Source organism: Panthera uncia, chromosome A2, assembly GCF_023721935.1.
Source record: "Panthera uncia isolate 11264 chromosome A2, Puncia_PCG_1.0, whole genome shotgun sequence".
In the NCBI taxonomy this organism is placed as follows: Eukaryota; Metazoa; Chordata; class Mammalia; order Carnivora; family Felidae; genus Panthera; species Panthera uncia.
In genome coordinates this window covers 91,114,393-91,186,481 of record NC_064816.1, presented here as the reverse complement: position 1 = coordinate 91,186,481, position 72,089 = coordinate 91,114,393, and the positions used below count along the sequence as shown (strand labels likewise).

The window sequence follows — 72,089 nt, the reverse complement described above, 5'->3', positions numbered from 1 at the left end:
ATGAAGCCCGAAGTCAGAAAAGGAATTCCTTATCAGATGCCATAGGTTAGACCAACACAGAGATATCATCATTACCAGTGGGTAACTTACACAGCCTCCCTCGGTTTCAATTACCTCATAGGCAAGATGGGGGCAATAACAGAATCTACCTAAGAGAATTATTGTGAGATTTCTAAGAGATAATATATGTGAAGACCTTAGCACAGAACCTGTCATAGATGGGGAGTTAAATCCAGTTTAGTGATAACAGTGATGTTGATAAAAATGATGGAAGGCACTGAAGAAGATGCCAAAAGAGTCAAGCCAATGAATTCTACTTTGAACCAATGAAATGCATTACTAGGACATGTCCAGCCCCACACAAAAAGCTATATGGTAGCTATAGCTACAGTTTATTTGCAGATTTTCCACCTCCATTGCAATCCCACAATCCTGAACACATGGAGAAAGGAGGACATAAAAAGAGAAATGCCAGCACCTGCATGTTTGGAATATACAGTTACAGTGATGGAGGAAACATCAAAAAAATAATCTTTTACGGAGAATTGCATTTAAACATCCATGACAGATGAATGTCTATCCTGTTCTTACGGACTTCTAAAGGTGTGCCTTTTCTTTTTAATAGCTGGGTTCTAATTATCTAGATGTTTAACTTAAAAAACACCATTTAAATCTGGTTCTGATCTCCCTGGCAATGTACAACAGCTGGAATTCTAGAAAATAATCCACGACCCATAGGGTTAGAAGATAGGAATAACATCCATACTATAACCTAGCTGTGCTAAACCAGGCTTAACACAGATTCCTAAAGGTGAGCTTAAGGTCAGGTGTCATCTGCCTTCAATCAGGGATGTTTGTGGGGGAAACGAGAAGCGTGTCATGCCACAATGCAGTCCAGATGTCTGAAGAACCTCCAGGGAAGAGAACAAGAGGCAATAATTCAAAGCAGGTGGAGTTCAAGGTGACTCATGTGGGCAGCTCTGGATTGGTCCATGCTGACACCAAAACGGTCAGAAAAGAGTAGAAGTCCCATAGTGGAGGCTGTGTCTTGACAGTCCCTTTGGGACTCTTTTGAGGAACATGCTTTGATCCATGGTAGAGCTGAACATGAATTCAGCTATGAGGGGGCCTACTGTTGCTTCCATGAACTCCTTCAGAGTTCTCTTTTGCAGGCCTTCCTCACCTTTATGGACCTCCACCAGATTCTCCCTGGGGTCTCCATCTACCTCTGAAATCAAGAAAAACAAATCTGAATGCTGGGCTATAATCAGAGTCTGACTCATGGTACATGCAGCCCAAGGATGTCTCTTCAGGTGTTACATACCACATGTCCTGATAATCTACCAGCAATCCTCCCCACAAAACAAACAAACAAACAAACAAACAACAAATAAAACAAGAACACAGTTTCCCTGACTCATATGCATCATATGTTCCAACATGTGGATCTTTTCTAATTACTTGAATCTCTCATTATTTATGTTTTAGTTGTATCGTTTTCTGGGGGTCCTTAAACATATAATTTGTATCTGGCTAGGGAAAGAGAGTCCACGTATCTTTTATTTTTTTTCTCCATTGCCTTAAACCGTACCAACACCGTAAGTGAATGGTAAATGCTTGTTGAGCCCATGAATGAATGAGGCATTTAAAAAAAGCTTCTACCTTTTTCTTACACTGATTTTTACTTCAGATCCCAGACCGGGGCTTTAATTCACCAATATGCTTTCACACAGCTGGATGCAATACCCTTGGTTTCCTGGTACCATCTGCTGGCTAAGTCATCCCCTAAAGGCCAAAGAACACAAAACAAAAGGAGCATTGGAAAAGGGGGAAGGAGATATGGAAAGTGGACAGGAAGAGGTGTTTAAGGGAAATGGTGTACATTAGTAGATGTCACAGAGATTTATTTCTTTTTCTATGGGGATTTATTCTAGTAACCAAACTCTGCTTTCAGGATTTTTTCCAAAAAGCGCCTGGAGCATTTATCATTTGCAATGAGGACTGCTTAATTGGCAAAACTTTCCTTCTGAGATTTGGATTCAGACTTTAGACTTGAAACATTAAGAGGGGCAACACCTTGGCATTGCGTGGAGAATGCTTAGGGTGGAGGAGGGAGTTCAAAATAATTTGTCTTGATACCTTTCACAAAAGCATTGTTTCTCCCACTTCTCATCCCTGGAGCAACCACATCAAGGAAGCGTAAGGGGTGAAGGCCTTAGACCCTCTGTGTGGTGGGGAAATGCAAGAGATCTGAGCTCTTGGCACGTGTTTTAGGCCACATTTTGGGACCAGTGCCCAGACAACAGGTCCTATAGTGTTCTTGAGGGCACATCCTCAGTGTGAAGGCTCCCAGGATTGCCAACCAGCAGTGAAACCCTTGCACGAGCTATACTCTTAGGAGACAATAAATCCTCTCTGATTAATTCCAGACCACCACTCCTTTGCCAGTCAGAGATGTAATTTTCCTCAAAAATATTTTTGAAGATGGAAAGTGCTTTGAAGAATTTAAAAAAGGTAAGTCATTAAAAAATTTTTTTGCAGGGAATCTATTTATTCTATAAATAAGTATGCCATAAAGGTGATTTTATGACCTTTTTGTTTGGATACCATCAATAAAAATATAGGATAGTAATTATCATAACCTTAAAGTAGAGGAAAATCAAATGATACAAAGGAGGTTATTGAGAAATTTAGCAAAACACAAGTCTGTGAGTTAGTAAACAAGCATTTATAGAGATTTCACAAGAAATGAAAGAAATCTGAATTCTATTCTCCAATAAAAAATATTCATCTTAGTTAGGGTACCACTAGCTGCTATAATCCATGAACACCACAATTTCACTAGCTTTCATAAGAAACATCGTTTTTGCTCATGTCCAATATTGTGGCTATTACTGGTCAACAGAGCAGAGGGTGAAAGGTGCAGTTGTTACTCAGGGATCCAGGCTCAGGTGATCTGCTATATTCAACATATACCTTCTAAGGATGCCCTGAATACCAACACAAGCCAATGGATGGGGAAAGAGAGATCACAGAAGGAATATGTGCTTCTGACATGTAACACTTCTGCTCAGATTCTACTGATTAGTTCTCATCACAGGCCCCACCCAAATGGGCATAGGGCTGAGAACATAGTTCCTGGCTAGGCAGCCAACTCCTTGCCAAAACTGTCTATTCTGGAAAGGGGAGTTTAAACTCACTGGAAGACAGGCAACTCTTCCATGAGAAGAATTAGGAAATGTGTTGAAATAGAGGAAGCAATGAAGTCAAGTTTTTAAAAACTATTTTAGAGTTCTCGCTCTGCCAACCATTGCCCTCGCATCTGTCCCCCACCCCTCTGGATGATTTAGTCTCCTTGGTCCACAGTCCTCATTTACGAAGTCAAGATCACAATAACAGCTCAGAGGATGGCAGTGAGGCCTAAATATAACATTAAATGTGTGAGTCTTTGTGAACAAGAAAGGGCTACCTGGTGCTCCTGCAGCTATGGGTAAGCAGAGCTGATTTTTTAAAATTAGATTTGCTACATATTTTTGAAGGCTTACTATTCAAGCCATTGGCTAATTCATGACTAAAGAAAAATAGGTTTCTGCAGCTTATATGATGTTTCTTAATTATTACGTGAGAAAAGACAGTGAATTTTAAGAAGTACAATTTGGAAATTTGGGTTTGGGTAATGGAAAGGAAGTCTGGTTTCTAATTGCAGCTCTGACACTGGCCAGCTGACTGACTGCAAACTGGCCACTTCATCTGTCTGGGCTTGAATTTCCTCAGAGGCAAAAAGAGAGTGGTTAGCTAAATGGTCCTTTCCAGATCATGAATGAGATATTCTGAAGAGGAAACTCATCTAAATGACTCATTCACATTATCAAATCACAATCATGAGGAGGTCAGCAGAGAAAAAATACCCAACTTATGTCAATTTAGGGGGGTAGTATTTTTACAACTTGAGGAAAAAAACCAATTCATTTTCTAATCTCTTAGTGGAATGACTTAATTACTATATTTAGACAGGTCAAGTGTTTCAAAACTTTGTTGTATCATCTGCCCCCAAACTTTCTTTCTGGTTTTGCTTTTACATGTTTCCTGAGCTAATATGGGGCAAAAAGTACGTAAAATATAGATATGACTGTGTAGACATGATTTCAATGGCATGTGAGCATAAAACTTTGACAAAAAAAAATTCCCCCTTCATAAATTAGATATAATGATTTGGAAAGAAAGATTTAGACCAGATAGACATCTTATGTGATTGAACTGATATCCATGTTAAGAAAAGAATATTCACACATGCTTAATTTCTTCTGTAGACACTGATGCAAAGCTTTTGGTTCATAAGTTAATACTCAAGGCAGCTCTGCGATCCTAGTAGACACCGAACCGTTGATAAAGATAATGAAATACATCAGCAATTAACAACTACTAGTGATACTTTCTTTTAGTTCTTGTTTTTCTAAACTGTTAATCATGGCCATCTAATTACTTAAGACATTTTATTCATTACATGCATAATCATTCTTATTAAACTAGCAGTATAGCCTGGGCTTGGTATAGCAGTATAGCCTCTCTGACTCTCAACTTCTTTATCTGTAAAATGGGGATAATTTTTTTTCTTTTGGAGTTACTGTACTACTGTATGAATTAGAATTAGAGATAGTATATATATAATGCCTGGTACAGGTCTGGTACATGGAAGAGGATCAATAAATGGCAATTATTAACTACTTTTATTATATAAACAATGATCACCTATCTTGTGCTGGTTGTACTATGCAAATAAAGGTTAAAAGAGAGCCAAGAAATGGTCCTAGGGTGTACAGTCTAGATGGAGAGACAGGGCAGGCTAATAAGCACACAGGCTGCCATTTGCCAAGTGCCAAACTTCTCTTAATAATGATGCCCTTATTATAGAGACAGCCAGTGTGACTGGCAGGTATTTCTAATGTAGTCATCATACCTAAATAACAGCCATTACCCAAATTTTATTTCTGGATGGCCCTTTTATTTGCATAACATTGTGTTGGTGCTTTGTAACATGCTCTATGGTAACAATGGGGGACCATTCAATTTTCTTCCATTTTACAGAATGAGAACTGAGCTGGAAAAAATCCAATATTTTTGTAAGATTATGAATGAGGGGCTTTGCAGATGGAGAATCAGAAAGCAGATGTGTTGATACCTATGCTTGTGTTCATCTTTCTGTCCCACTGGAATTCAGAGGACTAAGATTCACTTAAGAACGGAGTCTTATTTTTCTGTCTCTTAAAATTCATTGCATTTACTCTAAAAACACTGATGGTTCTAATGAACACTGGAAACTGCCTCCACCTTTCATCTCCTTGAAATCATGCCAGAAAAAGCCTCCAGCATTCTCAACTCTAGTTTACATTTTCTAAAGTTTCTTCCTCCCTGGATGATGATAGTGAGAATCATCACTTGTTAACACACAGATGACTCCAGAAATTTCTGCACTTCAAAGTGAATCCTTTATTCACCTGAGTGTTTAACTGTGTCAATGTGCTCTCATTATCAGATTTAATTGAATAATTCAACAAGGAAATGTGCCCAGTGCACACATTATACAGATGTGTTTGCCAAAGTTATTGGCTTGTGGGAGAGAACAACCCTCTGATGCCCTGAGTTATTCAGAAAGTCCATCACAGATGTCAACGTATGATGGAGACAGATACCCATGGCAATATGTGAATATCAAAATCATCCCTAGTTTATTCTCCCATCACATTGATGGTATGCTGCTCTTGTGCTGGAGTTACAGAAGTGAACAGCTGGTCACAAGGAAGCTGTACTTATTCTCTCATTGGATGGTATGTTATTCTTAGTCAACATAAAGCTTGTCAAGAGGAGCTGTTCACTAAGGTCAAGTAGGAAGCCTTGCATGTGTGAAGACCTTGTTAGGTTCCTGACTTGCAAGTAGAAACCAACTAAAACATTTCTGACCTAATGGGAAGATATAGATATATTTCCATTGCATTTACCCAAGTGTGGTTGTAAAAACTATACAATGCAAAGTGTTTTTCTTTGCTAATTCATATAGAGACTTGATTAAACTGGACAATCAGATATATCTAAGTTTAATTAAACCTATTATATACCACATAAAATATAGAACATACAAAAATCATTTACTATAAGACTGCTGTATTAATCAGCTTTTTGCTGCAATAATGGTATGTAACAAACAGCCCCCTATATTTCAGTTGACCTTTTAACAACAGACATTAAACAACAAACATTTCTTGCTTATAGGTCTGTGGCTACGTTACGGCTCAGCTAGACTTGGTTGGCCTGGCTTTGGCTGCACTTGGTACCAGGATGTGGGTTGGATTCAGGTCTATTCCCTATGTTTCTTCATTCTGGAACTCAGAATGAAGAAACTGGCTCCCTGGGACAATATCTTTTCATTGTGGATGGAAAAAATACAAGAGGGCAAACCTAACCACACATCACATTAGAAGTCTGGTTGAATGTAGTTCCCATTATGTCCTCTTACATTTTATTGGCGAAAGCAAATCACCTGGCCAAACTCCAAGCTATTGACATTGGGAAGCATCTCTGCTAAAAATATGTCCAGGCTGAGGGGGACAGAAAGAATGGTGAAGAAATAATATAATTTATCATACCTGGTTATTGTAAGCTGCTGAATGAAGTTTAGGTCAACTGAACCACAAGGAAATTCAACCAATCAGAATCAATGGTGATTTAAAAAAAAAAAAAAAAAAGGTATTTTTAATTCCCTTTAAATCATTATGGCATGTGATTTCCTTTCCATGAATCAACAGCTTTCAGGGATTCAGAGCCAGAAGATATGTATCTTAGAACAATAAATCATTGCTCAGCCTCAAATTAGGCTTTTTGAATCTCTCATAAGACAATAATTTTAGAGGTCAGATTTTGTGGAAGAGAAAACAGTTTTCCAAATTCCAAAAAATCCTCTTTAACATACCAAAAACAGAGCTTGGGAATCTGAATATCATTTTTTTTTCTTAAGATACGGGTAGAAAGTTCTTATGATAAGACAAAAAGGAAATTCCTAACTGCCTGGGAGGAAATGGCACCTCTGGGTCTTAGGGGTGGGAGATTGAAGAAGGGCAAATCATCATACAGGTAGGGCCTGGCAAGCCCTCCTGGATAAGGGGCATAATTAACATATTCAGATAGGTGGGGAAGTTTTGAAAACAGTGAAGCTTGTCCCCAGTGCACAACACTATTATCTTGAGCCCTTTTTGAGAAGCTTCATGTTCAGCCTAATGCTAGAGCAATACTTCTTTCAGGAAGTAGATATATACATATATGAATTTATATATGTGTGTGTATAAAGAGATTTTATTCAAGGAATTTCAACTGGCAGGTTCAATTGAAAGGCAGACTGGAATGCTGAATATTTCTCAGGTAGGAGTTGATGCTGTAGTCTTGAGGAGGCAGAATTTCTTCTTCCTCAGTGAAACCTTAATGTTGCTTTTAATGTCTTTCAATTTATTGGATGAAGCCCATCCACATTATTGAAGATAATTTCCTTTCCTTGAAGTCAACAGACTGTAGATCTACAAAATACCTTCACCATAACACCAAGATTAGTATTTGAATAACTGGGGACAATGCTTAGCCAAGCTGACACATATAACTAACCATCACAAGCAACAGCTGAATGAAATCTTTGATGTCTAGGTAGGAATTCCTAGCACTCCTGCTTTCACATGGTCTGTATTTGGTATATAAGAATCCAGAAATTCCCAACTAAGACTGTTCTAAGAGATGAAAGATGAAGGCATAAAGTCCCATTTAAATTCTCTGAGCATCATTTCTAAGGCCTCCATTTGCTCAAATTTATTTCTTTTTACATTTCTTAAAATATTTATTTTTAAGAAAGAGAGACACAGAGTGTGAGTGGGGGAGGGGTAGAGGGAGGGAGACACAGAACTTGAAGCAGGCTCCAGGCTCTGCGCTGTCAGCACAGAGCCTGATATGGGGCTCAAACTCTCAAACCCGGAGATCATAACCAGAGCCGAAGTTGGATGCTTAACTGACTAAGCCACCCAGGTACCCCTCAAATTTCTTAGGACTAGTGTAGATAACAGAGGAGACAGGCTTGAGTTTTTCAGAGGTCCAAGTGTGTGGTCAAGACCACATTAATTTCATCTCTAAACTATCAGGCTTCTCTGCAAGATCAGGCTGTTATAGGTGAGTTTTGTTGATTTATGAATCTATTTTCCATTTAGGATTTAGAATAGAAATGTCAACTTAGGACTTTCTAGTTTAAGAGTATAGTTGAACAATCAGGTGTTAATATATAGTGTGGGGTTTCTTCTGCTTGGACTTTATAGTAATAAGATGCAATCAATATGGAACACTGTCTATAATTTATTTATTAGCACTGATATAAATGATACCATAATTACATAATTTTTGTATCTTATATATATTGAAGCAATTGCCCCATTTGATTTTAGCATATATTATATTTAATTATGATCATACAAGTTTGTGAGTATAATTTTAAAATAAATGGGGACTGTTTCCATCAAGCCTCACTGATGGAACTGTCATCAGTATTCTTTTAAGATGCAAAAATGTACAGGGGTGCCTGTGTGACTCAGTCGGTTAGGCATCCAACTTCAGCTCAGGTCATGATCTCATGGTTTGTGAGTTCAAGCCCCACATTGGGCTCCACACTGACAGTTTAGAGCTTGGAGCCTTCTTCAGATTCTGTGTCTCCATCTTTATCAGCCCTTCCCCACCTTGCGCGCGCGCTCTCCCTCTCTCTCTCCCTCGATAATAAACATTAAAAAAAAATTAAAATAAATAAAATGCAAAAATGAGTCAACTATCACTGTACATAGAATTGATGAAAAAAGGCTTCAAAAGGATGAAAATGAACATTTCAAATAGATTTTTATTTTTAGTTTTTTTTAAGTTTATTTATTTTGGGAGTGGGGGAGGGGCAGAGAGAGAGACACAGAGAGAAAGAGAGAGAGAGGGAGGGAGGGGGAGAGAGAGAGGGAGAACCCTAAGCAGGTTCTGTGCTGTCAGCATGGAGTCCAATTCAGGGCACGATCCCACAAACCACAAGATCATTATCTGAGCTGAAATCAGTCACTTAACTGACTGAGCCACTCAGCTGCCCCTCAGATTGATTTTTTAAAAGCAAACTATAAAGAAAATATAACAGCCATGGACATTTTTTTCTTAATAAAAATTTTTGAATAAAGCAAAAATTAGTAGAACTAGGTAGATTGGACCTTATCAAAATGGAAAAAAATTGTGTTTCAAAGGACACCATCAAGAAAGTGAAAAGATAACTTACAGAATGGGAGATAATATTTGTAAGTCATATAACTTATAATGGGCTGGTATCTAGAATGTACAAATACCTCTAAAAACTCAATAATAAAAAAAACTAATTTAGAATTAGGCAAATAATTTAAATAGCCATTTCTCCAAATATATACAAATTGCCAATAAGCACATTAAAAAGATAATAAATATTATTAGTCATTAAGGAAATGTAAATTAAAACCACAGTGATACCACTTCATACCCACCAGAATAAATATACATGGCTAAAAAATATATATAGCCATAAATAAATATATGGCTATAATAAAGAAGACAGAAAATAACAAGTGTTGGTGAGGATGTGGAAAAAATTAGAACCCTCACTTACTGATGATGGGAATGTAACATGGTGCAGTCACTTTGGAAAAGAGTTTGGCATTTACTCAAAATGTTATATATACAGCTACCATGTGACTTAGAAATTCCACTCCTACTATACACCCAAGAGAAACAAAAGCATATATCTATACAAAAACATGTACATGAAGATTCATAAAAGCCTACTCATTATAGCTAAAAAGGAGAAACAACACAAGTGTCTACCAACTGAGGAATGCAGTGTATCCATACAATGAAATATTATTTGGCCATAAAAAGAATGAAATACTGAATCATGCTACAACATAGATGGTCCTTGGAAACATAATGATAAGTGAAAGAACCCAGACAGAAAAGTCCATGTACTGTATTCTCCATTTATAGAAAAAGAGAGTAGATCAGTGATTATCAGGGTTTGGGGAGAGGAGAGAGAATGGGCAGTGACCACTAATGGGTATGGGGTTTCTTTGGGATGGAAATAGTCTGGAATTAGAATGGCACAATATCTAAATACCCTAAAACTCTCTGAATTATATACTTTATGGTATGAGAATAGTATGCAAATAAAAAAGTAACTTGTAGAACTATAAGGATATGAAACCAATAATGATAAAGGAAAACTCTATCTCACTTTCTTTAGAGATTGGCAGATCAAAAAGATAATAAGAATAAAGAATATTGAAATGGCATAATCAACAAGCTTCAGTTGACTGATTTCTTTTTAACTTTGTGCACCCTAGAAAAGATAATTTATATTATTTCCAAATACATACAGAATCATATACAATGATTCACTAATATAAGATTAATCATGTATTAGTAGAAATATGAAATAAAAATTCCAAGAGCTTATCATATATAGCCACATTCACTGGTAACAATGCAGTAAGGTTAGAAATCAATGAATTAACTTGATGTAAAAGAATGATCTGTACACTGGAAAAACACTTCTAAATAACTCTTGGGTTCAAGAAAAATAAAAATTAAGCTACAAAATATTTTGTAACTAAACAGCAGCAAAAATAATTTATACCAAATCTTAGAGGAAGCAGCCAAAGAGAGAATTAACAAAAATTTTAATATTTTAAATGTAATTTTATTTGAGGATATAGGAAGTAATGAAAAGAAACTAAGTTTTAAATTAAAGGAAAGAGAAGGAAGGAATTATTAAAGAGAAGATGTAAATGGAAACATAATGAGCAAAGACAATCACAAAATTAAATCTCATTATTTGAAAATATTCATAGTCAAACACCAAAAGATAGACATTCACAGGAATCAAAGAAAAAAACTGCTACCCAAATAACAAGATTAGGAACAAAAATGGAATATACCTAGGGGAATAAAATATTATAAGAAGGAACACCAATAAATGTGAATATCAGTGAAATGGACACTTTTTAAAAAAATTAATTTAATTAATTTATGTTTCATTTAACTCCAAGTTAGTTAACATACAGTGTAATACCACTTCAGGAATAGAATTTAGTGATTCATTACTTACATACAACACCCAGTACTCATCCCAACAAGTGCCCATCAACCGTTTAGCCCATTCCCCTACCCAAGACCCCTCCAGCCACCCTCACAGTTTGTTCTCTGTATTTAAGAGTCTCTTATGGTTTGCCTCCCTCTCTGTTTTTATCTTATTTTTCCCTCCCTTCCCCTATGTTCATCTATTTTGTTTCTTAAATTACACATGAGTAAAATTGTATGATACTTGTCTTTCTCTGAATGACTTATTTTGCTTTGCATAATACATTCTAGTTCCATCCACTGTTGCAAATGGCAAGATTTCATTCTTTTTGATTGCCAAGTAATATTCCATTGAATGTATGTATACCATACTTTCTTTCTCCATTCATCAGTAGATGGACATTTGGGCTTTTTCCATAATTTAGCTACTGTTGATAGTGCTGCTATAAAGATCAGGGTGCATGTGCCCCTTAGAATCAGCATTTTTGTATCCTCCGGATAAATACTTTGTAGTGCAATTGGTAGGTCATAGGGTAGCTCTGTTTTTAATTTTTTGAGGAATCTCCATACTGTTCTCCAAAATGGTTGTAACAGTTTGCATTCCCACAGTGCAAAAGGGTTCCCTTTCTCTGCACCCTTGCCAACATCTGTTATTTCCTGAGTTGTTAATTTTAGCCATTATGACAAGTGTGAGGTGGTTTTGATTTGTAATTCCCTGATGATGAGTGATGTTGAGCATTTTTTCATGTGTCTATTAGCCATCTAGATGTCTTCTTTGGAAAAAGTGTCTGTTCATGTCCTTTTCCCATTTCTTCACTGGATTATTTACTTTTTTCAGTGTTGAGTTTGATAAATTCTTTATATATTTTGGATACTAACCCTTTATCTGATATGTCATTTGCAAATATCTTCTCCCATTCCATTGGTTGCCTTTAGTTTTCTTGATCATTTCCTTTGCTGTGCAGAAATTTTTTTTTTATCTTGATGAAGTCTCATGTTTGATTGTTTCCCTTGCCTCTGGAGACAAGTCTAGTAAGAAATTGCTGTGGCTGAGGTCAAACAGGTTGTTGCCTATTTTCTCCTCTAGGATTTTGATGGTTTCCTGTCTTACATATAGGTCTTACATCTACTTTGAGTTTATTTTTGTGTATGGTGTAAGAAAGGGGTCCAGATTCATTCTTCTGCATGTTGCTGTCCAGTTTTCCCAACACCATTTGCTGAAGATACTGTCTTTTTTCCATTGGGTATTCTTTTCCTGCTTTGTGGAAAACTGGCCATAAATTCTGACACATTAATTCAGCAAAGTTGTAGGCTATAAAATCAATGTAAAGAAATCAGTTGCATTTCTATACAATAATGAAGGAGCAGAAAGAGAAATCAAGTTATCGATCTCATTAACAATTACACCAAAAACCAGAAGATACCTAGGAATAAACCTAACCAGAGGTAAAAGATCTGTACACTGAAAACTGAAGAAAGCTTATGAAAGAAATGGAGAAAGACACAAAGAAATGGAAAAACATTCCATGCTCATGGATTGGAAGAACAAATATTGTTAAAATGTCTATACTACCCAGAGCAATCTACACATTCAATGCAATCTCTATCAAAATAACACCAGCATTCTTCACAGAGGTAGAACAAATAATTCTAAAATTTGTATGGAATCAGAAAGACCCCGAATAGCCAAAGTAACAATGAAAAAGAAAACCAAAGCTGGAGGCATCACAATTCTGGGCTTCAAGCTGTATTACAAATCTGTAATCATCAAGACAGTATGGTACTGGCACAAAAACAGACACATAGATCAATGGACCAGAAAAGAGAACCCAGAAAAGAATACTTTTTGAGAAAATGTAAATTATAGGGGCACTGGGTGGCTCAGTTGGTTAAGCCAACTTCAGCTCAGGTCATGATCTCATAGTTTGTGGGTTTGATCCCTGTGTCGGGCTCTGTGCTGACAGCTCAGAGCCTGGAGCCTGCTTCAGATTCTGTGTCTCCCTCTCTCTCTGATCCTCCCCCACTCACACTCTGTCTCTTTCTGTCTCTCAAAAATGAGTAAATGTTAAAAAAAAATTTTTTTTTAATGTGAATTATAAAGACTGGCCCAGTAAGATACTTGAATAGACCAAGACCAGAAAAAAAATCAAAATAGTTACTGATGTCTTTGCCAATGGCACTACGGTGTCTGCTGTCAACTCTTCAAACAATACATACGATAAACTCTTATTATTTGTGGTAGTAATGCTCTGTAAAGTTACTACTAACTGAATTAATGAATTCTGAATCACTGCAAGGGGAAATACAGAATTAGGTTCCTGTGAGCCTCTGGCCACACAACATTTTCATCAAGTGATCAATACATAGTTTTGTTTTATGTATTTTTTCTTTTTAAAGACACTTTTTAAAATATTTATTGTTAATTCACTAACACTGAACTCATGGCCAACAGCACAAAAACTTAGGCCTGAACAAAACTTATTTAACATACAGATTTTCTCCATAAGGCATATCACAGTCTTCTTGTACTAAGAACACTAGACAACGTGCCAGCACCATGCTTGGGGGCCATTTTAAACTAAAAAATCACCAACATAAAAAAAGCACAAAAATGCAAAAAACATGGCACTAACTAAACTACAAAAAAGATACTTGATCACAGTATTAGAGCTAAAACAAGAAGGCAGGGCATTGCCTTGTTCAACTTCCACTGGAAATGTGCATGTAGGGCGACTCAAATTTTTTACCTCTCTATGTTTGCAAAAGACTAAGAAATCAATGTAAGTACTGGTTTTGGGGTTACAGATCAATTTTAGTCTGTAGGTAAATTCACAAATACAGAATGCACAAATAATGAGGATCAACTGTAAATTCTCATGTATCAAATTGCTCCAAGACAGAAAAATGAGGAATTATACCACTCAGCTAAACCCTGATGCCAAACAGGGCTGAGGACCACACAAGAAAAGAAAATTATAGGCTCACTGTGTTATAAACAAAGAATATAAAATGTTATATAAAATATTACTAAATTGAATCCAGTGGGAGATTAAAAGAACAAAATATTAGTAATATGTTTAGCTGAAGAATTCAAGGATGGTTCAAAACCAGAAAATATATTGGTATATTAATTAATACTTTAAAGAAATAAAACAGCACTAACTCAATAGGTGCAGAAAAAGTATTGATAATTTTAACATTCAATCATGATGAAAAATTTTCTACAAATTTCTTAGCAAAACAGGACTTGCTGTAACACTTGGCCAACAGCTTGAAGATAAGGTCAACATAGAAGTATATAACAAAGCAAAGAGACTTTCAAAGCAGAGCTGGAATTTTACATGCTGTACCTGTTGCCACTCTAACTTGGAATTTCCTGGAATGTAAAATAATACATTCTTATATTATTCAAGCTAATTTTAGTCATGTGTTTTGGTTACTTCCTGACTAATAGGAAAAGCAAGACCTAAAACAGTCAATAATTTCAGATGATGTGATTACCTACCCAAAAAAAAAAAAATCTCATATCATAACTACTGGAACCAATAAGAAGATTTAATAAAGTGGCCACACATAGGAATGATATCTAATAATTAATAGCTTGAGCATCATCATAAACTTTGAGCAAATTTTTAAAAAATTTATCAAAAAGGCAATAACCATAAAGAAAAATGATAAATTATACTAAAATAAAAGAAATAGTGAGTCCTCAGTGAGAGAAAATATTGGCAATGGATATACCCAAGATATACAAAGAGCTCCTATAAAGCAATAAGAATAATACAGACAACACAAAAGAAAAATGAACAAAAGGCTTAAAAAGGTACTTCGCAAATGATATCCAAATGATCAATGCACACTTGGAAATATATCTGGCTTTATCAGTCATCAGAGAAGAGTAAAATTAAATCTATGGTATGACAGTATTACACACTCTTACACTAAATTGCTATAATGAAAAGGGTACAGAATATCAAGTATTGGCAGGGGTGCAAAATAATATCGATGGGTTATGTACTAAATGAAACTGGAACTTTCATACGCTGATAGAACTATAAATCTGTTCAACCACTGTTTGACAGTATCTATTAAATATTTGACAGTATCTGTTTCACAGTATCTATTAAATTTATGACTAAGCCATACCCTCCCAGGCATGTAACCAACAAAAATGCATAAGTAAGTTCAAGTGTACAAGACATGTTTATAGAATGCTTATAGAAGTACTATTTGTAATAGCCCCAAACTACCCAATGACCATAAAAATAGGGTGGATAAATAAATTGTGATATATTAACAACTAAAAAATACTACTAAGCAATAAGAATGTACAAATACCAGCTACACATAATAAGGCTGAATCTTGCAAACATAATATGGGATGAGAGAAGCCAGACATGAAAGAGTTCACAATGTCTGAGTCGATTTAAATGAAATTCAAAAACATGTAAAATTTTCCATGGTGTTAGAAGTTAGGATATTGGTTACCCTTGGTGTGGAGGTAGTGGTAGAAAGGGAGCATGAAGGAGGCATCTTTTCTTAACCTGAGTGTTATAGTGAATTTGTGAAACTGTAATAAACTATATACTCTCAGGAAGATAAACTTTTCTTCAATAAAACCATCCCCCAAAGACTACTGCAATAAAACAAAACAAAAACCAAGAACTTTCCTATGCACAATCAATAATCAGTTAGTAAATATATTAGAAGAAAATATTACATTCAAAATAGGAATAAAAGTATGACATACCTAGTAACAAATCTGTAGGAAATTTTATACACACCTTTGAAAACAATTTTTTTTAGTAAATAAAGATATATACTATGTTCATAGATGAGAAAACTCCCTGTAGTTCAATAGCTCAGTCATGCCCGCAGAAATCTGGCTGCAATGAGAACAACCCTTCTGCTATTCCCCCTCAACATGTACATCTCTGAGATGAGAGATTTATTATTGCCAGCTTTGAGACTTAGAACAGTTCAGATTATTGAAGAATCTCACATTTAATGGAGGGTCAAGAAGAGAAGAAAATATATGGATGTTACCTAACATTCTACTTGACAAAAAATAAAGGGAAATTGAAACTTTCTAACCAGTACCTGTGTCCTGGTATGTAATTTCCATTTCAATGTATCTATAAAAAGATCAAAATTTGTGTAGTCCAGAAAGGATAAATAGCTCTAATTCTGGCATCTACAAAGATAATACAAATCTGCAAATAATACATATTCTGCTAGATATTAAGACACACTAGAGAACTCTAGAAGTTTAAACAGTGTGGAATTATCACAGGAATAGGCAAATTAACCAATGGAATAGAGAATTAGTAAAAAGACTCATATAATGACACTCAAACCTATGCTTAGTAGGACTAACTGACTTAATTGATCACTAAATTGAATTGAATGCTATCAACTAAATGAGGCATAACATTATTATGGGTCACCCACATTGTTTCTCTATAACTGCTTTACCTCTGAATTCTAGTTTTAGAACAGATTCAACTGAAGCAAACTATACTGAAATACTATGCCTCGTTATAAATGTTCAATTGATATTAAATATTTATTATTGTCCCTAAACACTATTTTTCTATATTCCATTTTTAATTGGTTTGTGTTCCTTAAAAATGAAAAAAAAATCACTTACAATTTTGTAAGAAAGATCATAAAAATCAATCTTATTATACAAACTATCTTTGTGGTAGAAACTGACATGAGTGAATACTAATGGGTTGAGTATTAAAGAGCTGTGGTTGGTAGGGGCATCAGTCCATAGGTAGGTGGGGGCTCTTGGTTTGCTACTGCCCTCACCAGTTGATACACAGACAATCAGAGAGGACCCTATGCTGGCCGCACGGCTGGATTCTGCTCCCTGTGCCTGTTTGATTCTCAACTCTGCAGGGAATCATTAGAAACATGAATTCACAAAATTCATTGAGCCTAATACATGTAGGGCACTGGAATATGTTTGAGGAAATGTTTCTGACTGTGAAAATATCCACAATTTAATGAAAGGGGATAAAGACAAACAAAAAAAAATTGCAACTGGAAGCCCTGCTTCCAACAGTGTAAGTCACAAGTATCCTCTGGAATTTGGATAAAGCCAGGCCATTTTTATCTGGCCCTGCATCTGGGAGAAGTTTGCAATTATTCCCTAATTAGCCCTGAGATGTTATATATTGACTTTTTTTTTTCCTTCTCGAATTGAATATGCAATGCCATTACTATTTGTAATAAAATAGATCTAAATTACAGTTAATACACATAAGAAATTCCTGCGTGTAGCCAAGAGGAGAGCATACTGCACACACAATGGGGAAGGTCCATCACTTAGCTAAATGCTATGGAAAACTAGAAAAGGCAGCATAGTGGGTAAGGGACTTGGAGAGAGGTGAGATCCTATTCTCTGAGAACAAAGCTAGTGAGAAACAGGATGCAGGGCTTAGAAATGTCAGGGGGCATGTGGAACTGATTCCTTCTGAGAAATTTAAAATGTTTTGCAAACATAGATTATATTATTTTTTTTTAATATGGACTTTTTTTTTTTTACCTTGCCCACAGAGTGGCATCTTATATTATAGTAAATAATGAAAAGAGTGATGTCAGTTCCCCTGTTCTCTGTTCTGTGATGGGGCAAAACAGTTCTCAAGCTTATGTAATAAGATGATCCATATGTGGTACTGATGTCAGAAATAAAAAAAGCAAAAGGAGCCTCTTCTTGCTTTTCCATTGCCAGTTAAGTACATATCTTATGATTTGATTTACATTTTATGATGAGTTTTTCCTTACCACATTTACAGATGACTTTGAGATAATAAAAGTTTCCTTATATTAGAACAAAGACAAAGCTTCAGAGAGAAAATATATCTGGATGTTTCATTCCCATAACATTTCTACCCTTGAAACTAATCTAAATGCAAAACTGGATTTCCAACAATGTAAAGGAAAGCAAGCACTGCTGAGAGCCCGAAAGAGCCCCAAATTGTCAAAGAGAGGAAATTCCTTTCTTTTCCATAGAGGATCAATCATCTTGAAATGCCTGCTCCTAATACTGGTAGCAGTGAAATAATCATTCACCTGATATAGTGTTTCTTAATGCTAGGGTATGTGTACTTTCTTCCTGAAGTCTAAGTTGTCTAAACTATAAATCACATCAAAGAGAAATCAGGGCAGTAGCTAAATATTCTGATAGAAAATCCTTCAAAAGTCTACATTATATAATAATTTTGTTGAAATTTGCCTGTCTTATGCATACAATATTTTGCAAGTTTTAGATAATCTCTATTTCCCTTTTCTTTGTCTGATTGTTTTGGTGACTTTAGGTTTAAAAATAAAATAAAAACAGAAGAAATAATTGTATCCAAAGCCATATGTCTAATTATTTTCTCATGATAGTACTTATTTTTCATTAAATTTCATTTTTCATTAAATTTCATTTAAAAGTCACTCAAGTAATCCATATTCATTGGGATAAATTAGAAAACACAGATAAACAGAAAGAAAAAAAATAAGCATATCAAATAATATCAAAAGTCATCAACTAAAGATAATAGACATTTTGCTACAATCTATTCAGATGCTTTTCTATTCGTGAAAATTTCTGTATGAGGGATTTCAGTGGGCTTCTTCTAGACACAGCTACATTTTTTCAGCTGGCCTTTTTCTTTAAAAAAAAATTTTTTTTTTTAACATTTTCTTATTTTTGAGAGAGAGTGAGTCAGAGTGCGACCGGGGGAGGGACAGAGATAGAGGGAGACACAGAATCCAAAACAGGCTCCAGGCCCGGAGCTGTCAGTACAGAGCCAACATGGGGCTTGAACCGTGAGACCATGACCTGAGCTAAAGTCGGACACTTAACCAACGAAACCACCCATGCGCCCAGCCTTTTTCTTTTTAAATTTGATACAAGTATCTTTCCAGGTCAATACATATACTTTTAACATTAGTTTTAATAGTTTTATTTAATCCTTTAGAGTCCTCGATTTCATTTTTATTTTCATTCAACTAAGTATTTTATGTCCATATAGTTTCTTCTTTAATCCATTGGTTGGTTAAGAGTGTGTTGTTTAATTTCTGTATATTTGCAAATTACAGTTTTCCTTCTGTTACTGATTTCTAGTTTCATTCTATTGTGGTCTGAGAAGATACTTTGTATAATTTCAATCTTTTAAAATTTGTTGAGACTCCTTTTGTGACCTAATATATATTCTAATTTGGAGAATGTTCCAAGTGCGCTTGAGAAGAATGTGTACAATGTTCTGTATATGTCTTTTGGGTCTAGTTGGTCTATAATATTGTTCCAGTCCTCTTTTTTCCTTATTAAAATTCTGTCTAGTTATTTTATCTATTATTATAAGTGGCATATGTAAGTCTCCAACTATTAATCTATAACTACTCATTGCTTCCTTCAGTTCTGTCAATTTTTGCTTCATTTATGTTAGGGCTCTGTTAGGTGTGTATATAATTATTATGCCTTCTTAATATATTGACCCTTTTGTCAATTTATAATGCCTTTGTGTAATAATTTTTGACATAAAATTTATTTTATCTGATATTAGTATAGCAACCCCAGCTTTCTTTTGGTTACTATTTCCATGGAATATATATTTTCCATTCCTTTACATTCAATCTATTTGTGTCTTTGGATCTAAGGTGAGTCTATTATACACAGTATATAGTTGGATCCTTTTTAACCCATTCTGCCAAACTTTGTCTTTTAATTGGAGAGTTTAATCCATTTACATACAAAGTGACTAACTCTCTGGGAATTAAGTTCTTATCTCTGTCCCTATCAGCACCAAGAATCCACACCAAGGATGTGGGCTATTGTCCTCAAGGTTGTTGTTGTGCCAGGGAAGGCGGGGTGGGACAAAGTTAAGTTAAAACACCACAAAACTTTCCCACTGGTTTCAGTTGCCCCTTTCTTAAGCATTTAAATGGCTGCTGTAAATCTTTGATTATCTTCCATAGTTCTGACAAAATTGATTCTGGTAGTTCTTCTAGCCAGGATTTCTGTTGAGGGATGGGCCCTTGGGGTTCCCCATTCTGCCATTTTTGCTGTCATGCTTTTAAAATATTCTTTCCCATTATATGTTATTCTAACCTTAACTTATTTAACAAATATCATATTTGTGGATATTTATGATGACTTAAAATTAGGGCTATTATAAATAACACTACGGTGAACACTTTTATAGCCAGAATTTATATATATTATTTCCCTATGATAATTCCTATATGAGAAATGCTATATTTTAGGAATAAAAGGATATAAATTTAGAATCTTATTAGATAGATGACATTTAACATTAGCATAGAGGGAAAAAGTCCCAGAGTCCTATTAATGTATCAGGAGTCAAATATTATCCCTGTTAGGGCATTATGGTGAGGCATTTGAGTGAATTAGTATTTATTCAATTGCAACTTGTTTGACTCTTTCCTTAAAATAACCAATTTCAAATATGAGTTGTTGTGCATGAGTCAGACCTCTAGTGCTCTAGTGGAGGCTGAAGTTGTACACTAACACTAAAGACCCTGCTGTGCATTAAAGACAAGAGAGGGAATAGAACCCATGAACTCCAGAGGATTTCTAATCGAAAGGTGATTTCCAGCCACCCAGAGGCAAGAGGCCTGAATGCCTAGGTTAATTCATCTACAGAGCACCATCAGAAAGGCCCACTCAAAATACCATTTAAAAAACCAAAATGTTACAAAGCATAAGGTGAACTGTGTCTATAAACAATTATACCTCTGAATAATTTATGCTTAAAATATTAATACAGTATCTGTAGTAGACTTGTAGAAGGTATTCAATAAATTCAATACATCCTTCTTTCCTTCCTGATAATCCTCTGCTGAGTCCCTTCAACCTCTCCTTCCTACTAGCAATGACAAGCTCCGTATCTATCTATAGAGCAAAACCATTTTGTCACTCACATGTTATTCTATAATTGGAAACTCTAGCCATATAGTAGTCTACCTTTTTTTATATACTGCAGCTATTTATATTTTATTCTCTTGTTCCTTACTGGACAAAACCAATCACAAACATAATTTGGATTGGAGGATTCATTCCTATGGGTAACCATGCTTGAGTTTTGACACTCAAGATTCATTATATTTTTCCATCTTCTTACTTTAACATGATATAATTTGTCTTTTAATTGATTTTAACAACAAAGAGAATATTTTTGAGTAGGAAGTCAAAGTGAAAGAAAAGTATATTCCTTTCTCCTATGTGTTCAGTGGGATCTGGGATTTTACATCCTACTTCTGGTCAAAATCCCCTTCACACCAATGGAATTCTGCAAATGGGGAGAGTCAGATATGCTGGGCAAACATTACCCCAGAAAACCTTTTGGCTGTTGGTGATGTTAGAAATCTTTTGCAAACCTGCAAAAATCATTCTACTTTTGGATGTAGTATGGTGCTGCTTCAACTCCAAAATGCTATGGATCAAAGTATTTCAAGACTAATTTTCAAATTCCAGAGAAGGCTTACAGTATAGGCTTTTGAAGAGGAGGTTAAAGAAGTTGTCTTTTCTATTATTAACCTCCTGTTATATTTTCCCTCAGAATTACTGTAGAGACAAATTATGAATTAGAAATAGAAAATGAATTTAATTAAATTCTGTCTAGCACCTGTTTGCATCCTTCCACCTATTTCTTCTAACTTGTACTTGACCATAAGCATCATTATCATTTTTTCAAGGGTGCTCTGTATGAGAATAAATGGTTATGTCTCCCAAGAGAAGGACAGCATCATTTATCAAACAGCCTAAACTCTATTCCTATTTATTCTTCCATTCATTATTTATGAATTGTCCTGTGTACATTAGGACCTAAGCTACATGGTGATGGAAAAGGTATGTATAATTTTCAAAGAATTAATGTTATATCAGAAATTCAGGGTCAGCATGCTATTTCTGCCAGATACCATGGAAATATCCAAGGCAATGTTTAACCTTTCACACTTTATAATTAAATTCAATGAAAATTAAAACGCACAAATTTGAATCATTCAGATTGTACTGTGAATAACTGTTAAAACTTGTTTTAATTTTCACTTTTCATCCAGTTATTTGGGAAAGGTTTACTTCAGCTTCAGTCTGAAATGTGGAAGCAAAGTGGCTTAGATGTGCTGCTTGAGAGTGAAAGTATCTTATTCATGTGTAAAAGTCTCTTTTCTAGTGGGTCAGGTGTTAAAACAAATAATTACTCAATGAAATATGTACTTATTGATAATTTTTTATGGATAACAATTAAGAAATGTTGACAGTATCTTCCTTTTATTTTCAAATTTCTGACAGGGGTACCAAAACATTCAAGGAGGGTTTATATAATCACAGCTCAACTAGAAAAAGGAAGCACTACAATTCCTCCTAGGAAACAGTATTCTTGCTGATCCAGGAAATTTCAAAATTTGGCTCTTTGCATTTGTACCAAAACATTACAGAGATTTTTGGAATCAAGTTGCTAAAACCTTGGGTGGCTCATTCATCTTCAGTAATAACATTGAGATTTACTGAATGAGCTAGCCAGAAGCAGTAGGAAGAAATTGCCCACAATTCGGTACAGCATTTTTGTAACAGACAAAATGTCAAGTTAAAAAAAAAAAAAAACTGTCGGTTATGAAATTGCAGCACACTTTTCCTCCACAAATAAAGCCCAGTGTGACATTTTATATAAGTTGCATTTCAGAAAACAAGGAAATGCATCTTTTATCTCTAACTAGGGTCTGGAATTAATTTGCTCTTTTTTACTTGCATCAATATATTTGTCCTCCAATGGCATATGTTTCATCAGGGCAACCATGTGGAAAACTCATATACAAAGAAGTAATTGTTTCTTGTAAGGGCAGGGTGAACAGGGCATTAATGTAATTTTGATGACAGATAAAGTACTTTGTTATAACAGAGAGCATAATAATGAAGAGACTTACAGAGGACCTGGGTTTGTCGGTCTATGATTTCTTCCATGGTAGAGTAAAGTTGGCTCAACCATTTTAAACAGCTAAGTACAGTATGAATATTTCTTATTACTTCTTCCCTCTGAATGGAGTAGCTTACAGCAATTTTAGGAGGTTTTAAAGATTTTATAAAGGTTTTGTAATGCAGACTTGGTCCAATCGGGTAACAATGACATGCAGTTGTTTGTATCTTCAGTGGTTTTTAAGTGTGTAAGAGACATACTCCATAATGAAGTTCAGCAGCCTTTGGGATACAGGATAAATCTATTGAATAATTTGTAGCAATACTAAAGAGAAATTATATCTAGAAATGGGGATTTATGTGGTGATTGAGTTCTTATGGATATAGTACAAGAAAATAAAGATGAAGATATTGACAATATTTTAATAGAAATGAGTGAGGTTATAAGGGCTAATCCACACATATTTCAGGATTGTAAGAAAATAAAAATGGTGGAGAGGGAAGCTCAGTGGAGGAACAATCAGGAGACTGGATTCTAATGCCAATTTAGCAACTGAGCCACCTAGAGCAAGTGACCGATGGTGGGGATAATAATGCTTGTCCAAGTTATTTCATATAGCAATTACAATATGAGCCATGTGTTAAATAATAATAAAGTTCTTTGAAATTTAGAAATTACCCACCAGTTGTTATTTCAGAGCAAGTTTAACAACCAGAGGTAGACAGACAGATCTTGCCTAAAAAAAAAAAAAAAAAGACAAAGGTGTACCTTCAATAATTTAGCATTCCATTAAAATCTAAGTTGTATCACCTATTAAATCTCGATCTGTTTCCTGAGGTAACATGGGTTTCCATGTTAAACTTCAGCTTTAACATACCCTTTTATGCAGTGTATGGCATCACAACTTCATTGTAGGTCTCTGGCAAGGATGACTGAGAGTTGTTGATGGAGGCTCAAAATGAACATTAAGGGAAAATGTATGTCTTCTACTGTACTCTCTTTGTGAATTCAGCTTCAGGGTAATGTGGGGATTTTAGAAAGATCTTTACTATCAAGTGGATTTCTGAAAGCTGACTGGCTGTGTGTTGGGCAGAATCAGACCCCCCCCCCCCCCCCGGCTAACATAGTCCTAAATGGAAAGACATACAAATGGAATGAGTTAAATAGAATTATTTTCTAATACAATATGATTACTTCCTGAGAAGACAGTTCAATTCAAAGTATTTATGGATCAAGTCAGAGTAATCATTATTAACCAAAAATGGATTAATCAAAATGTTGCCAAGTTGAGCCTTGGTGGGTCCACTTTATTAGGAAATGATTAGTTTATAATCAGCTTACTAATTTTCATTTCTTTGTGTTCAAAGAAAGTTTTTGTTGGTTAAATATAATTGTATGAAATCTTAGCTTGATTATGAATTTTCCTAAACTTCTACCTTGCTTCTGCTGACTTATCCTAAGTCCAAATAGTGGAATTCAAAGCTCTTTTCATAAGCTGTGAAACCACAGAATTTTGGAAATTTAATGCATCATTGTATTTTATTCCTCCAAAACTTAATTCTGTGACTTCCTCTTCCCTTTCAATTTAGAAAGAGAATTACTTAAGAACCAAGAGAAAGATTGTTTGACAATACTTCAGTCCAACAGGAAGTTCTGTAAATATCCAAAGAAACCTCACTCGTCAAATATTGCCAAGTTTTTTTTGCAGACTCAAGATATTGTGATAGTCATAATCAGCTCAATTCCCCCCTCCTTTGCCATTTAGAGTTCCCACTGTCAAAAATAAAATTAAAAATAATTTTAAAAAGTAGGAAAAGAGAAATCATGAATCATTAGTTGGGGTTGGAACACGTTAGTTGTTTATCCTCTATAATTTTATTTTCCTTGAATGGTTGGGTGGGGACAATAGATTGAAAGACCATTTAGAGTCAAGACTCTGGGTTCTACTTTTATTTCTGTGTTCTTCCATCGAGTTGAATTTCCCTATCAACCAAATACTGAGATTCTGAGTGTACTGTTAGACAAATGTTTATATAGGCTTAAGATTCTTGGATTAAAGATGCTATAAAGGAAAAGAATATTATTGTTATTACTCATGAGAAATAGTTTTAGTGCTGATTTTGGCAGAGTCTGGCTGCCTTCATGTTGGCTAACAAAGAAAAGTCAACACAAATTCTTCAAGCACATTTCTCTGCACTAGGTACTAACAGCATAAGAGCTATCAGGCTGGGAATTAAAAACATTTCCTTTAGAAATGTATAACTGAATAAAAGCAGTCTTTCTCATGAAAATAACACAAGTAATTTGCCTACTCTTGATTAACTATCTGGTAGATTGTTGGGCACTAGCAGATACTCAAAAAAGACTTTTTGATGAATTCCTACCTACTCCACCCCCAACCTGGTTAATTTTATCCTTTAACCAACCCACCTGAAATAAGCAGATTATCCAGAAAGAGTCTTTTAATAATAATAAAGTATTATTATTATATTTCTCTACTTTGACATCCACATTTCCTTCCAGAGAAATTTATAAGGAATGGCCATATATCAGCAAAACCACAAGCTTTGAAACATTCTCACAGAAATGAGAGTGTGAGGATGGATTATCAATTATTAAGAGTTTATGTCACTCAAATTTTTAATTAGGATACTTTCAGCTACAGGTTAATAGAAAACTTCTATTAAGCAGGTTAAAATAATTTATTATTTTCCAGAAACACAGTTTCTCAGGGTTTTAACTCCACCTCTCTGACATCTCCCTTAGCTCTGCAATGCTTACATATGGATTCCTTCTCAAGTAGACGTCAAGATGGCTGTAGTAGTTTTGGGCATCACACCTAGACATAACTCTGTCCAGAGGAAGAAAAAAGGCCATGTCTTCTTTCTGAAATTTTGGGAGCAAGAAAATCCTTCCCAGAAACCTCAGTTCTTCCTAGCAAACCTTCCCCCATCAATCATTGGCTAGAATCAGGTCACATGCCTTTCCTAAACCACACAATAGCAAGGTGAAAGGGATGATCATTATTGGTAAACTAACAGAGAAGCATTTATGCTGGAAGACTCCCACCATGATACCTTTACCTGAGTATTTAATTCCAATCTCTATAACGTAAATCCTCTTAAGTACATATTCCATAATTTATCAATCCAGAATATACTCTATTTTGAGTATGTTTTTGAGTATATTGAAGTTGCTAACTTTAATAACCAAGACATTAAAATCATCTAGTATTAAGAGTTTCTCTTCACATAATCTGTTTTATGGATTCTACAAGAATAAAACTAAGGATATAATAAAAAAGATACAAAGTGTCCCTAGCTTTAAGTATCTTCACTACAGGCTCTGGGACTTCTCAACCATTGTGACTTCTCAAATGCCAAGGCAAAGAAGCAGATAGGAAGGGCAGGGAAAATGATTATCCCTATATTAAGACCTTAAACCCCTGTATGCCAAAATAATTTTTACTGGTCAAATTAATTACACTAGAATAATAATAACAGCACCAGACAGGGAGAGACATGGGGAACATCTAGCATTGCTGTAGGCAGATGTATTTATAGCCAAAGAACTTTGCTCTATTGGACCTTATTCTTAGGAATAACAAGAGGTTCTGCGCTGGAGTCTCCAATGCTCCTTTTAACCCTAAAAAAACATGACATTGTGTCCTTTAATATCTGCTATCTCTCCTTGAAAGGAGCTACTAACAAGAAGAGAAATTGCTTCCAAGCAGATAACCTTAGAGAAAACAATCCCAAATGAACAGGACTCAGCTTGATCATCTCTGAAATAATTGGGTACAGCCTCTCTGAATGACCCCATGACCAAAAGCATTGTTATTTATAAGGTCCAGAAGAAATACAGTGTCTCAATCTCAAATACCTTTATCAGCATGTACATAGTAGAGGACAGAGGAAAAGGAAGAATCTTTTATGGGAAAATATAAATAAGATAATATGGAAAACACTGCATTTTTCAACTCTCTTTAATTTATGAAGCATTTCTATTTGCTCATCTGATCTTCACCACAATCTGATGAGACAGAAAGAAGATATGTTATGGTCTTCGTATTACAATTGAAGAATGAGACTCAGCCCAGAAATATAAAGTTATACTGGCAGAGCAACAGAGTTGGTTCTTTCAAATAGAGAACTATCTCTAGGGAATTTTACCTATTTTTTAAACCATTAAGGAGCTCTTTTTTTTTTTTGTAAGATGCTTTTAACTATAGGAACTGTTATACAAACAACTTCTACAAAATACTGATTGGTTGGGATTCTCATTTATTCTGACTACCTACCATGTGCCATGGATGCTTAATTATGTCTCCATATTGAAGTATGTTTATTCATATCTCCTGGATCTTCCCTCTAATTTGAAGATTTTTCTGGTTGTGAGATATTTTGATCTTGAGTTTAAATCTCTTCTTTAGATTTAGAGTTAAATGATTATTCTAATCTTTCTAATTCTATGCCTTTAAAACAGGAAATAGAATAACCTAAGAGTTTAAGAGCAAGGCATTTGCCCCATTCCACACTTAATGCCTTCTTGGCAGGCTACCTAGTGGAGTTTTTCACAAAACTACCTGCATAATCAGAGACAGAAATAATTTATGTTACACCAAGGACTTTCCAGTTACTACACTATTTAGCTATAAAATTTCCAGGACAGATGAACACTGCTTTTTTAAGGCACCTTAAATACCACCATTCTTAATCTTTTAACGTGTTATCAGTTGGGCTAAGTAAATTCACTAATTTGAATTATTATGAATCCATGCTCATGCCAGGCACTTAAGGAGAAAAAGAACTTTCAGAAATGGTAATTTAACCACCCCGCTTTTTTGGTGATTTAACCCTCTTGGTGCAAGAAAAGAAATGCCAATATGGAGGATGGAAACAAGTCCTGGCAGGTAACAGTCAAACCAATGTTTTCTCCACAGACCATGATGATACTTGTAATTACTGTCACCTAAATCAAAATGATTAAAGTAAAATCATGTCCTTCCAGATGCTCAGCATACACTTCCTCACAGTAAATTAAAGTCACCATTAAGCATCTGAAATGCCTATAATTTGAACCACAGCTGCAAGAAAAGTCACTCAGTTGTGAATTTGTTAGACCATATGTTATTGTACCAGTGTGGGTTTTCTTTCCCAAGACCCCAATTGCCCCCACTGGGATAATTTCTAAAAGACTGACATTGACTTGCACTCACAACTACTCCATGACTAAGAGGTAGCAAATTAAATGTAACAACAACAAAAAAACTCCTTTGGAAAATAGAAAATTTAAAAATAGAATTAGTCCCATGTTTCAGGTTTGAACTGCTGAAAAGAGTCTACTGTTTACCATAAACCTATCTCCCCCCTCCCCCACCCCAACATACATCAATAGCATCAAGATGTGGATAGCTTGTTATAGATGATTTTAGGATAATTCTAAAAACCACTGTTTAAAACACCATTTCCATTTTTTCCCACAAATGGAGCTATTTGCCAAATATACAGATTTAACTAGGACATGGTTTCTCGCAAGTGTCCAAGTTTCTCTTCCAATGGAGAAATAGACAAATGGTAGTCAAACAATCAAAGAAAGAAGTGAGACAGGGCAGCTGGAAAATCCACAAAGAGAAGAATCATTCTTTGAATTACTAAAGTGGATCTCCCTGTTGACTAGCTTCAAAATGTTAGAGAAACTCATGAGTCTTCTTGGATGATTCACTAAGAACTAGCATAGAAGGTTCTTCTATAGATGCCTCATTTTATGAGCCTAGAAATTAAACTGTCTCTTGAACAGCCCATCAAGAAAGCACTTCCTACCAGTTAATTGTATAAAATTATATATAAAAATGGAAATTTGAACTAGTACAAATTCAAAATTTGAAAATTGAAGTATATTCTGATTATCTTATAAGGTACTTTCTATAAACCAGGTAATGTATCTTTTATATGCATTTTAGTCTGGGATAATGATGGAGAAAGCTGGGACTGGTTATTGAATATATATTCTTCAAATGACTCTCCATTTGGTATTTTGGCAATATGTATGTCACGTATTATATCTTTCTAGGCATCTTTTCCGACATTTTTGCAATTTCTAAGTCATAGTCTAATAATCAATAATGCTATTCTTAGAGACTGGAGACCAATTGCCATGTAGATAAAATTGCATACTTCTCCTTCTATAAATTTTCTAAAGCTCTGATTCTCACACCAATACATGTTAGAATCAGTTAAGAAGTTTCTGTAAGAAAAAAATGCCAGCACTTGAGCCCAACATCAAGGACAATTAAAATGACAATCTTTGGGCATGTAACCCGATTATCAGTACGTTTTAAAAGCTTTCCAGGTGACGCTAATGTGCAGCCAGGGTTGGGAACCTCCAATTTGGTCTAACCCATTACTTTATAGATGGGAATATGGGAGTTCAGAGAAGTGTGTTGTTCTAGGTAATATAGCTTAGTTAATGTCAGAGTTAAGATTAATACCTCTGTCTATATGTGCAGCCAAGTTTTTATGTCATGTGTAATATCACCTAGCATGTTTAACTTTATTATCAACTCTGTAAATTTACATACAATAAAATGTATACATTTTAATATGCAGTTTGATGAGTTTTGTTTTATTGTATATAACTATGTAATCACCTCCCTAATCAAGATATGGAACATTTCCAGCACCCCACAAAGTTTCCTTATGCCCCTTTGCAGTCAATTCTACTCTACCTCCTGCCATAGGAACCCTAATTCTATTACTACAGATTTTAGTTTCACTTGTTTTATATCTTTATCTAAATGGAGTGGGGTGAGGAAAATGCAGTATGTGTTCTTTTGTCTGCCTTCTTTTACTTAAATGTTTTTGAGATTCATCCGTGTTGTTGCTTGTATTAATAATTCTTCCTTTTTATTGTTAAGTAATATTTCTTTGTATGAGTATACCAAAATATATAAATACCCATTTATCTGTAGAAGGATTTTTAAGTTGTTTTTAGTTTGGGGTTATTATAAATAAAACTGCTATGAACACTCATGTAAAAGACTTTCTATGGACATGTTTTCTTTTCTGGGTAAATGCTCAAGAGTTGACTTACTGAGTCACATGTTAAGTTTATATTTAACTATATAAAAAATTGTCACATTTTTTAAAAAAAAATTTTTAATGTTTATTTATTCTTGAGGGAGAAAGAAACAGAGTGTGAGTGTGGGAGGGGCAGAGAGAGAGAGGAAGTCACAGAATCTGAAGGAGGCTCCAGGCTCTGAGCTGTCAGCACAGAGCACAACACAGGGCTCGAACCCACAAACTATTAGATCATAACCTGAGGTGAAGTCAGACACTCAACTGACTGAGCCACCCAGGTGTCCCTTGTCACACTGTTTTCTAAAGGGGTTGTACCATTTTACACTCCCACTAGAAACTGTAAGAATTCCAGTTGCTACATATTCTCTCCAACACTTGGTATTAGTTTTCTACTACTGCCATAATAATTTGCCACAAGTTTTGAGGGTAAAGCAATGCAAATTTATTATCTTCTAGTTCTGTAAAGCCAGAATTCTGACATAGATCTCACTGAGCTAAAACCAAAGAGTTGGCAAGGCTCTGTTTCTTTCTCAGGGCTCTGGGGGAGAACCAATTACCTACTCATTCAGGGTGCTGGCAGAACTCAGTTACTTGATGTTGTAGGATCAAGATTCTCATTTTCTCACTCACTGTACACTGAGGATTGTTCTTTTCTAGAGGCTCAATTCCTCGGCTTACAGCCATCTTCCTTTGTCTTCAAAGCCAGCAACCACCAGCGAGTTGAGATCATTTCCCATCATATTTCTCTGACCCATTATTCTGCCTCACTTTTAAGAGTTTATAGGATTAGATTGAATCTATTCAAATAATCCGGGATGATCTCCCTATTCCAATTCCATCTGTGACCTTCATTCTTTTTTGCTATACAATATAACATATTCACAAGTCCCAGATATTAGGATGTGGAAATCTTTGTGAGACCACATTCTGTCTGCTGTACTCCCACCCCAGACCTTGAGGCTATTATTGTCATTCCTTTAACTTCTATATCTGTTACAAACTCCACTTAACAATATTATTAATTTTTCTTTAAAATCAGTTGTCTTTCATAAAAGGCCACAGATTGTATAATTTCATTTACATTAGATGTGAGAATAGGCAAATTGAGAGACACAGAAAATAGCTTAGTGCTTTCAAGGGGCTGGGTGGGTGAGTGGAGGATGGGGAGGACTGCTAGTGGGTACAGCACCACTTTTCAAGGTGATGAAATGTTCTGGGATTAGACAGTGGTGATAGTTTCACAACCTTGTGAACGTATTTGAAACTACTGTACACTAGGGGTGCCTGGGCGGCTCAGTTGGTTGACAGTCCAACTTCAGCTCAGGTCATGATCTCACAGCTTGTGAGTTCAAGCCCTGCATCGGGCTCTGTGCTCAGAGCCTGCAGCCTGCTTTGGATTCTGTGTCTCCCTCTCTCTATGCCCCTCCCCTGCTCTCACTCTGTTTCTCTCTGTCTCTCAAAAATAAATAAACATTAAAAAAAATTTAAAAAACCCTACTGTACACTACACTTTAAAAGGGTGAACTTTATGGTATGCAAATTATCTTAACTGGAAAAAGAGAGAGAAAAACACTTGTCTTAGAAGGAAATTATGAGGAGAAAAACAGCTTTTTTACCAGTCTCTCTCTACAAGGAATCAGCCCAACTGCCCTGTTTCTGGCACTGCCACATACTGTACTGGAAGCTATAGTGAGCAATCCTGATAACAGGAAGTATAAATACCTGACTGGAGGTTAAACTATAGATACAAGCCCAGTTCAAAAAGAATAATGAAGTTAATATTTGAAGATAACTCCATTACTTCTTTTTAGTTTAGGGTTAAGCTATATATATATATATATGATAAAAACATATGTAGTGTATAAGGTACATTAATGTCTAACATACAGCTTAATATATTTTTACATATACCATTATGGCTTCTTTTTCTTTCACTGTAGCACTGACTAAACGTCAAATAAAATACTGAAGAGAAATGGTAATAGTATATACATCCTTGTCTTATTCTTGACCTCAAAGGGAAAGCATTCAATATTTAACCTGTAAGCGTAATGTTAGTTATAGGCATTTATTTATCTATCTATCTATCTATCTATTTATTTAAGAGAGTGTGTGCAAAAGAGCATGGGAGGGGCAAGGGAAGAGAGAAAGATCTTATGCAGAGTCCCACACAAGGCTCGATCTCACAACCATGACATCATGACCTGAGCTGAAATCAAGAGTTGGGCATTTAATTGCCCCAGGTATAGGCTTTTTTCAGTTTTTAGTCTATCAGGTTAAGAAAGCATCTTTCTATTCCTAGCTTGCTCTTTGTTTAGTTTTTAATAATCTTAATAACTTATTACCATGTAGAAACAAATCCACAGTGTCTCAGATATAGCATAAAACTTAATCACTTAATAAATATTAACTTAAGGAAAATAAGATACAGTCCTTGACCTGTACCACCTCATGGTCAAAATGTTGTGGGATTAATGACGAGACAGAAACTGACTTTAATAGAAAGGAATCAAGGAAGGATTCAGAGAAAGTATCTGAGCCAAATCTTGCAGGCAGACAAGGTGAGGAAAGGACATTCTGGGTAGAAGTCATAGCTTGAAGATGTGAAAGAACATGGGACTATGAAAGCCATCAAAATATTTTAGAAAGATCATTCTGCTGACAGGGCAGGTGGTGAAATACATAATGGATGATTACAGTTGAAAAGCTAATTAGGAAGCCAATGGTGAGGATCTGAAATAAGGGAGATATGCTCAAGAGAAAAGGGTATTATACAGTGAGCTTTAGGGAGTAGGAACAACTCACCTGATGGTCTTCGAGGTAGAGAATGAGGGAGAGGAGGAAATCAGTGTTTCCTTCCCAGTTACCTAGGTGACTGGTGATCTAAACTAAACCTACAGAGGATTTCAAAAGGTTCAGTTCTGGGGGCGCCTGGGTGGCTCAGTCGGTTAAGCGTCCGACTTCGGCTCAGGTCACGATCTCACGGTCTGTGAGTTCGAGCCCCGCGTCGGGCTCTGGGCTGACGTCCCGGAGCCTGGAGCCTGCTTCCGGTTCTGTGTCTCCCTCTCTCTCTGCCCCTCCCCCATTCATGCTCTGTCTCTCTCTGTCTCAAAAATAAATACATGTTAAAAAAAAAAAAATAAAAAAAAAAAAAAAAAAGGTTCAGTTCTGGATATGCTGAGTCTGAGAAAGGCCACCAAGTGGGGTGTCTAAAAGGAAGCTGAAAATGTTGGCCTCACACTCCTGATTATGATTTAGGATCAGTCCTGGTGAAGTCTCTGATCCAGAAGATGGATTACTAAAATAAATCCAGGATTGGTGCTAACAATTTGAGGGATTTACAGCAAACTATAGATCTAGAAGGGCTGTCAGGCACCATGCTTTCCCCCATTTAGTAGTTAGGATCTTTAACCCACATGCAGTCTGGCCACTGGAGGGTTCCAAGCCCCCTTACATCACTCTTTTCTGGGCCTTGGTCGTGAATTATTTTCATCATTGTCCTTTGGTCCTTAATTTATTTTGACCTCTGACCCAGCTATCCTGGCCTGTACCTAACTTTAACACAAATATGGAAGAACCCTCTTGAGGACGGATTCTACTCTAATACAACCAAACAAAAACTCAAATGCAATTCTAGGAGACATAGAAGAGTTCTGTGGATGACCTCTGAAGGCATTCTTGAATGAGTGGCATGGGACTTAAACAGTGTATCACATACCCAAATAATTTAAAATTTCTCTTTGCCATTTATCACTTTAAAGACTACATCAATACATCAACTGCCTAAAAATCTCTAAAAATCTCTTCTCTTTCCCTCTCTCACATTTTCTCAATACTCACTGCTGTAGTCTATTCCCTGCTACTTTGGTCTCCATTTCTACATGGATAGTGTATATATAAATATAAACACAAATATAAATATATTAAACAAGATAAACACACACACCATGAATCATTACTGATCCCCAAATCTCTTCCCAGGGGAAGGATGAGAAGAAACAGGAATACATTAGGTATCTGTGTGCTTTGTTGAAATGTGGTAACTTAATGCAGATCAGCACCTGGCTAACAACCACTGGAAAAAGTAGGGGGTCTTGCGTGGAAATGAGAAAATTCACCAAGGTTTGGGATTAAAGAAGGCAGGCTGCTGGGAGTGGGAAGTGAAGGTGAGCAGGAAGAGTATAGCCATGCCAAATAGCATAGCTGGAATGTTAGACTTTGTAGGACGGAAAGGTTTACAAAGCACACCAAGGAAGAACTCTAGACATATAACTGTTGACTGATAGAGCCCATTCTTGTCTCTCTTACAATGGGCTGTGGGAGGAAATAAGGAAATTCCATCCTGCTTGGTGAAGTAGTCTCAGCCATAAGGGCTTATGGTCTCCCTGTAGAGATCATCAATGTGTGGGCACATGTGTATTTGGTGGGGTGGCCAGGAAACCCCTTACAGAGTGATTGGGAAATCATGACCTTTCTTGTCTTAAAACACTCCCTGCCTAGCTAGGCTTCCCCAGACCAAATACAAACACCAGAATTTAATGAAAAAATGCACATTCCTTTTAGAAAAGGTCAGGAAGTTCTCAATGAGCAGTATCACCTGGAAACACCAGGGGATACAAACAGTATTGTTTCCCTACTACCGCAAAAGGGTGTGATGGGCACTTACAGACTGATCTTCAGAAGGAAGGTGTACTCCACATGGATTATCCCTCTTTTCTAACCCCTTTTCACTTTCCCCAATTTCCTCTCCTGTTGTCTTATAGCTCCTTCTAGACCCCTAGTCCAGTGTCCACATCCACCCTTCATGAATCTTCACCGGAGTTTCCTCCCCTCTGTTCTTTCTGGTGTAATAAAATCAAGCTTTTCAGGCTTTGGAGACTCCAAAGAGAAAGAAGCATGATCTGAATTTACCCAATGAAGAGAGAGAAAGTGTCTTGATTCAATTTCCTTACCAGCCGACTTCCTCTGGCTCTAAGAAGCAAGCATATTCATCAATGCAAGCATTCATTTTCACTCACCACACACTCCCTCCAACTCCACCCCAAAGGCCTCACAGACTATCTCATATGAAGAAAGCATATTTCATGTAATGCTGACATCATCATGCTAAGGAGCATTTGGCCCCCACCAATAGGAGAGTCACAACTTAAGTATGAATGACTCCATTTATTATGAATGGCTCCATCTGCAGGTGGCTCTCACTCCAATTAGGCTTTTCTTTCATGAAGGAAATAGACCAGCACACATGTGTTAGGTCTCAGTCCATTTTGCAACAATAGCTGCCATTTATTGATATGTAATTCACTTTGCCACTTAATCCTATGTGATCCTCACAGTGACCCAGCAAGGTTCATATTGTTAAGTACTTCATGAAGAAACTGAGGCTCAAAGATTTAGAAAATTGTCCAAGGTCTCATACATGGTGAACAATGAAGCTGGTATTTGAGCCCAGATCTAGCTGTCTCCAAAATCCATGATCATAACACTGTATTGTGCTACCTCTTAGCATGAGGTGAGCAGAGATGAAACCAAAGGAAATATCACAGGACTCTGGACTTTTAAAACAGATGCCTATGTGCTTGTTAGCTTTTTAGGGGGAAAAGTGAAGCAGAATCCTTTACTCTTCCCTTCCTCCCTTTCTCTCTTCCTTTCATTATAAAAGGCTAAAAGTAAACACAGAAGAATCAGAAATAATGGTGTAAAACTGCTTCAAACCAATCTCTGGGTAAATAGCTATGAAAATATTCAGTTTCTTTATGATCCCATTTAGAGTTAACATTATATTTATAGCTTTTTCCCTGAATACACATTAAGGTAATATTGAACTTTTGGTAAAAATTATATCATACATCTGTGCTGACAGCTTGTTTCGTGAACATAAATCTTTATCTACTACTTTCAGCTTTCAATATTTTCTCCAAAGATGTAAGTTAGGACATTAAAAGGTCCAGAAATAAACGTAAAACAGATGGGATTAGATTTCTGTGGGGAATGACAGCCATACTGAATTTAATGGAAACCAAGCTAGAAAGAGGTCTGAGAGGAAAACCCATGAAGCATACATAGGAAGGACCGTGGCTTGAGGTGGAATCTCAAGAGTGTACATCTGACTTATAATTGCAAGTTGCCCTTGAAGTTGGGTGTTCTTTAAGATGTAATTAAGCGATTGGTCATGGGACCTTACTATGATACAGGGCAAATATTTTCAGTCACTGAACTGATGAATAGCCAAGCACTGACATCTTGTGAGTTTAGTATTTATTTCTTTCATTTCCCTTCTTAAGCAAGTGAAGAGCCTGGAGCTCTCATGAAGAAAGAGGTCCCAAGATCTGTGGCTAAGGCACTGGATGTGCCTGTGGTCATGGAGCAAAGGGGAAGCACTGAACTGAACTGAACTCAGGGAACAAAAGCCCACTGAAGTTTGAAGGATCAGCAAGAGGCTTGGCCTTTCTGGTTCAGGAGGCTGAACTTGGAGGCTAATGCAAGGTAGATAGAGGGACTCCTTTCTGGAGTCTTAGCTAATAGCCAAGAAGAAAGGTACAGGGGGAGTCTACAATTAGTACAGGATGGTACGGGCAACAGCATATATCCTAAGACAATACAAGTGAACTTTTTTCTTTCCTGTTTATTCAATCCCTACCTCTCAATTGTATTATTGCCACAAATATTTAAATATCCTCTGGCCTCTCCTATTTAATAATAATAAAAGAATTCCTATTTAATGTTGTTTTCCTTTCACCCACCATCCCTCCCTTTTTTCTTCATAATGAAATTTGTCAAAACTCTATATCCTCACATTTCCTCATATTCCATTAACGATCCATTTCATTGGATGGCCTTTGTTCCCACTCTAACAAAATGGCTCTTTCTAGAGTTACCTGTTACCATGATACTGCTAAATTCATCAGAAAAATTTTAGCTCTCATCCTATTTGGTACTCAGCAGCATTAACCCCCACCCCTTTACCAGTGATCACTCTATTCATCTTGAAACACCCTCTTCCCTTGGCTTCTAGTCCCCTCCTCCCCTTACCCACTCTTCAGGTTTTCCTGTACCTCTCTGGCTGCTGTTAATCAGCTTTGTTGCCAGCTTATTCTCCTCCAATCACTAAATGTTAGAGTTGGCTAGAGGTCAGTGTCAGACCCTCTTTTTTTCATGTTTTACTCTTCTGCTAGGCCATCTCATCCCTTCCTATGACCTGAATTTCCAGTGCTAATAGACCTCTCCTCTGAGTCCTAAATGGATATCTGCTTATGCCACATCTTCTCTTGGATCTAAGGTGTATTATGTGTAAACCTAAATGCATTATCTTTACTTTCACATGTGCTTTTCTCAATGAATGGCATTGCTATTTATCCAGTTGCTTAAAAGCTATGTGGAAGTCATTCTTGACACTTCCTCCTTCCTTGTACCACATACCCAATTCATTAACAAGTAATACAGACTTTTATGTTTTAAATGCATCCTCAATCCTTTCATTTCCATTCTCCTTTATCTATACAGTCAATATATCAATATACCAATCCAGACTACCATGATTTCTCACCATGGATCAATGCAATAGCATCTCAACCTCACTTTTACTAATCCCTCACATCCAGTCTATGTATCTTTTCAAAAAATAAATCTGACCACATTCTTACCTTCCTACCTTCATGTGTGGTTAAAGCCATTCAAAAGCCATCTTTTGCTTTGGGGTTAAAGAGCCATATCCTTAACATACTCTATAAAGCCATCCATAATCTGGGCTCTACTTACCTTGTTCCTCTTCTAACTCCACTCTTCCCTCATATTCTTCAGCACATGACTTTCTTTTTATTTCTTGATCCCTCCATGTTTTCTCTTCCTGAAGAAAGAGACACATATATTTTCCCCTTGTCCTAGAACACTCTCCAATCACCCTTCACTTGTCCATAGCAGACTCCTGCAGAAGACCAGTATGCCCTTGTAATTAATACTTTGAAAGTAAAATCCTGACCTACTTTCTAAGTCTGTTGCACTGAGTGAACCCTAAGTAGATCCACATGCTTTTAATAATGCTCACGTCATTTTCATTCATCAGATAAGCCAAAAATTTTTAAAAAGGCAACATAAAACAATAAAATTTCCTTGGAGTTTATTGATTTATTTATGTTTAACAGACTATTGCAGATTAGCAAAGATTTAAGTTGGGTAATTCTTAACTAGATAAATAGAAAGGTTTAAGCAAAGACTAGTTGCTCAGAGATATGAATCGATTCTATATTTTATAGCAACATTTGCAATAAATGTTATTTCCTTAGCATACACTTTAAAATGATACTGACCAGAAGTAAAAGAAAATCCTCAGCCTCTGGCCCTCTTGGTATCAAAAAAGTTGAAATAATAGCTCTTGGTCCTAAGAAAAGGCTGTCTAAGCAGACAAGGAGAATGAGTTAATGAGATCCTGTAATCTGATCCCCAGCAGTCCTGCACAGCTATTCTCAAGGCACTAACGAACCCTACACCTTTACAGATCATGGACCTACAGAATCTAACCCCAGTGGGTGCAGGCAAGTCTTGGCCATTGAAATGGTTTTGCTGGTGTAAATAACAGGGATCTGTTATCATGAGATTACCTGTCTGTAAAATGCCTATTTATCTTCATTATGTTGCTTTTCAGGGGAAGAAGGAAAGGGTGAGTGTTGGTGTGTAAGATAATGGAGTTAGGACAGGAAAATGGCATCTCTGACCCAAAGTGAACCCTGCTTTAACTCAGTGGGTTTTTTCAACAGCCAGATGGAGTCCATAATGTTGGCTGTCAGTGTTGTACTTTCTTTAGTACTAAAAGTATTCAGCAAAATAGAGCAAAGATGAATTCATACCTGGGATTTCAATGTCATAGTTTGTGCAAGAGAGTAAGATGGCAATTTCAATCTGGTCATTTTCATTCACTCATGCATTCATCTAGTCATCCATTCACCAAATACCTCAGTAACTACATGCCTAGCCCTATGCAAGATAAATTATTAAAATAAACATGACTAAAAACATAATATATACTACAAAGTGGAAGTAAAAGTTACCACAAAGAAAAATAAAAGGAATACCCTGCTTCAGAGACAGACAGATTGCTTTTACACCAACATGTGAAGAATAAAATGGAGCCAGCCATTCAAAGTAGGAGATGCAATGGGGATAGGTGATCAATTTCATTTTTTTATCTTGATTTTAATATGAAATTTAAATATGAAGGGAAATATAATTATGAAATACTCTTTTAATCAAAATCAAGTACTTCCAAAATATATAAAGAAAAAAGTGGGGGAGGAGCCATGATGGTGGAACAGCATGGAAGTTTTTTGTGTGTCTCGAGTCCATGAAATACAGCCAGACCAACAGTAAACCATCCTGCACACCTAGAAAACTGATTGGAGGATTAACACAACATCTGCACAACCTGAACCACAGAATTCAGGACCTACATGGTGAAGAGAGGTGACTTTGGGGAGAGAGAAGACTCGGAGGGCAGGGAGCTGCTTTTGCATGGGGAGGGAGGACAGAGACTGGGGGGGGCGTTGGGGAGAATATGGGAAAAGCACCCCTCCCCAAAAACAGCTGGAGAGAAAGTGGAAAATTGGAAACAGTCACAGGGACTGAACTAAAAAGGGAGAAAGGAGAAAGGAGAAAGGAGAGGGTTTAAATTCCATTAAGACTGTAAACAGGAAGAATGCAGAGTCTGAAACTCTGCAGCTCGATACCTAGCGGTGCTCTGGTGAATCCCCAGGAGCAGAGTGGGGTCCAGGAAGTTCTCAGGCCACACAGGGAGAAGCAGTTCCACTGCTGGAAGGACACTTGGTAGAGCAGACCCCAGAGAATGGCTACACTCGCTGGTGCTGGTACAAGGTCATTGTGGGGTGAAGCTTGGTACCAGATGTGTGTTGTGATTTTCCATAATCCCTGAGGCACTAGTGCTACACTGTCTCGCGAACTTTTTCTGGGGTGGGCTGGCACCTAGCCTCAGTCTTTGGGCACTGGCAGTAGCACGGTCCCTCAAGTGTTCCTGGGTGCAGCTGGCACCCACCCATTGCTCTGTGAGACCCTCTGTAGAGGGGCTTATTAGGTCAAAGCCACAGTCCCTCAGAAGTTGGGGGCTGGGGAAGACAGCCACATCTGAGACAAAACTCAGGAGGGAGGTGCTGCCTCGGACTTGGTTACGGACAATGTGGAAGTGGGGAGTGGACAGAAGCTGAAGACGAAAGATGGGTACGTGATTGCTGACTGGGGAGAGCAGAGTTCCGATACTAGAGACTGAGTAGCTGGGAGACAACATTTTCACCGCTCCCGCACATGTGTATGCGCACCTACAAGTGCCACAACAATCCACCCCAGCAGGCTAGCAGCGCCATCTAGTGGAGAACAGAGCCGTTACACTAAGCCCCGCCCAACTGGGCCAACCTTGCTCTTCAAGAAAAGAAGACTCACCACCTGCTTAGTTTATGGACTACAAAGCCCTTCGTAATTTGACTTCTAGGGGAAAACGAAGTAATTTCAGTCGTATTTCAGTCTGTTAGCTGGTCCATTTATTCAATTTTCTTCTTTCTTTCTTTTTTCCCTGTCTTTCATTTCTTTTTTTTCTTGAATACAGAAAGAGAAAAAATTCATTTTTATTTTCAATTTTTATAAAAATATTTTTAATTTTTTTCTACTATATTTTTTACTTTTGTGTAAGTTTTTCAAATTCTATTTCACTTCCATCATTTCATTGTAGTCTACTTCAGTGTATTCATTTTTTCAAACTTTCAAATGATTTCTTTTTTCCCCCCTTTTTTCTGTAATCTATCAAGCCACTTTCAACACCCAGACCAAAACACACCTAGGATTTAGGATGATTTATTTGATTTTGATTTTGTGTGTGTGTCTGTTTTTAATTTTTTAATTTTTATTTTTTTAATTTTAATTTTTTCTACTTCATCAATTCCTTTTCTCCCTTCAAAATGACAAAACAAAGGAATTCACCCCAAAAGAAAGAGCATGAAGAAATGACAGCCAGGGATTTAACCAACACAGATACAAGCAAGATGTCTGATCAGAATTTAAGAATACTAGCTGGAGTCAAAAATAGATTAGAATCCCTTTCTGCAGAGATAAAACAAGTAAAAGCTAGTAAGGATGAAATAAAAAATGCTATAAGTGAGCTGAAATCTCGAATGGATGTGGCAGTGGCAAGGACAGTGAGGGAGAACAGAGAATCAGTGATATTGAGGACAAACTTATAGAGAATAATGAAGCAGAAAAAAAGAGGGAGATTAAGGCAAAAGAGAATGATTTAAGAATTAGAGAAATCAGTGACTCATTAAAAAGGAACAACATCAGAATCATAGGGGTCCCAGAAGAGGAAGAGAGAGATTTAGGGGTAGAAGGGTTATGTGAGCCAATCATAGCGGAAAACTTTCCTAACCTGGGAAAGACACAGACATCAAAATCCAGGAAGCACAGAGGACTCCCATTAGATTCCACAAAAACTGACCATCAACAAGGTATATCATAGTCAAATTCATAAAATACTCAGGCAAGGAGAGAATCGTGAAAGCAGCCAGGGAAAAAAAAAGTCCTTAACCTACAAGGGAAGACAGATCAGGTTTGCAGCAGACCTACCCACAGAAACTTGGCAGGCCAGAAAGGAGTGGCAGAATATATTCACTGTGCCGAATCAGAAAAATATGCAGCCAAGAATTCTTTATCCAGCAAGACTGTCATTCAAAATAGAAGGAGAGATAAAAAGTTTCCCAGACAAACAAAAATTAAAGGAGTTTGTGACCACTAAACCAGCCCTGCAAGAAATTTTAAGGGGGACTCTCTGAGGGGACAAAAGATGAAAAAAAAAGTAAATAAATAAATAAATACCAAAAGCAACAAAGATTAGAAAGGACCAGAGAACACAACCAGAAACTCCAACTCTACAAGCAACATAATGGCAATAAATTCGTACTTTTCAGTTCTCACTCTAAACACCAATGGACTCAATGCTCCAATCAAAAGGCATAGGGTAACAGGCATAGGGATCTCATTTTTTATCCAAAAAAACCGAGATCCATCTATATTCTGTTCACAAGAGACCCACTTTAGACCTAAAGACACCTTCAGATTGAAAGTAAGGGGATGGAGAACCCTCTATCATGCTAATGGTCTCCAAAAGAAAGCTGGAATAGCCATACTTATATCAGATAATCTAGACTTTAAAACAAAGACTGTATCAAGAGATGATGAAGGGCATTATATAATAATTAAGGGGTCTACTCACCAAGAAGACCTAACAATTGTAAACATTTATTTGCCAAATGTGAAAGCACCCAAATATATAAATCAATTAATCACAAACATAAAGAAACTAGCTGATAATAATACCATAATAGTAGGAGACTTCAACACCCCACTCACAGCAATGGACAGATCACCTAATCAAAAAATCAACAAGGAAACAATGGCTTTGAATAACACACTGGACCAGATGCACTTAACAGATATATTCAGAACATTTCATCCTAAAGCAGTGAAATATACATTCTTCTCCAGTGCACATGGAACATTCTCCAGAATAGACCACATACTGGGACACCAATCAGCCCTCAGCAAGTACAAAAAGACTGAGATCACACCGTGCATATTTTCAGACCACAACACTATGAACTCGAGATCAACCACAAGAAAAAATTTGGAAAGGTAACAAATACTTGGAGACTGAAGAACATCCTACTAACGAATGAATGGGTCAACCAAGAAGTTAAAGAGGAAATTAAAGAGTATATGGAAGCCAATAAAAATGGTAACACCACAACCCCAAACCTCTGGGATGCAGCAAAGGCAGTCATAAGAGGAAAGTAGATAGCAATCCAGGCCTTCCTAAAGAAGGAAGAAAGATCTCAGATACACAACCTAACCTCATGCCTTAAAGAGCTGGAAAAACAACAGCAAATAAAACCCCAAACCAGCAGAAGACAGGAAGTAATAAGGATTAGAGCAGAAACTAATGCTATTGAAACCAAAAAAACAGTAGAACAGATCAATGAAACCAGAAACTTGTTCTTTGAAAGAATTAACAAAACTGATAAGCCATTAGCCAGTTTGATCAAAAAGAAAAAGGAAAGGACCCAAATAAATAAAATCAAGAATGAAAGAGGAGAGATCACAATTAACACAGCAGAAATAAAAAAATAATAAGAGAATATTATGAGAAACTATGTGCCAATAAAATGGGCAATCTGGAAGACATGGACAAATTCCTACAAACATATACACTACAAAAACTGAAACAGGAAGAAACAGAAAATTTGAACAGACCCATAACTAGTAAAGAAATCGAATTAGTAATCAAAAATTTGCCAAAAAACAAGAGTCCAGGGCCAAATGGCTTTCCAGGGGAATTTTACCAAACATTTAAGGAAGAATTAACACCTATTCTCTTGAAGCTGTTCCCAAAAATAGAAATGGAAGGAAAACTTCCAAACTCTTTCTGTGAGGCCAGCATTACCTTGATTCCAAAGCCAGACAGAGACCCCACTAAAAAGGAGAACTATAGACCAATTTCTCTGATGAACATGGATGCAAAAATCCTCAACAAGATATTAGCCAACTGGATCCAACAATACATTAAAAAAATTATTCACCACGACCAAGTGGGATTTATACCTGGGATGCAGGGCTGGTTCAATATCCACAAAACAATTAACGTGATTCATCACATCAATAAAATAAAGGACAAGAACCATATGATCCTCTCAATAGATGCAGAGAAAGAATTTGACAAAATACAGCATCCTTTCTCGATAAAAACCCTCAAGAAAGTAGGGATAGGAGAATCATACCTCCAGATCATAAAAGCCATGTATGAATGACCCAATGCTAATATCATCCTCAATGGGGAAAATTGAGAGCCTTCCCCCTAAGGTCAGGAACAAGACAGGGATGTCCACTCTCGCCACTGTTATTTAACATAGCATTGGAAGTCTTAGCCTCTGCAATCAGAAAACACAAAGAAATAAAAGGCATCCAAATCAGCCAGGAGGAGGTCAAATTTTCACTCTTCCCAGATCATATGATACTCTATATGGAAAACCCAAAAGATTCTACCAAAAAACTGCTAGAATTGATTCATGAATTCAGCAAAGTTGCAGGATATAAAATCAATGCACAGAAATGAGTTGCATTCCCATACACCAACAATGAAGTGACAGAAAGAGAAATCAAGGAATTGATCCCATTTACAGTTGCACAAAAACCCATAAGACACCTAGGAATAAATCTAACCAAAGAGGTGAAAAATCTATACACTGAAAACTATAGAAAGCTTATGAAAGAAATTGAAGAAGGCACACAAAAAATGGAAAAAGATGCCATGCTCCTGGATAGGAAGAACAAATATTGTTAAAATGTCGATACTACCCAAAGCAATCTACATATTCAATGCAATCCATATCAAAATAACACCAGCATTCTTCACAGAGCTAGAACAAATAATCCTAAAATTTGTATGGAACCAGAAAAGACCCCAAATAGCCAAAGCAATCTTGAAAAGGAAAACCAAACCAGGAGGCATCACAATCCCAGACTTCAAGCTATACTTCAAAGCTGCAATCATCAAGACAGTATGGTACTGGCCCAAGAACAGACACTCAGATCAATGGAACAGAATAGAGAACCCAGAAATAGACCCACAAACATATGGCCAACTAATCTTTGACAAAGCAGGAAAGAATATCCAATGGAATAAAGACAGTGTCTTCAGCAAGTCATGCTGGGAAAAACTGGACAGTAACATGCAGAAGAATGAACCTGGACCACTTTCTTACACCATACACAAAAATACACTCAAATGGATGAAAGACCTAAATGTAAGACAGGAAGCCATCAAAATCCTTGAGGAGAAAGCAGGCAAAAACCTCTTTGATCATGGCCACAGCAACTTCTTACTCAACACGTCTCTGGAGGCAAGGGAAACAAAAGCAAAAATGAACTACTGGGACCTCATCAAAATAAAAAGCTTCTGCACTGGGAAGGAAACAGTCAGCAAAACTAAAAGACAACTGACAGAATGGGAGAAGATATTTGCAAACAACATATCAGATAAAGGGTTGTACCCAAAATCTATAAAGAACTTATCAAACTCAACACCCAAAAAAACAAATAACCCAGTGAAGAAATGGGCAAAAGACATGAATAGACACTTCTCCAAGAAGACATCCAGATGGCCAACTGACACATGAAAAAATGCTTAATGTCACTCCTCATCAGGGAAATACAAATCAAAACCACAATGAGATACCACCCCTCACCTGTCAGAAAGGCTAACATTAACAACCCAGGCAACAACAGATGTTGACAAGGAAGCAGAGAAAGAGGATCTCTTTTGTACTGCTGGTGGGAATGCAAACTGGTGTAGCTACTCTGGAAAACAGTATGGAGGTTTCTCAGAAAATTAAAAGCAGAACTACCCTATGACCCAGCAATTGCACTACTAGGTATTTATCCAAGGGATACAGGGATGCTGTTTCGAAGGGACACATGCACCCCCATGTTTATAGCAGCACTATCAACAATAGCCAAAGTATGGAAAGAGCCCAAATGTCCACTGATGGATGAATGGTTAAAGAAGATGTGGTGTGTATATATATACATACATACATACATATACATACAATGGAGTATTACTCGGCAATCAAAAAGAATGAAATCTTGCCATTTGCAACTACGTGGATGGAACTGGAGAATATTATGCTAAGCGAAATTAGCCAGTCAGAGAAAGACAAATATATGACTTCACTCATATAAGGACTTTAAGACACAGAACAGATGAACATAAGGGAATGGAATAAAAAATAATATAAAAACAGGAAGGGGGACAAAACATAAGAGACTCTTAAATATGGAGAACAGAGGGTTACTGGAGGGGTTGTGGGAGGGGGGATGGGCTAAATGGGTAACGGGAACTAAGGAATCTACTCCTGTAATCATTGTTGCGCTATATTCTAACTAATTTGGATGTAAATTAAAAGAATTTTTTAAGTGAAAAATAAAATAAAATTAAAAAGTGACTGCTTTTTGCCTGTCTACCTACAAAAATTCCATTCTCTAGAAGGAAGTATGGTTAACAGGTGGGATATATTTGAAGAATTCTTACCCGATCATTTCCCATCTGGAAGAATATAAACTGTTAGGCTCTTTCTTTGGAAACAATGAACAGACTGAGTGTAAAGTAACAAAGAAAGCATATTACTGATATCAGAATATCTTTGCAGTATCTTAGTATGCTTCCAATTGCATGATAATTTGCATCTGTGAATAATCAGGGGACATAAAGTTCTGTACAATCTGCATTCTGATAATCATGTTTCCAGATCTTTCAGAAACTTACTTGAAATAAAGTTTATAACTGTTATCTTTCTGAAACTCACTAGAGCTAGTAAAATTTTTTACTGCTTATTTTGGCAGCTCAAATCTCAGTTTGGGGTCATTCAAGTTGCCTTTGCTTTAGCTCACATTTGATTGATTTTGCAATGTTGGTAAATAAGAAATTTTTTTTAAAAAGCCCCCAAAGTGGACATAAAGGCCTATCACATTACTAAATGATAACAGATGACACTCAGAATATCTAATCAATAGTACTCTGTATTTCACTAGATCAAAAATATACTTCAAAACAGACTTGATTCATTTTAAAAGTAGAGTAAAAGATAAAAGTCAATTAGAGACTCATGATATATCCCCTGAGGAGAAATAAATCCAAATTTCTAAAATCGAGGATGTTGAGCTAGCTCAGTTTCATGTGAACTGCAAAGTATCTCAGGACCAAGAGGTATTTATTTCCTAACATGAAGTGTTATATGCAGTGAGCCTGAATTATGAGGAGTTCTGGGCCTCAGAGGAAGCCCACCCATAGGGAAAGGAAATTCATGGTCCAAAGACACATGTCCTTGACCTACCAAGAAAAGGTATACAAAATATCTAACTTATTTTTTAACTATCTACAGAATTGTTAAATATCTCACATGTAGAAAAGTGATAAAATTTAAATATGTGTTTAATAAGTGTCACCTATATGACTATAAACCAGATCAAGAAACCATTACCAATATCCCTAGAGAAAACAAATTGACGGTTGCCAGAGGGGAGGAGGTGGAGGATTGGCAAAATGGGTGAAGGGGAGATACATGCTTCCAGTTATTGAATAATAGATCATGGGAATAAAGGGAACAGCATAAGGATAATAATCAATGGTATTGTAATAGTGTTGTATGGTAGCTACTGTCTACACTTGTGATGAAAACAGCAAAACGCATAAGTTTGTCTAATCACTATGTTCTATACCTGAAACTAATGTAACATGTGTGTCAACTATACTCAAAAAAAAAAAAAAAAAGAAAGAAAGAAAGAAACTATTACCAATATCCCAGAAGCTCCCCTGGGATTCCTTCCCAATCCCAATCTCCTTCCTTCCCTCAAAGGGTACCATTTCCTGACTTTTCTAGTTATCACCACTTCTCTTAATACTTTTGCCACTGAACTATATATCCCAAAACTCTAGAGTGTAATGATGTCTGTTTATGAATTTTATATAAATAGATTGATACTATAAGTGTTCTTTTGTGTCTCATTATCTAGTAAGGCATGTCATTTGTCTAGATTCTACTAAAGTTAGAGCCATTTTCTCCTTCTAGACAATACTGCAGTTTGATTCTTTTTGAAAACATAATGGGGTAGAAATTATATAACATTAAGATACAGACACTGATCAGAGAATTTTACTTTCCCTTTATGTCTTATCAAGTAGAATGCCAGGTAGTATCCATATTTTACAGTTCTGTCTCCAACTCTCTGCTAAATGTGAGATTCTTCTACAGTCTGACTCTGACCTACTGAGTCCTAGAGCTGGCACTGTTCTCCCATGATAGAATGGACCACAGATGGCTGGTTCACACTTGCAGCCAAGCTTCTGTAAGCATGACTGTAAGCTACTGAATTGCAGGGAGTTCTTTTTGTCTATGAACATTGTATACATCTTCATTTATTCAAAAAAATCTTATTTTCAGACATGTCTTGACAATTTTTTATAGGAATGTTCTTTGGTGTTCAAACTTTTTATAATATTATAAGCATGATCTTCTATTACATATTATGTGTGCTGTTACTTATTTTTATTGCATCAAATTTTTGGGAGGGCATTCACTGAAGAAAAATATATTGCTATAGACTGAATATTTGTATCTTCTCTAAATTCATATGCTGAAACCTAATTCCCCAATGTGATGATATGTGGATGTGAGACTTTTGGGAGGTGATTAGCTCATGAATGGGATTAGTGACCCTATAAAAGAGACACCAATGATAGAACATGATCCACATTACAAACACTGGCTCCTGTTAGTCTAGTTTGGGAACACTGATGGGAGCACTAATGGAGAACAGCTGGGTTTCACTGGTATTTTCCTCCTCTCCTATCCCAGGCAGCCCTCTGCTCACCTTCCAAGACACCAACATTTCCCTTAGTGATATATGTGGGGGAAAATGTAGTTAGAGACTCCTAGGGAACCACTCTGTTGCCAAAGTTATAAAAACAAAAAACAAAACAAAACAAAAAAACTACTGTCTTAATCATGTCCTTCTCTTGCATGCCTCCCATAAGGATGTTTCAGTGCTTTGAACAAAAGCTGGTCTGAATACAAATGCTATTATGGAAGTCTTTACAAATCTAGCACAATTTGGGCAAGAATTCTTCCAAATCTCTCACAATCACAGTAAGGCAACGGGCTTATGGTTCTTCAATTGATTTTCAATATCTTCTCTGTATCTTTCAAGTTAGTATTTAAAAGTTGTCTTTTTTAAAGTAGTATCTTTGTTAAGGAAAGCTTTTCATTAAAGGTACCAGAGAGTTATTAAAGACCCCTGAGGTAATAATAGGTGACTGAATGAGGCTGCCCATAAAAACCCTATAAATCTTTTTATCTAAAGGATTTGTCTCTTCAGTTTCCAAACTATTCAATCTATGTTGCCTTTATGAAGAACTTTCATTAAGTTGGTCTCTACCTGCAGTACCACTGAAAATAAACCACTGTAGTGTTTCTGCAGTGAAATCATTGGCATCCCATTCATTTATAAGCCTTACACTATTTGTCACCTTTTCAAGCTACCAGACAGACACTCAAAACTCATTTTTATGTGAGCACATTCTATTACTCTCTTCTTGTCAAGTGACGCTTCTGTTTCTTCCTCGGGAAACTGAGCGCCAGGAGCCCAAATATAGGGTCCTATTATAAACCATACTACCCAACTGCAACTATGCTTTGCTTTGCTTTGCTATAAAATAAAGGAAAACAAAGCCAGCCACTTGTACTAAGAGATTTAAATATCTGTTCCATCATCTTATGATCATGGATTTCCTCTTGACTAGGTTTCAGTCAAGAGACAGATAAGCCAATCAAACATATAGTGAATATTAGAATCCAGAAGCTAAATGATGATGAAGAGATAAATCGCCCTGTTGGGCTCATATAGCCAGGTCTCATGAAGCAGACAGATCTCAGAATAATCATTAGAAGTAATCACAGGGAGAGATAATGGGAGACATTGTCCTGACATCCTTCTTTCTAGCCAAGGTTTACACGTAACGTTTTTTTATAAGCAATCTGTCGTTGTGACCTTCTGAGTAACACATTGTTGGCATCTGGGTCATGGCAACAATCAGACACTTTGATTGTTGGTTGCCAAATAAAATCGCAACATTCTGCAGTGATTTTCTTTTTTTAAAATAATTTTTAAATGTTTATTTATTTTGAGAGAAAGAGAAAGAGAGAGTGAGGAGGGGAGGGGCAGAGAGAGAGAGGGAGACACAGAATCTGAAGCAGGCTTCAGGCTGTGAGCTGTCAGCAATCGAGCCCAATACAGGGCTCGAACTCATGAGTCATAAGATCATGACCTGAGCCGAAGTAGGACACTCAACAGACTGAGTAACCCAGGTGCCCCTGCAGTGATTTTATTCTAAGCCTATTCTAAGCCCATATGGGATAGGTATTTTGCCATATTCTCTTGAGCAGTACAAAACACTGAGAACCTCCCAGCATCTTAAATCTAGTACAATGCATGGCATGCAGTTGAAACAACAAATGTTTATTGAATTAATGTGACTGAATGACACAGTGAATTTGATTCTCCCCCAAAGATCTTCTAGTCTTCAGTTTGCTGTTATAGGACTGATCTCTTGTCTGAGGAAGGGAATTTAAAATCAGAGTTCTCTGAGAAGTTTCCACTCTACTCCCCTAACTGCTTGGTCTTAGCCAGAAGACCCCAATTCCCAATTACAAATGGGATAAGAGCCAACACAACCCCCAGGGCTAGTCTGATGGAAGGAGCTCTGTTCAGAACTGTGAGAATTCCAAAGTCAGGGAAATGGGTCAAACTCAGAGTTGCTGGGGGCAGTCTATGGATTAGTTTCTAATAATGCAGAAAGAGGAATCAGAATAGATACCCCACACCCAGAGTCAGGAGAGGATGTGGGAGACCAGGAAAAAGATCAAGAAAAGATGGGGATCGGGGCGCCTGGGTGGCATAGTCGGTTAAGCGTCCGACTTCAGCCAGGTCACGATCTCGCAGTCCATGAGTTTGAGCCCCGCGTCAGGCTCTGGGCTGATGGCTTGGAGCCTGGAGCCTGTTTCCGATTCTGTGCCTCCCTCTCTCTATGCCCCTCCCCGTTCATGCTCTGTCTCTCTCTGTCCCAAAAACAAACAAACAAACAAACAAACAAACAAACAAAAAAAAACGTTGGAAAGAAAAGATGGGGATCAAGAAACCAGAGAGTCAAGAAAAAGGCAGAGCTTGGTGAGTAAGTGGAGGTCATGTATGGTTACCCAAGTTCTTTGCATGTCTGTGGCAGGTGGTGTGGGAAGGGCTACCGGGCCTGGCAAGCTAAGGACAGTGGGGCAGGGCAGACACATCCTGGAACACTATATACTCACCACCTGGTTTTTAGTAACTTGAATGGTGAGCCTAGGCTCAGTCTACAGGTCAGTGGACTTGGACTTGGTGAGCTTTTAGATCTAGGACCAAGATGTAGAAAACAACTTGTGCTTCATTTCTTCATGAAGCCTTAGGGAAAAGGACATGGGTGAATGTAAGTCAAGAGAAGAGAATGAGCTATTAGTGCCTAAGATGACTCAGTAATAATAAAGCCAGGCTTATAGCTCCAGATTTTTTTAAATTAAGCTTCAAAAATCAACATACTGTATTTCTCAAGAGGAAAAGACAATGAAAATTACCTATCTAGTAGTTTTCCTAAATTAATTCACTACTTGGAAACTAATAGCTCTATGATTAATTTTTCTGACTAAATCTCGATTTCTTCCATGCAAATCTGCCCATCAAGTTACTATTATGCCCAACCAGTATGTAATATAAAATATAATACAATATTAGAATGGGGGTTCTAATTAGTATTTAGAAGTGTCAGTCAGAAAATAATCATGCTTATAGCCATCATCTTGTGGAAAAAGAAAAATCCCTCAAGTATTAGCAATAAATAAGTTGTCTTTTCACCTCTTTGTGAGAAATCCTGGCTTGGGACATTCCAAGACTCAAATGAAGATGCCCCTTCCTCTCCTGGGGCCTTTTCCTTCAGTCACTGGGGGCAGCTGGGGGCACAGCTGGGGGCACACCCAGCACTGACAGTATCTCTAGTACCTTTATGTGGCACTCTCCTCTAGGACCCTGGGATTTTTTGAGTCAGATGGGACTAACTCAGCATCTCCCTAGAGGAAGAGGAGCTTCCAATTTCCATCTTCTTTTGCCTTGCTCCTCAGGGCACCAGAGCCCAGTAAGAAAATGAAACTGCCTAACTATGTTTGACTCTGTTATTGAAATGTGAAATGTGTGAATAGAGTAAGAAGCTCTATTTGTTTAATTAATATCCCGAACTACACTGTGCCTTGTTAATTTCCATGTTGATAATGCTACAGTTGGCAGACACATCTTTGTTTTTTTCCTTTTTCCCTAGACCTGTTCTTTTTCTTCTTTTCTTTGTGTAAAGGGTATGTACTGGCTTTGTGAAATCCCTGTAGCAAGTTGTGAATGATGTATGAAGTGAAAAGTCTTTACTCAGGGCACAGTAGGAAGACAGAAAGTGCTGTGCATTCACTGCTGGGCTGAGTTTTTGACTGTGTGCTGGAGTCAGAAGATATCCCACATTCATCCTACACTGCCTCAAAATCCCAGGAGTTCTCAACTGGGTGGCATGGGGCATAGTCTTACAGAAAGGCAGAGAGATGAATTTATTGACCTCCAAAGGTCCTTCTTGGCACTGTGATTCTGCATGCACTCCAGGTAGGTTTTTTCCCAGTATTTTAAACAAAAGAACAAGAATAGGAATCCAGAGTCTGAGTCCAGAGTGTAGAAAATTAACCCATTCCCTGGCCTGTGAAACAGGAAGATGGAGAAGGAGGTTGGTAATTATCAACTTTCCACAAGCTAATATCACTTGGAGAGCATATGTTTCCATACCTCAGCTTGAGAGAAAATATTTTTATGCCCTGTGGGGCCAAAAAAAAAAAAAAAAAAAGAGCTAGCCTTGTAGTTTATGCACTATTTTCCTTTCAAGGAATCAGAACTCTATGAGAGTTATCACAATTTTCTTGTGAGCTGAGTGTCACATTGGTGCATGATCTAAAATTATCCCATGTTTCAAAACTAGATACCTAATTATCCGACAAACATAGAATCAATTTGACGTTATCCACAGTTGACTTATAGATTCATGGATTAACTATGGTTCAGGTCCAGCAGGGATGTGGGGGCACAGACCTATGGGGAAGGGGAGCTGAATAATTAGTCACTGGCTAATTATTGCTAACTGTAACTTCCTTGAAGACAAACAGAAGGGGTTAGGAGATCAGCTCTGTTTGCAAGGAATCGAAGCAGAAAAGACAAGGTCCTCCCACTCAGTCTCTTACTCATTTCTTCCTCCTAACAGCAAGCCCAGAAATCTCAAGCCTTGAGTCCTCTCTTTTAGGTGTGGGGGGGGGGGCGGGGAGAAGAAGCAAACAACTATTCCTTAAGTATTAAGCAATTTTTGGGAGTGAGCCAGTTGTAGATCATGTTGTTCCTTAACAACACTTATGACAATACTGAATGACTAAGCTATAACTCTAGTTTTGTTTCTATGCTTAAGTTTTCACTTTACATGACTACCCTTCCACTCCTCTCTCAATCTCATTTACCTAGTCCAATGAGGGTTGACTACTTTACCTCTCTCATCTCAGAAGATGGGCAATTATTATCCAAGCTGACAGAAACACGGACTTTCAAAATTTCACTCTTTCCCAAACTCCTCAGGAATTAATGATTAGGTTTTACACATTCCATTCAAAGTCAGACTATCTTTAGATACATGACTGAAGAAAGGATAAACTGGTGGCCTACCATTCTCTCAGCCTTGTATTTGAGTGACACATCCTGTACCTGCATTCACAACGAGTGTAGTGAACCTAGGAAAGACCCACGAGGAAGCAAGTGGCCTTAAATAAAGTATAGTTAAATTTGAGAGAAAATATTTTTTACGCCCTGTGGGGCCAAAAAAAGAGCTAGCCTTGTGGCTCCTTTAATCCTGAAGAAAACAGAGATACGGCAATAGTTTTCAAGATCAGAGATTCCAGAGAATATGGGGAGCAGTGGTATTGAAATAATTCTGGAAAGAAGGAATGAGCTCAATGAACAGCCGGGAGATTTGTGTGAGAGTCATGATAAATCATTCACCTAACTCTTACCAGCTCTTGCCTTTGATTATGAAGAGGTTTCATTTTATTCTTTGGATCAGTTATTCCTGGGTACTTATAATAATAGAAAATTCTCAGAAGGGGAATATCTTGTAAAATAGTTAGGGGTAGAAACTTTTGAGAACTTAAAGGAATATTATTGCCCATAAGAACAGAAAGCAGATATTACTTACAGCTCCAAACAGTGTGGTGAATCTGTTTGGGGAAAATAGGTAGTCTGTATTCATGTGTGATTTTCTGTTGTGGTAAAATGGTATTAGGGCATTTCAAGTCCCCATTTCATAATTTTTCTTGTTCCATGCCATTTGCCCTTACCTCCTTTCCAAATGGATCTTGGTGCCTGCAAGCTTCTTGCACATACCTCTGAATTCTATTTCAAATTTTCCCCCTCTATCACTTTTGAAGACTGTTAAGTGCTATTTATCCATCAACTAACTGCCTGCCAACTTCCAGTCATCAAATGACTAAACCAAAAGAGGGGGTGATAGTAGAGGAAACTGACCTGACATTTAAGTTAAAACAATCCATTGTATCTCCAAGAGGAAGATACAATCTTAGGGCTCCTGTATGGCTGGAATATATTTTCTTACTGAGACTTTTATTCATTTTAAGTAGCATGAAAAATAACTGGTCCAGAGAATAAAATGAAACCTTTCTGTAAAAAAAGCAAGTGCCTTAAGCAAAGGTGGTAACAAACCTTGAGACACAGGTTTGTCTGCACTCAAAATTCAGCAGGGTTCTATCACTGAGCACATCATGAAAATATGAATTAAATTTTACAAATAAAGACTGTAGGCTCTGGGTCCATTAGAAGCATATTTAACTGTCAAGATACAAAACACTTTTCTCTCTAGTAGTAAAGATCAAACAGAAAATGTTTGATCCTGAATGCAAATCCTGAGTGCAAATTTACCCTCTCTCTTTACCAATAGATCATTCCAACAACAAAACAAACGCATAAGGAAGCAGTTGAAAGCCTCACAGCCTTACAAACAGTCACGCCTCGATGGCAGGAATAGACAGACCTGTCATAATGCCACTGCTTGGGCTCATCGATGGCAGGCACAGGCAATGAATTTCACTGAGTTTATTTTTAGCATCATTCTTAAAACATTCAACACACAAATCACATCCTCCGAACAGTAGTACTTGATGGAAGCACAACTTATTCACACCCTCAGCAGTGAGAGATCGTGCCAGTCCATGACTTGGGAGATTGTAGAGTGCTCCTCCAAGCTTCACGCCAGCCCTCAATGATTTCTTACAGATATTTACTTTTGCACATGGCATATAGAACATTAAAAGGGTTTTGAAAAATCCCTCAGTTTTTTAAGTTCTGAAGGATTATTAACTTCAAAGTCTGAAGAAATGTCGCCCTTCTATCTTTGGAAATGCCAGGAGCCTTTGCATATCCCTACCACAGTACCAAGCAACCCCCAGCAGAGAAGAACGATTACTGCCTCGGTGGCGAGAGGATGGCTTTTGATCTCTTAACATATTGGAAATTACTTAAAGGTAAGCCATCTGCTAGCTGAGGAACAAAAACAGATTACATCACACCCTGCTAGAAAGATTGTGTTAAATCCTGTATATCAAGGCTTTTAATAATTCTATATTAAGTCAGCTAATAGGATTAGGTACACATTTTCTTTAGGCTTATTTCCTCAACTATTAAAAAAACTTTTTGTGTGTGTTTGACGATCTGCAAAATTCAAGAGTATTCCACTGTGAATAAAAAGGGTTCTTTCAAGAGGAAGCATTTCTTCGGATCACCACTGCTCTCCAAAGAGATGTACAGCAGAAGTGCCTTTCCAGAGCAGTTTTTTTTTTTGGGGGGGGGGGGGGGTAAACCAGTTCATTTCTGTTATTGCTAATATGATTTATTGCCTGTGTACTACAAACCTTCATACCTCCATTATTCTTCAGCTGGTCAGGGGTAGGATCCAGGATCATGGGTGAGGTAAGGTCCCCTCAATACTAGCAATTAGTGGTAACAGTGGTTGACCATGGTGTGCCACCAGCACTGAGGGTGATAAAGGAATAAGCCTTGGTTAATAAGACTTTAAAGCATCTATAAGACTGGACAGTCCAAGCCTTGAACTCTAAAATTATGCAACACAAGAAATTCTGTATTCTAAAATTACACGCAGCCCAAACCAAACATACCGTCTTCCCTGTCTGTGGTAAACTCCAGGTCATAGGACTATTAGAATATGTTCACTTGGTGACATGTGGGGAATAAAAAGAAAGGGCCTTCTTCATCCTTTGGCCCTTCTTTCATTAATTTGGCTAGTGTTATTCTACAATCTCAGAGAATTAAATATGCACATTACATAAATTAACCTCCATTCATTGCATCTAAATCTTTCATAAGAGGTTCATTTACTCCCTCTGTGATACTGAGAGTTACATAAAGTTTTCACAGTGAAAGCAACAAATACCTTTATCTCTCAGTGGTTCTTAAAGTAGTTCTTTAAAACAAAACAAAAAAAGGTCTCTCTTCTTCTAAGAAAAGGTAGTTCTTATCTTGATGACAAAAGGTTACAAATTATTATTGAGAGCTGAATACAGGATTAAACATATTTAGAAACCAACTTAATGTGTTGCATATTTAAAACACTTGAGAAGATTTCATTGTTACATTTCCAAAAGATTACTAGAAATAATTGCCATGACTTTGTCTTAATTATTGAATCAAACAGGGTAATATGAATTTAATGAGAAAGGAAACCATAAAATCAGTAGCCCATTTAGTTACTGTATATTATACCTTGCTGAAATGGTCTAAGCTTTCTTTGTGCACTCTTTACAAATAAAATAAGCACAATTAATAATAAATCTGGTGTGCCTGTGTGGCTCAGTTGGTTCATTCCACTCTTGATCTCAGCTCAGGTCATGATGTCACCCTGAGATCAAGCCCTGCATTGGTCTCTATGCTGGGCATGAAGCCTGCTTAAGATTCTTTCCCTCTCTCTCTCTGCCCTTCCCCTGATCTCTCCCTCTTTGCTCTCTGCCCTTCCCCTGATCTCTCTCTCAAAATAAATAAATAAGTAAATCTAGCACTAGCTACCATGTATTGAGGTATTTTGTTTGTTAGCACTTTGAAAATATTGCCAGTAATCCTAGTAGGGTTTTCTGAGAGGTGAATGTTATCACTTTCTGTTTACTGGTGAGAAAACAGAAATTCAAAGTGGTTTAAAAGTATCTGCAGCAATTAAGGAATAAGGAACCAAATTAGGGTTTGATACCAAAATCTATATCCTTTCTGTCAACATCTGGTTGATCCCAGACTGACAGGTGCCAAGAGGTCAGACATAATCTTGCTTTTTACACTGTGACTTGATTCAGCTTTGTGTCTAATCTCTGAATGAATGGACAGAATGATGCCATGTCCTTTGAGATGCTTAGGATTCAGTCAGGGGATCTCACATTATGCTCCTTCAGGCCAGTCTCTACTATGCTTCTTCAGGATACTGATGTTCCTTCCATTAGTTTGAGGTACCCAAACGAAATACTGGAAGTCTTTTCCCAGGCCACAGAATTTCTGTCATTAGCCATCAGCTTCTGAACTAAGAATTACCTTTAGAATCAAAATATAGATCTATGAATTTCATTCAGATTTAAATACTTGCCCCAGACTACTACATGTATTAGACTGCTAAAAAATAGAGGAATTACCACAAGCATAATGCCATTCTGATTTGATGACTACTACTAAAACATGATAACTCCTTCTAAAAATGCCATTTATTCTTGTATTAACTTTTTCTTATTTTTCACAGCTCTAACCTCTAATATAACTCAAGCACCAGGAACTCACTTAGCATGTGTTCAATGGCCTTCTATGGTTGACTACGCATCTCTCACATTGCTTGATAAAGATTATGGCCCCAATATAGTGAATCAGCTCTACTTTTGTTGCTGTTATTATTGATTCAACCATGGCCTTAATCATAGTTACCCATCACTCCAAAAATGTGGTTTAATCCTACTCTGCAACACGCCGTCTGGGAATATAAAGGATTTTATTAAAGTCTGCCCTTGCTTAGTTAGACTCCTAGAAATAAATCAGCAGCCATGTTGTATAAGGGAAAAAGCAGAAAAGAGCCTTGTTGATTTCCTATCTCAGCCTTCATTTGAAGCAAGTTACTTATTCCCTTTGAGCCTCAGTTTCCTCATGTAGAAAGTGAGAACAGCATCTACCTTCCAGAGTTCTAAGTACAGCAATTTATATTAAAAAGAACCAGAATATAGTAGGCACTGAACAAAGGTAGTTACTGTCATCATCTTTCATAATAATGACTGATGGTTCATAGTGCTAGCATTCATAATAAAAATTATAATCATCATGCAGTTTTGTTTCCTATTAGATACATTACATAAGAAAACCTAACATTCAGTGGTAACACCATAAAAGAATCTAAGTAGAGTGCAAGTTTTCCCAGCCTCCTGCTGTTATCTATCTTCCTATCGAACAGATATAACCCTGGGGACAGATGACCATCAGAGGCCATGCCAGCTAAAAGCTTGGCTACCACTTTCACCTCCATTTGCATTGGATCAAGTCAATGTGCTTTCAGCTTCCACAAGTATAAAAAGCCAGCAAACCAATGAAGCTCTTATAGTCTCACACAATCTTATTAAGTATCTTATCTATTTCAATACCTGCCAGCAGGTATGGGATATTAGAATGTGCATACCAGGAATCCACTGCAGTCTTGAATCAGTGACCTTGACTCAGAAATGACATTTTGTATATCAAAATAGACTGGTGTATAACATTCTATCATGTGACCTCACTCATATGACGACTTTTTTTTTTTTTTTTAATTTTTTTTTTTTTTTCAACGTTTTTTAATTTTGGGAAAAAGAAGAGACAGAGCATGAACGGGGGAGGGGCAGCGAGAGAGGGAGACACAGAATCGGAAACAGGCTCCAGGCTCCGAGCCATCAGCCCAGAGCCTGACGCGGGGCTCGAACTCACGGACCGCGAGATCGTGACCTGGCTGAAGTCGGACGCTTAACCGACTGCGCCACCCAGGCGCCCCTGGTGTATAACATTCTAAAAGACAGGAATGGCCTTCAGCTAATACAGATCAATTTCCACTCAGCTTCAGCCACCATCTAATTACTGCTGACTTCTTTAACCTTTCTCACTTCCTTTATGGATTATATTTCTCTCCACTCTACCGCCATTTGCTTTATTTGGTGACATATCAAACTTAAAATTATATGATAAGGTTTCACATTTTTCTTCTTATGTTTTTTATTGTGCTGAATTTATTTAGAAACAAATTATTTTCTGAAGGAGAAGAACTTTTAATGAACTGACTTTTTACTTTACCTCTATATTCACTTCTTACATCTTGATTTGTTAAAAAGAATACTCTGATGTCCTCCATCACATGTTTCACAATGATGGAACCCTACCACTGTCTTTAACATTACCATAGTATATTAGCCTGTATAGAAGTATATTGTATACTAAAGTATACAATATAATAAATTGTATATAAGTACACAAGTATAATAAATTGCATATTAAAAGGAAAAACTAAACCTTAAAGTGAAAACAAACCACTAGTATTGCAAAGGGGGTTACTGGAGTGACAGAAGGAATTGTCTTCTTTCTGAATCCTCATTTTTATCATCACTGATTTAGGCACTGAACTTGAACTTTAGACTCAGACACTTCTTGGGCCAAAACCTGGCTTTGCTACTCGTAAGCTGTAGGTTCTTTGGCAAGATGCTTAAACCATCTCCCTAACTGGAAAATAGAAATAATTATTTGACCTCTAAAGATCATCATGATGATTAAATAAAATGAAATTATGTAAAGCGCCTGGCATATAAATTCTCTCTCACCAAATAAGTACATTTGAAACCTACCAGCGGGACAGCAGCCTGGACTAGGGGTCTCCTGAAAGGGGAGCCTGAGGCAAAAGCTTCTCTATTACTACTTTTCTGGCTTGCAAGGAGCAAGAGTGGGGGGGGGCGGTGGCAAGAGGAATGAAGCAGAGAATAAGTATGCAAAATCAAGAGAACTGCCACTAAGGTAGTCTTCCTGATACTGGATATACTCCTTCGTGGTCAAATTCTGGAGCAGGAGCTCTAGCTCCACATAGTCATCAGGACTGTCTACAATTGCCTATACAACAACTCCCTTATTTGCTGCTGGCTTACTGGCATGAAGATTCCACACTGTAGTAGTTCACAGTTCAAGTTCAGTGGAACTTTTTCTGTGTACCTGGTAGAAGTGGCCCTCCCACTTCTTCACCCCATAGTAGAAACCAGTACCTTAAGTTTGTAGGGACAGAAAGTACAAATTTCACAAGGGAGTTGCTGTCCTTACAGTGTGGATGTAATCTGCCTTTGATCTTTCCTCCTTATGGGCATTGAGGATAACACATTCACCAGTTTCACTGTCTCATACCTAGTACCAGAGGCCCTTTTAATCCACTTGAAAGAAAGATAACCACATCTGGCACAGTAGATGTGACTAGGGCCACCACCTGGTTAACTTTATGACGGTTCTGTATCATTCTTCATGATTCCCTCAGGATTATTCAGGGCCAGATAGGTAAATTGAACGAGGGATATGATGGTGACTATCACATTTGTATCCTTCAAGTCTGATAGTGACATTAAGCTCTGCAATTCCTCCTGGAATGCAGTGCTGTTTCTGTTCTACAATCTTGGCCAAGGATAGCAGTTTCAGAGGCTTCTACTAGGCCCTTCCTACCATAATAAACCTTACAACCACTGAGTTGGGAACTAGTGTGAGGGTTCTACCAGCTGATGTATTTATCCCAATGATATACTCAGAATATAAGAAATAACCTCAAGATGGGTGTGTGAATACTTTGCACCCACCGTGAGACAACTGTGGGCCAAAACTCCACTGTGATGATGTAGCTCCAATGAGCTCCCACTCTTACTGGAGATGCCTGGTGGCACTTCAGATCCCTTGGTATCATTTCAGCCCTGATTCTTTATCTAACAGACTTTAAAGGGCCTGAGTTTCCCCTTCAACAGTGCAAGAGTTACTCTAACAAATGGCCACAGGTCATTTGGGGGAAAAATCAGAGAAATATTTCCTGTATATACTTATGGTTACATTGAAGAGTCTTTCCTCAAGGGATTCTGGGCTTCCCACTAATCACTGAACTATGGCTCCATGAACGGATTTAGATCTGGAAATTGAGTGATGGGCTTTCTACCACAATTGTTGATATTAGCATTCTTTTCACCAAGCTTCAAGACACATCTGAACAGACTATTACAGTTGCTTCCTGGGCTTCTTTTGTAGGATATCAAATCCAAAACATGGATGGGTAACCCATACCAATATATTTTCCTCTATCCTTGAGTTGAAGACCCTCAAACTCCATTCCTACATGTGTAGTATCTATTCTTAGCAGGTCACATTAGCAAATTTCTGCAATTGTTTTGGTATGTAAGCTATTGCCTCCAGGAGAGTAGAGCTTGGGCTGGGTTGAGACTTTACCTTGGTCAACAGTTTAGAGGTTGTAAAGAATGCTGGGGGCATATCTTAAGGAGAAAAATTATCGTTTTATGAGGCATTTGCTTTAGGGTAAGTCTTAGCCCTGGCTCCTCAGAAAGTAGAGCTTGAACAAAAGTCTTACACCATACAATTTTGTTAAGAAGTATAACCCAGAAGGAGGAATATGGAGTATCAAGCAGAGAAGGATGGAGGAAAATACAAGAATGCTGATCAAACCAGCTATTGCTATGTTCAACTTACTGCTTGGTGTTGCAAGACCATCTCTGAGAAGCCCTATAACAGCTTCTTAGGACAATCTCTCTGGGAGCCAAGGGGGAAATAAAACAATTCATGGGGTCCTATTACCTATTGGTCAAATTTTTATCCCATGGGGTGCTACCCGCTTTGCATTTCTAGGTTGTATTTGCCTGGGTGCCTAGCAGGGTCCTGTGGCATTCTAAGTGTCTGCATTAACCTTTGGCAGGAAGTGCAAAGTAAGGGTATAGAGCATATCACTGTCAGGTTGAGCCTGAAATTATGTAAAACTAGTCACTACAGTAGCAGCTAGAATTACAGACAGGAAAGACAGAAAGAACTGGAAGTGGTGCATGCCAGGTGTGTGATACAAGAGTGTTTCCAGATTCCTTGGGTAAGAAGTCACTTAGCATTACAGAAGCACTCTCCCTGTTTCCATATTATCTCAAACAAACAAATAAAGAAAATAGCTGGGGTTCCTGGGCAGCTCAGTTGGTTAGGCATCTGACTCTTGTTTTTGGCTCAGGCCATGATCTCAGGTTGTGAGATCAAGCCCTGCATCAGGTTCCATGCTGGGCGAGGAGCCTGCTTAAGATTCTCTCTCTCTCTACATCTACCCCACTCAACCCCTATTTGCACACGTGTGAGCACATACATATACTCTCTCTAAAAAAAAAAAAAGAAAGAAAGAAAAGAAAAAGAAAAAGAAAAAAAGGAAAAGGAAAAGGAAATAGCTAGACAGAAAGTAATTAAAAGTTAATGGCTTATGAGCTCACTCAGTTTTCCCTCCAAAAATAATCTGGTTATGGAGTAACCTATGGCTCCTTTTACTCCCCTATCAGGGCGGGTACTGTTAGTCCTATAAAAAGAAAACTGAAGCTCAGACAGGCTGTGCTTTACAGAGTTAACAGAGCAAGTAAGTGGCAGATCTGGAGCCATAATCTAATTTATTTACCCAGAAAGTATTTGTTTTGGTGAACCATAGAGCCAATTCATCTTTTCTCTCCTCTCTAGAAATTCTTTCTCATGACTTTCAGCTTTGTAAGTATGCTCCCATAAGACTTGTTTGTATACTAAAATGAGTCTTGAAGCTAGGGTACTAAAATAAGTTGGACTTTAAAACATTATCTGTGGTGTTCTATCTTCAATTTTATCTTCCTCAGTTTGTTTGCTAGTTTTCAGTGTGGAAGAAACTTGAGTGGAGGTAACAAATGAGGATGGTCCAAACTGGTAGCAACACATCAACCACGTCTATATGACAGCAAGTCCTGTTCTGCTATTTGTATTTAGTTCATTACTTCTGAATGAATCTAACCTGCCCTGCAGGGTTAATGCCATCTAACCCTGCATTTCTCTCAGCCTCTAGGTAGTTACCCAGACATAGCAGCTGCTCCATGAAACTTTGTTGAAAGAATACAGAAAAAACCCTCCCTAAACATATGAGGAAGCATCCTCCTTTTCCCCCTCAGGGCTAAGGCAAGCTCTGCAGGCCACATATTTTATAAAATACCCTTTGCTAAATGAAGTAATTTTCAAATGAGTAGAGTAACCTTAGAAATTAGGAAGACAATTAGTAAGGACTTTGTACAAAAGGATTATTATATAACCCTCCTGAGGATTTCATGACATCTCGAGCTTCTTTTTAAAATATCAAGTACACATACGATGGTACAAGGCAGCTAAGAAAATATAAAGATTCAACTGTCTTTTTTCTAAAAGCTCTACTAGTTTTGTAGCAGCACTAAAAGAGTCCTTGGAAGGGTACGTGTAATTTACCTCTGGGCTTGGGAATGTGAGACTGGTGTCATTAGCCAGTTCTTCCCTGGGTGACTTGTAACCATTTCTGTACAGTCACCTCCTTTGTGGTTAATGAGCCCCAGGAGTGGGAGCTGTTAAATACACTTACCAAGAGTTAAACTCCACTGTGCTTCCTGCCTCTACTGCAGTAGTCAGTGCTGAGCAGGGGAAAACAGGAGTCTTGACTTTTTTCCAAGGGTTGAGTCACAATGAGACACTGCTTTCATCAGAACCTTTGATGCTATTGCTGTTTTCACTTTTTCTGTAGATATTTTCCAAGACTTCCCATCAGTAATGGAGAACCCTCAAAATCAGTGGGAACCAGCTGATTTTTCCTAATTTATTCTGAGTTTTTGGAACCTTCAGCACCATTTCCAAACCAATGCAAGGTGTATTGGTATAGTGATGGGGTTACAGTGATGGGGCCTGGAGCCTGGCTGCCTGGGTTGAAATCTGCTTCTGCCACTTACTGATTGTGTGACAGTGGATTTGTTACTTACCCTTTCCATACCTTAGTTTTCTTCTCTATAAAATGTAGACATAAATAGGGTGCACCTAATAGGATCATTGTTAAGACATAAACAGATAAATATAGGTAAAACACATAGCTCAGCACCTGACACATGGTAAGTGCTCAATTAACAGGAGTTATTACTCTTAGACACTGTAAGCTCGAATCACTTCCCAATGCCTTCTGTGAGTGCATTTGAGAAATGGATAACAAGAAACAGCTTCTCTGAAAAGATTTGGTTGGGAAAAGAACACATTCCCAGAATTGGTTTGAATTTTTCAGGTCTCATATCTTTTCCTCTTATGAAAAAGGAGGTCAATATTCCTTTAAGACGGGCAGGTACTGTTCATCACAAATCAGAGAGAATTTAAGTGAATATTCCTTCCTGCATATTTCCTCAAAGGATCAGTTCTTCTTTGGGGTAAGTACCAGACTCCATCTAAGAAACCTTATTCATATGGGGCCGCCCTCTCTCCACCCTGAATTGGCAGTGTATACAATGCAGTCACTCTAGGCTTTCACCACAGTGTGAATTATTTTCTCAAAGAGGAAAGCAACAAGAGGACAGGGTCAACATTGTTCAGCAGAATAGTCTTTAGTAATAGTCCTTAGTAACTCTGTTATTAAAGGGAATTCACCATTTGAGCCAACCAAACCATTTCTTTCTTTGGGCAGCATCTCTCTTGCAGTCCACATTTATGACCACTGAATCAAACCCAGGATAAGGTGGTGTATCTAAAACATAAGTAAAAATAGATTTATACACAAACACTCATATATAAAATACTTCTAGGTATGTAGGTACACGTATGGTAGATATGTATATATAACGTATATGCCTTTTTATATAGAGAGAGGCTTGGTCTTTTATTTTGCTTGCAGCAAGTTCTTATCTACCCTTGGTCTAATAATTAAACAATTAAGGTTCATTTACAATAATTAAACATTACAACAAAGCAGTAAGTAGGCATTAACTCACTTGAGAAATACGTTCTATTTTAGATTCAGCACAACAACATAGTAGCCAAAGTCAGAAAAGCATTCGAATTTGGCTCATGGTTGAGTGTTAGTTAGCATCCTTGGAGACAGACAAGTCTCCAGTTACTACACCAGAAATAGGAAAGGCCCCACAATCAGTCTGAACCAGTGGGAATGTTATCACCACTATGCTTAGTTTCAGTTGTAAGTAGTTCAGGAGATGCCAATACTTGTGCCATCTTGAAGATTAGGAAGAGGGTGTGCATTTGCCCAGCTTTTTGCCAAGCATTAATTAGGATTCTTCATTTATCTTAAACTCCATTGTGTGAAATATTAAGACTGCTGGGCTTCAATTAGAGGAAGGAAAATCTTGGTCTTCTTATCTGCTCATCCAACATGAGCTCAAAGATACCTTACAAGTTTCAGCTTCGGAACCCGAGAAGTTTAGGGTTGCACTGCCCATATGGCTCCTGAGAGGAGAGAAGTGAGAAACTCAAAGTGACCACACTCTAGCCCAAATAACCTGGCCAGTTCTTTGTCTGCTGTGTGCTGCCCCAGCCCTGCCTGCAGCTGTGACTGATTAGGGCTGGGTGCTTTCAGTGCAAGATAGCAGAAGGATTAGAAGGTTGAATAATACCTCAGCAAGATTATGTCTATCCTCATTGGCTAGCTAGACAATAGAGAAAATTTCATATTCCTCACTTTAATGGGCAAAGCCATTCAAGGCCTGTAGAAAAATTATAATACCTGGGGAGGGTGAAGATCATACCAGTTATAAGTTGCTGCTGCTGATATTGATGACAGTTACAATATAATAATAGTTATGCTTGATTAGACAACTATTATTTACAATATAATGTTTCTGGTATTACAGTTTGACTTTAAAGCATATACTCTTAAGGGCTATATTAAATTGCCCATGTAACCTTATCATGTTCCAGTGTATTAAATCCCTTACTGGTTATCTATAAGATCTTGAGGAAAAGGAACACATAATATTAAAGTTTGCTAAGATAAATGATCTGTCAAAATACAGAGTTTTTGTAACAGAGGTAGGGTGATGTTAGTGAGAGGAGCTATTTATGAAGGTCAAACACTAATCAGATGCTACTATGAGGGTGCTATTAGCCATTCAGCAACAAAAATGGTAAGGGGGTGTCCAAGAAATAAGATATAGGGATGAAAGGTCCTCACAGACTGAAATTTTCCATAGACAGAAATTGCTTGGGTTGCAGCTTCACCCCAACTATTGGGGTTCAGTTTGAAGCCCTAGTCCAAACCTGCCTGGGAAGAAGACACTATTTTTTGATTAATTCTAGTAGTTTTAGTAATATTAGATAGGTTTATTTTATACAACAACTTCATAAATAAATCAGGGCAAATATTCTAAGGGTGCAAAGTCATTGTCAGTGCTACAGTTACCAGACAACTTGTATTACATCTCTCAGCTGTAATCAGGGTATGAAAAGGACTTGTGAAAGCTTAAGAGATAAAGTGGAAAAGCAGAATTCTCAAACATGGGTTTTGTTCTCTAAAAATCATCATGTTTTCTATACCAGGGTTCCTACTCAATACCAAAGAGGTTATGGGTAATCATACTCCCATACCCACAACTTTGTCAATGACTACCATCAACACCAGCTGACATAAGTTGGTGATGAATCAAATATGGCTGGCCATGGACTGGTTGCCAATTAAACACTGTAAAACTCTTAGTCTTTGCCCAGGTTCCTTGTCACTAATAACAGAAACCAGAGCAAGAAGATGTCTGTCTTTCTCTGGTGTGAAACTGGAATTCTGGAGGAAAGACTTTTCTCATCTGCCTCCTCCAGAAAAGATACCAGAAATAGCACTGTGGTGAAAGCAGAAAACAAAGTAGAGGTGTTGGGGTCTGAAGAATGCATGAAAGTTACTACTTGACCCTTTGTCTGCAGGCTAAGGCAATTTAGTTTGAAATAACCAGGATTTTTAAAATGCCTCTCTAGAGCCAAAATATGCCACCATATCAAATGTTAAATCATAAGATTGGAACACAGAGGCATGCAAACTCTTTTTAAAGCTGGCATTATATAATGGATATATATATATATATATATATATATATATATATATATATATATGAACCTTTTGTTCTTTAACAAACATTAAACATTTAACCAACATTCAGAAATAATTTAAAGCTGACCAGTTGCACAAGGGAAAATGAGAAGGGGAAATGGATGGTGGTACAGAGAAGTGTGAAGGAAGACAAGCCCTACTATAAGCTCACAGTCTAGAGCCTCAGGTTTATAAGGCTTCCAGAATTAAGAGAAGGTTCCACATCTTTTGAATCAAGTCAGACCAAGGGACAACTCAGTCACTCCATTCTCAGTTTAAGGTCTTCAAAAATCCTTTTTTTAAGCTCTGATTTTTTAAATTAATTAGTTAATTTTTTAATTTACATCCAAGTTAGTTAGCATATAGTGCAACAATGATTACAGGAGTAGATTCCTTAATGCCCCTTACCCATTTAGCACACCACCCCACAACCCCTCCAGCAACCCTCTGTTTGTTCTCTATATTGGAGTTTCTATAGTTTCGTCCCCCTCCCTGTTTTTATATTATTTTTGCTTCCCTTCTCTTATATTCATCTGTTTTGTATATTACAGTCCTCATATAAGTCAAGTCATATGATATTTGTCTGCTCTAATTTCACTTAGCATAATACCCTCTAGTTCCATTCATGTAGTTGCAAACGGCAAGATTTCATTCTTTTTGATTGCTGAGTAATACTCCATTGTATATATATACCACATCTTCTTTAACCATTCATCCATCAGTGGACATTTGGGCTCTTTCCATACTTTGGCTATTGTTGCTAGTGCTTCTATAAACATTGGGGTGCATATGTCCCTTCAAAACAGCACACCTGTATCCCCTGGATAAATACCTAGTAGTGCAATTGCTGGGCCAGAGGGTAGTTCTATTTTTAATTTTTTGAGCAACCTCCATACTGTTTTCCAGAGTGGCTGCACCAGTGTGCATTCCATCAGCAGTGCAAAAGAGATCCTCTTTCTCCGCATCCTTGTCAACATCTATTGTTGCCTGAGTTGTTAATGTTAGCTATTCTGACAGGTGAGAGGTGGTATCTCATGGTGGTTTTGATTTGTAGTTCCCTGATGATGAGTGATGTTGAGCATTTTTTCATGTGTCTGTTAGCTATCTGCGTGTCTTCTTTGGAGAAGTGTCTATTCATGTCTTTTGCCTATTTCTTCACTGCGTTATTTGTTTTTTGGGTGCTGAGTTTGATAAGTTCTTTATAGATTTTAGAGACTAACCCTTTATCTGATATGTCGTTTGCAAATATCTTCTCCCATTCTGTCAGTTGCCTTTTAGTTTTGCTGACTGTTTCCTTCCCAGTGCAGAAGCTTTTTATTTTGACGAGGTCCCAGTAGTTCATTTTTGCTTTTGTTTCCCTTGCCTCCAGAGACGTGTTGAGTAAGAAGTTGCTGTGGCCATGATCAAAGAGGTTTTTGCCTGTTAAAGCTCTGATTTTTAACGTCCAGCTGACATTTTTATTGTGATTTAACATTCCATTCTTCAAAATGTTTCGGGAAATTAACGTTTGGCCTACTTGATAGATTGCCAATTTGTGGCAGGGCTGCAAGGATGATGGCCACTGTGTTTCCCTTTAATTCTTTCCAATACCAAAGATGTCATGTGGAGACGGTTATTTACCATGATTCTAGCCCCAACAGTGAGAGATCTCTTTAACAGAATCAAGTGAGAAGGCTATGGGGTAGTTCCCCAGGAGCCTGTGCTCATAGCTTTTTTCCAAAGAGGCCTCAGTTTCCTCATATGTAAAAGGACAGGGATAGCTTTCTTGTGATCCCTTTCCAACTCTAATGTGAAGTCTTTACAAAGAGTTACAGTCTATTCCCCTGAATGTCTATAGTACCTTACTTCTTGAGGTGCTCAAAACATAGTTTCTCATTCATTTCTGCCATGTAAAAGACAAGTAAGACTAACCACATAACTTTAGTTTAAGGAGTTAAAAGTGAGAGCTAGAAACTTTTTTTTTTTTTCATGTGACAATAAAAATAAGAGACAGGACCAAAATGCTAAGTAACTCAGTGTTAGTCCTGAGTGAAAGTGAATTCAGGAAAGTCCATCTTTGGCCTATACTCAAATCCCACTTATGACTGTTCCTTGTTCCCTACAGAAAGGTTATTATTCTCTGTTATAGTAGTGATTTTTTAAAACCATTCTCAGGGACATTGTATTTGAATAGAGTCTAAAAAGTGAAAAAAAAATTGTCATGATCCTAAGGTAAATCTTAGGAAAGATAGGTACTTTGAGCAGAGAGTCTGACCTACTAACAAATGCATAGGCTACCATGCTCTGCCTTCATGTCTCCACTTGCCTTCGTGAATAAAATCCAGAGACAGTGATTGGAAGTAAACAAAATACAAAACTCTTCCCTTCCTTCCTATAACAGCCTCTCCAGGTTGGCAACTCCTTTTTCCCAGAAATCATCACAACAAGGAAATGGGTACCATAACCCAGACCTTGCTGTCTCCTCATGTACTTCTGCATCCATCCCTCAAAATTCTTTCAAGGTTTTCTGATTGTCTCTTACTTGCTGCTTCTCTAAGGAGAAACTATGCCCAATAGTAACTAACCTAAGCTATATCTGATCAGTGCAAACTTTATTAATTTCATTAATCTACTTCTAACTGCCTTTCCTATATATGAAGGGAAAATCAAAGCTCTGGGAAATAAACTACAAATAGCCCCACAATAGTAGCAGGATGGCATTTCAAAAGAAGGCATCAAAGAAAGCTCACCAACAGTGATACTTTTTCCTAATGGTTCTGGAAGGATAATTAAGTTGTTTATCACCTTTGATGCTTATAACCCTAACACAGGTGTTCCCTAGAAACCAATTAAAAATACTTACAGCTGATAAAGAGTGCCTCTTAGCTCAACAAATTTACTAATAATTCCAATCCCATTTGGAAAAAAAATCTTGTCAGGTCTTTTGACACCAAAAGGCAACTTTCACACTCATTTACACTTCAGTGCCCATAGTGATAAGCACACACAGGGTATTTACTCAGTCTCCCTTGATCTCAATAGTGGAGTCCTCCAGAAAGCTTCCCTTGGCTATTGAATGACAACTTTAGTTTCAAAGTATGAATTGTGCTCAGTAGCTTGCAATTTCCTTTGAAAGGAAATAGACTAGGATCTCTCAGATGATACCTTTGCCTAATTGTCAGGAAATAATGGTGCCTTGAATCTATTGCTCTCACTTTGTAACTTTCATGGACATCAACTTGATTATTTTTAATTTCAAGGACTCATGAAAGAGGAAAATGGTAATAGATTATTTCTGTGGCCAACTCATAAAAGGTGGCTCTCAGTGGACAGTATGGTCAGGACACATGTGTTTCCTTATATGACAGCAGTTGGTCTGCCAAGCCCCCAACCCTGGTGCCATCCATATCCATTGACTAGTATGCTGGAACCTGTCTATAGTAGGCCTTTCAGACACAATTGAAAAGTTCATTGAGAAAGTCCCCAATTCTTGTGTTTGGAGGCTCACTAGTTCTCTTGTGGGCAGTTTTCTGGTTGACTGGTGGACTGCTTTTTAACTCCCTTCATCTGCCTCAGCCTCATTCTGATCGAGTCCTCCATGCTTTTGGAACTACAGTAATTCTCAGGTCATTTTCTTTCTCATTATTCTCTCTCCAGTTGGGCAAGAAGTGTGACTCTGGATGGAGGCACTCCCTCCTACCTCTGCCATTAAATAACTGTGTGACTTTGGTCATTTCCTTCTTCTCTCTGAACACTCACTTCCGTATTTGGAGGGAGAGAATTAGACCAGATGATATGTGAAGGACCTTTTAGCTCTCAATTTTTATATGATGTTTTTGGCAGATGGTAGATGGCTGACGGCAGATTTTCATACAAAACATTATTTCTTAATAATCACATTGCAAACTTGTTATTTTGTTATCAGTTTCTCATCGAGCCCTCCTGAATATAGAGTTGCATTTAAGAAGCCCATTCCTGGCCAGCATTGCTGCAGTTGAGAGAATGAGGAAGACAACAGCATGAGATAAAACTGGAAAGAGAGAAAAAATGGAGACAAACCAAGAAATAGACTCTTAACTATAGAGAACAAACTGATAGTTACCAGAGGGAAGGTTGGAGGGAGAGTGGGTGAAAGAGATGGTGTGGATTAAGGAGTACGTGATGAGCACGGGTGTTGTATGGATGGAAGTGTTGAATCAGTAGATTGTATACCTGAAACTAATATAACATTGTATGTTAACTCTACTGGAATTAATTTTTTTTTAAGACTGGAAAGAGAGGTTGGAGCCTCCTATGGAACCAATGAAGAATTTTCAACAGGTAGAAAAGTCACTTCAGATGTAAATGTGGAAAACAGATTAGAAGGAGGCCTGAGTTAATGTAGCTCTTTTGGTTAAGAAGCCACAGCAGTGCTCTAGCAAAAGGTAATACTCCTTTGTAGTAGGTGACTATGGAAATAGAAAGAAATGAATGGATTCAAGAGCTATTTGGGAGGTGAGATTTACAGGAGTTGAGGATGACGACTAGTTTTCAGGTTTATGCCATTAGATGCATGGAGGGGTCATTCACCCAAGATGTGGAACAACAGTAGAGGACTAAGAGTAGGGTAGCAGAGATGTCTTAAAATCAGTCTTAGACAATTGACTTTGAGATCACTTTTGGACATCCTATGGAGATGCCAACTAGGCAATTGTATATATAGGTCTAGAACTAAGAGGCATTTTAGGCTGGATGTACAAATTTGGGAGTCATCAGCAAAAAATGGTCATTGAAGCCCTGGGCATAGATGAAATTACTTGGGCGAGAGAACATTGAGAGAAGAAGCACTAGACTAACTCCAAATTTCAATGGCCAGGTAGGGAAGGATCAACTGGCAATGGAATGATTATGGAGGTAGAGGAAAACCAGGAAAACCAGGAAAGTGCAGTGCCTGTGAAATAAAGGGCTTATTTCATGAAGCAAGGAGTGGTCAATAACATTAACTCTTGTTGAGAGATTAGGTAGGGGTAAAAAATGTTAATGTGATTTAATGACATG

General features: G+C 37.3%; 1 long non-coding RNA gene across 1 annotated transcript; it reads right to left on the bottom strand.

Moving 5' to 3' along the window:
• Positions 1 to 37,361: 37,361 nt before the first annotated feature.
• LOC125929899 (uncharacterized) lies at positions 37,362 to 63,636 on the bottom strand. The gene is made up of 4 exons (XR_007459994.1): positions 63,597 to 63,636; positions 55,842 to 55,954; positions 51,124 to 51,253; positions 37,362 to 38,006 (listed from the first exon to the last, which is right to left on the bottom strand). It is a non-coding gene; the product is annotated as an uncharacterized LOC125929899 (long non-coding RNA).
• Between the last annotated feature and the right edge of the window lie 8,453 nt (positions 63,637 to 72,089).